This window comes from Triticum aestivum, chromosome 6B (assembly GCF_018294505.1).
Source record: "Triticum aestivum cultivar Chinese Spring chromosome 6B, IWGSC CS RefSeq v2.1, whole genome shotgun sequence".
Classification (NCBI taxonomy): domain Eukaryota; kingdom Viridiplantae; phylum Streptophyta; class Magnoliopsida; order Poales; family Poaceae; genus Triticum; species Triticum aestivum.
The window spans coordinates 662,429,370-662,501,458 of record NC_057810.1 but is presented as its reverse complement, the minus strand read 5'-3'; positions in this window follow the sequence as shown (position 1 = coordinate 662,501,458).

Here is a 72,089-nt window from a genome sequence, read left to right as displayed (position 1 = left end):
AGCTACACCGGGAAGCTATGACCGACATGCTAGGCCGGTCTCATAGCCTTGCTCAGCAGCTTGCGCAGCAGTTCCCCAGCAAGGCTAACCTTTCTTGAACTGTCTTGGAAGTGGTCTCGGTTCAGTATTATTTTGTTACGCTGCAATGGTGCCCAGTTTTTGTAATCTGCTTCTTCATTGCGCTTTATGATCACTGGTGGCGAACTTCGATGCCTAGTGGATGTGATATACCTTAAATCCTTTATTGTATCGTGTAGGTTTATTCTTAGTTACTATGCCATAATTTCTTTATTGTATAGAGTAGGTTTGTTCGTAATTCCTACTAGTTACTACCATCATTCGCTATCTGAAAAAAATTAGATGTAGTCGACCGGGCCGAAACATTCGACTCTAATGGGCCTGGTTTTTAGCGGGCCACAATTGGGACGGCCTGCGTCTTTCTTGGGCCCGAATGATTGGGGCCTTCACACATTGCGCCAAGCCCAAACTTACACCGGCCTATATTTTAGTTGGGCCTTTTGTTGACCCAGCGCTTAGTTTGGCCCAGGTAGCGTTGGGCCATTAACAGGCTGAATATTATACTGGCATGTTATGGCCGAGATGAAACCACAGGCCTTTAGCAGGCCAAAATGCATGTTGGGCCTCAATTTTCACTAGTCGTCGACGGGCCTTCAGCAGGCTGAAATGTAGACCGGGCCATTTTGGGCCCAGTTAGCTCACGGGCCGTTACCAGGCTGAAACATATCTCGGGCCTTATTGGCCCACTGATATCATGGGCCTTTAAGAGGCCGAAAGCTTAGTATAGGCATCAACGGGCCGAATTACGCGATAGGCCTTTAACAGGCCCAAAGTCACGTTGGGCTTAACTGTTGCCACCTTTAGCACGGGCCGTTAGTGGGCCCGATATCCCGTCGGATCATATATGGCACATGGGCAGCACGGGCCACACCCAGGCCGAAAGTCTCACCGGGCTGAAATGGGCCCATGTCTACATCAGGCCTCTAACATGCCGAAATTCAATAGGCCGTAGTTGGGCCCAAGTATTCGGCGAACAATTAACGGGCCACATCTGGCTTCGGGACGCAAATGGGCCCAATTATTGGGCGAACAATTAACGGGCCAGATCTGGCTTCGGGCCGTAAATGTGCCCAAATTTTGGCCGAACAATTAATGGACCAGATCTGGCTTCGGGCCATAAATGGGCCTTTATTAAGCAGGTCGTTATTGGGCTGGCCCACTAGTACCTGATTAAGTACTACTGGCCTTTGACTGGGCCGGCCTTTTTAACCTATATGGGCCTCTGTTGGACCCCGCCACGTGTCGACGTATCATAGGCATGTCTCCTCCAATGGACGGGCGACATCTGACCCATTGACAAGCTGACAGGTGTTCCCTTCGGCCAATCAGAATTTTACACGTGGAAAATCCCCATTGGTCGGGGTTGTTAACAGGTTATCGGATCCAAAACCTGACCCGATAGCTTAACGATGTTCCGTTACGGTGGATGCCACGTGTCGGTCACCCTTGACGAAAGAACTTCTGTGACGCGCGATTTATCGTCATGGAAGTGGACACTTCCGTGATGATAATTTTGGTAATGTCATGGAACACTTCTACGACAGCACATGTATGACTATCTTGATTATGTCATAAAATCGTCATGGATGCACATGCATGACAGAAAACATGACCTACTGTGACAAACACATATCATTACGGAAGTGTATTTTTTGTAGTGTATCTTGCAAGTCTATAGCCACCTATTATGTGTTATGATCCGACAACCCCGAAGTGACAATAATCGGGATACTTCTCGGTGATGACCATAGTTTGAGGAGTTCATGTATTCACCATGTGTTAATGCTTTGGTCCAATTCTCTATTAAAAGGAGGCCTTAATATCCCTTAGTTTCCATTAGGACCCCGCTGCCACGGGAGGGTAGGACAAAAGATGTCATGCAAGTTCTTTTCCATAAGCATGTATGACTATATTTGAAATACATGCCTACATTACATTGATGAATTGGAGCTAGTTCTGTGTCACCCTATGTTATAGCTATTACATGAGGAGTCGCATCCGACATAATTATCCATCATTGATTCATTACCTACGAGCTTTTCATATACTGTGCTTCGCTTATTTACTTTTCCATTGCTATTGTTACACTCACTACAAAACCCAATAATATTGCTTTTACTATCTTTACCTTTTGCCACTATTACCATTACTATCATATTACTTTGCTACTAAATACCTTGCTGCAGATACTAAGTTATCCAGGTGTGGTTGAATTGACAACTCAACTGCTAATACTTAAGAATATTCTGTGGCTCCCCTTGTGTCGAATCAATAAATTTGGGTTGAATACTCTACCCTCGAAAGCTGTTGCGATCCCCTACACTTGTGGGTCATCAAGACTAATTTCTGGCGCCGTTGCCGGGGAGCATAGCTCTATTCTCTGAGTCACTTGGGATTTATATCTGTTGATCACTATGAAGAAATTGAAAGACGCTAAAACCAAGATCTATCCCTCAACTATGAGGGGAGGTAAGGAACTTCCATCTAGCTCTGCACTAGATTCTCCTTCTGTTATGAATAAGCTTGCGACACCTAAACCTACTACTACTATGAATTCTGATATGTCGCATGTTATTGATGATGCCACTTCTGCTTTGCATGATACTTATGATGAAACTACTTCTGTGTGTGATACTACTTTTCCATTAGGTGAATTTCTTGATGAACAACTTGCTAGGGCTAGAGAGAACTAAATTATTGAAGATGCTATTATTGATGATAGTGATGATGAAAGATCTCCGAATGATTGTGAATTTCCTGTTGTTCCTGAGAGTTATGTTATGGATGAAGAAACTGCTACAGATTTTCTTGCTTGCAATGATAGATCAGATCTTAAGAAATTGTTAGCTAAGCTGAAACAAAAGACTTTAAATGCTAGAATGAAACATGACCCCGCTTTTGCCACTTCACCTATCTTTGTTACTGATAAGGATTATGAATTCTTTGTTGATCCTGAAATTATTACTTTGGTAGAATCTGATCCTTTTTAGGGCCTTGAATCTGAAACTCTTGTGGCACATCTTACCAAGTTGAATGATATAGCTACCCTGTTTACTCATGATGATAAATCTCGCTACTTCTATATCCTTAAGATATTTCCGTTCTCATTAAAGGGTGATGCTAAGACTTGGTATAATTCTCTTGCTCCTGGTTGTGTGCGTAGTCCCCAGGATATGATTTATTACTTCTCTGCCAAATATTTCCCTGCTCATAAGAAACAAGCTGCCTTGCGGGAAATATATAATTTTGTGCAAATCAAAGAAGAGAGTCTCCCCCAAGCTTGGGGAGGCTTCTCCGATTACTTAATGCTTTGCCTGATCATCCTCTTAAGAAAAATGAAATACTTGATATCTTTTATAATGGACTAACCGATGCTTCCAAGGACTACTTGGATAGTTGTGCTGGTTGTGTTTTCAGGGAAAGAACAGTCGACGAAGCTAAGTTACTATTGAATAATATGTTGACTAATGAAAATAATTGGACTCTCCCTGAGCCAATTCCTAAGGCAATTCCTGAACCAATTGAGCCAACTCCTGAGCCTATTCCTAAACCCACTCCAAAGAAGAGAGGTGTTCTATTTCTCAGTCCTGAAGATATGCAAGAGGCAAAGAAATCAATGAAAGAGAAAGGTATTAAAGCTGAAGACGTTAAGAATTTACCTCCTATTGAAGAAATACATGGTCTTGATATACTGCCTATTGAAGAACCACATTGTCTCGATAACCCGACACAGGTAGTAAAGGTAAATTCTCTCTATGGATATGATAAAGTTGAAATCCCCTCTACTAAATTTCATAGCCCTTGCTTAGATGAACTTGATGACTTTATGACTAGGCAAGAAAGTTTTAATGCTTACGTTGGTAGAGAGTTAAAGAATAATGCTTTCGAGATAGGACGTGTGAGTGACAATATGGCTAGAGTTAAAGGTGAACTTAAACTCATTAGCAAATATGCATCTATGGTTGCTACTCAAGCTGAGCAAGTACTTAAAGCTCAAAATGATTTGCTTGATGAATTAAATAATAAGAATGACTTTGCTGTTAGAGTGGCTACTAGAACTGGTAGAATGACTCAGGAACCTTTGTATCCTGAAGGCCACCCTAAGAGAATTGAACAAGATTCTCAGAATAATAATCTAGATGCTCCTAGTTCTTCTAAGAAGAAGAAAAAGGAAAATGATAGGACTTTGCAAACTTCTAGTGAACCTAATGTAGAAACACCTGAGAATCCTAATAATACTTCTATCTCTGATGCTGAAACACAATCCGAAGATGAACATGAACCGGATGATAATGTTAATAATGATGTTCATGTAGATGCTCAACCTAGTAATAACAATGATATAGAAATTGAACCTACGGTTGGTCTTGATAACCCACAATCAAGAAACCAACGTTATGATAAGAGAGATTTTGTTGCTAGGAAGCATGGTAGAGAAAGAGAACCATGGGTTCAAAAACCCATGCCCTTTCCTCCTAAACCATCCAAGACAAAGGATGATGAGGACTTTGAGCGTTTTTCTGAAATGATTAGACCTATTTTCTTACTCATGCGCTTAACTGATATGCTTAAAACAAATCCTTATGCCAAATATATGAAAGATATCATCACTAATAAGAGGAAAATACCTGAAGGTAAGATTTCCACCATGCTTGCCAACTATACCTTTAAAGGTGGAATACCTAAGAAACTTGGTGATCCCGGAGTACCCACTATACCTTGCTCTATTAAAAGAAATTATGTTAAAATTGCTTTATGTGATTTAGGAGCCGGTGTTAGTGTTATGCCTCTTTCCTATATCGTAGACTTGAATTGAGTAAGTTGACACCCACTAGAGAGCACGATGTCATTTGCATTCATTATTATTGGTTTATATTAGGTATGACTTGACTGGATCTCTTTTACCATGAATTACAATGTTTAGTCAGGTCTTGATCTTTAAAGGTGCTCTGCATTTATGTTTTGCGGTCTCAGAAAGGGCTAGCGAGATACCATTGTGTTATATCATGTTATGATTGTTTTGAGAAAGTGTTGTCATCTGAGTTTTATTATTATCGCTCGCTAGCTGATTATGCCATTTATATGAGTAATTGTGAGACCTAAGTGTTATTGTGAGTATGGTTAGTTTATAATATTGTTGAAACCGGAATGATGGCTTTGCATATTTACAACAACAAGAGCAAATAGAGTTTGTAGAAGTTTTTCTTTATCATTTTCAGTTTATCAACTGAATTGCTTGAGGACAAACAAAGGTTTAAGCTTGGGGGAGTTGATACGTCTCCAACGTATCTACTTTTCAAAACACTTTTGCCCTTGTTTTGGACTCTTGCATGATTTGAATGAAACTAACCCAGGTCGACGCTGTTTTCAGCATAATTACCATGCTGTTGTTTCATGTGTAGAAAACAAAAGTTCTCGGTATGTCCTGAAAATCCTTGGAGGCACTTTTTGGAAAATATAAAAAATACTAGAGAAAGAATCAAGACCAGGGGGCCCACACCCTGTCCACAAGGGTGGGGGCGCGCCCTCCACCCCTGGGCGCGCCCCCCTGTCTCGTGGGCCCCCTGAGGCTCCACCGACCTCAACTCCAACTCCATATATTCCGTCTTGTGGAGAAAAAAATCAGAGAGAAAGTTTCATCGTGTTTTACGATACGAAGCCACCGCCAAGCCCTAATCTCTCTCGGGAGGGCTGATCTGGAGTCCGTTCGGGGCTCCAGAGAGGGGGATTCATCGTCGTCGTCATCATCAACCATCCTCCATCACCAATTTCATGATGCTCACCGCCGTGCGTGAGTAATTCCATCGTAGGCTTGTTGGACGGTGATGGGTTGGATGAGATTTATCATGTAATCAAGTTAGTTTTGTTAGGGTTTGATCCCTAGTATCCACTATGTTCTGAGATTGATGTTGCTATGACTTTGCTATGCTTAATACTTGTCACTAGGGCCCGGGTGCCATGATATCAGATCTGAACCTATTATGTTTTCATGAATATATGTGTGTTCTTGATCCTATCTTGCAAGTCTATAGTCACCTATTATGTGTTATGATCCGACAACCCCGAAGTGACAATAATCGGGATACTTCTCGGTGATGACTGTAGTTTGAGGAGTTCATGTATTCACCATGTGTTAATGCTTTGGTCTGGTTCTCTATTAAAAGGAGGCCTTAATATCCCTTAGTTTCCATTAGGACCCCGCTGCCACGGGAGGGTAGGACAAAAGATGTTATGCAAGTTCTTTTCCATAAGCATGTATGACTATATTTGGAATACATGCCTACATTACATTGATGAATTGGAGATAGTTCTGTGTCACCCTATGGTATAGCTATTACATGAGGAATCGCATCTGACATAATTATCCATCACTGATCCATTGCCTATGAGCTTTTCATATACTATGCTTCGCTTATTTACTTTTCCGTTGCTATTGTTACAATCACTACAAAACCCAAAAATATTGCTTTTACTATCTTTACCTTTTGCCACTGTTACCATTACTATCATATTACTTTGCTACTAAATACCTTGCTGCAGATACTAAGTTATCCAGGTGTGGTTGAATTGACAACTCAACTGCTAATACTCAAGAATATTCTTTGGCTCCCCTTGTGTCGAATCAATAAATTTGGGTTGGATACTCTACCCTCGAAAGCTGTTGCCATCCCCTACACTTGTGGGTCATCAGGCGCCAGACCCTGCCCCCTGCCAAGAGGGGGCGTGCCGCCCCGGGGCCCTCCGCCTGCGCTGATGGCGGAGGATGACGTGGAAGACATGCGCAGGCATGCTCGAGAGCGCAGCGCCCTCTGCCGAGAGTTTCTTCAAAAGGCGGCAGATCCAGTGAGTCAGCTCGGCGTAGATCTCGCGGGCGAGGATGCGCGCCTTGAAGCTGAAGGTATGCGCCTTGTTGACGAGAGGCGCAGGCTGATGGTGGCCATCAGCCTTGCGCATCACCAGCGTGACCTCGACAATGCGAAGGCTGAAGCATCGCTGGCGGCCTCGTGGAAGGCCTGCTCCCAAGCCGTCGAGGAGGCCCAGGAGGCAGACCGACGACGCGAGGTTGCAGAGGAGCGCGTGTGGGAGCTCCAAGCCTGGAGCAACTCTCTGGAGCAGCAAGTGGAACTGCGTCAGGCTGCCCTTGCGTTGCTGAAGGGGGCACCCGCCGAAGAGGAGGAGCTCCTGAGGCGCGAGGAGGCGCTGGCGCTGGAGGCTGCCGAGCGCAACCTTGATCTCAAACGGTTGGAGACGAGGGAGCGCCTGGTGACCAAGGCGGAGGTCGATGTCGGTGCGTGGGAGGCCTGGGTCCAAGAGGAGATCGACCTCCGCATGGCGTAAGCCCACTTGGGTCTCGAGCGCAGGTATGAATAGAGGCTGGAACTGATCAAGGCCGAAGCTGCGGGCAGGACTGCTGCTCTTAGGACCAAGATGAATGAAGTGACGCATTGTGCAGATTCCTCCGCAGCCACTCTAGGCACTACACAAGCTGAGCTGGCCTCCTCCCGCGCCGAGCTGCTTCTTCTCCAACAGAGAGTCGATGATGCCGAGGCTGTTGCGCGGCGAAATGAGAATGAGATCCGTCAGCGGCAGACTCTGGAGCATGAGCATGGCCCCATGTTCCAACGCTCAGGGAAAGGGCCAATGCAGCCCTGGGCCACATCTGCGAGGCGGCTGCTGAGGAGCCTCGTGTGACCAACTACGCCGGCAATCTCCGGTTCTTTATAGATATGGTGACGCATCTGGAGAATCGCTCTGACAGGGCCCGCCGGCTTGTCGAGGAGAGGAGTCAAGTCCTGCTTGGGCATGCATTCTCCCGTGTCTTCAGCCATCTTCAGGGCAGGGATCCCCACTTTGATTTCGACGCCGCCATTGCGTCGGTGCCCCTAGCCATCTGGGGCAATCTGGAGCAGTGAGGAGAGGACAACGTGGATACCCTTGTTAGGCCCTTCGCTTCTGATAACGATGGCGTGATCGTGGCTGCTGATGAAGGCGACATCGTGAACGGCGGTGAGCATGGTGCTGATGACGGCGATGGTGACGATAGCAATGACGCCAGCGACGCCAGTGATGCCTCCAGAGGCTCCCTAGAGGACGCGGTGAGTGACATGTCCGATTGATTGTACACCACCTCCGCTGTTTACCCTGCGCGGAAAGAGTTCGGGCGCGGCCCTGAAGGTTGTAGGAGCATTTTGGGAGGGGAAGCCCCTCGTGTAAAGGGTTGTAACTGGTACGTTGTAGACATAACGTCGTGCGTGTGCTTACGCTGGGCCGCTGACCTCGCGATGGGTCAACCGACCTGATTTACCTTTGACCCTAGCTGGCCTCGAGCGGGCCTGTAGGGGCCGCAGTGTTCTGAGTGCCTTCTGGGTGAACCCATCGATCTCGCGATGAGAGCCTCCTGAGAGTGAGCGGCGACAGCGGTCCGGAGTGTTCGCGCGCTTGGCCCGGCCCGGCTCGCGAGGGGCTCGCGAGGGGGAGGCAGCTGGTGCTAACTTTGGACGCAAAGCCAAAATCAGAACACGAGAAATTGCTCGAACGAGACTAAACGCCCCTTCCCCCAACACACGCAAGTCTCAAGCTCAAATCCAACTTAAATTCAAAGCACAGAAGCTCGACAACAAAGAAATAGGCAAAAGGCAAAGGCCGCATCCGGCACCTAGTCTAGTCTTCGACGTCTTCTCACCAGCGCGGAGCTAAGTGCTGCCACTGGGCATGGGCAAGAGCCCCCGATGCTCGAGGGCGGCTCTCCGGAGACTCCTGGGCGTGTACAGCCCCAACTCATTATTACGTGAGAGTGTCACGGGCGGCGAGCTTCACAGGCACTGGGCCTTCTTCACAGGTACCGGCCTTGCTTCATATCGCCAGACGAGGGCCCCGCCTTGCGCCACAATCTACCGCCATCGACAGCGACCGGAAACCAAGGACAATGCCAATGGGGTAAAGCGGTCGCCAGCGGTTCCCCCGACGACCACGGGTCCTCTGCCGGGGGCAGGTCCTAAGGTGCCTCCCCGGCAGAGGGCCTACCTCCTAGGAACACCTTGCTCCGAGCGGCGTGGGGGCGAGCCCGGATCCCGGCTCCTCTCCTGCAGCCCCCGGCGCCCTCCTCCTGAGGGATAGGAGGCTGCAGCGTTGGGGCAGCCAACTGCTGCGACGACCTGTACCTCCTGCAACCCATGGTTAGCGTAAGCTTGCTCCTGAGGAATTAGCGGTACCCGATAGCCGCCACAGCCAACGCGGTTGTCAAGGCTCCCTTGGGGTTCCTGAAAGAGCTCAGCTTCTAGCGTCTCTTCCCCCCAGCCTGGCCCGAGGAACGAGCCATGGTCTTCTTCCAGTGTGCACTCTTGAGCCACCATGTGGGGCACATAGGCCTTCGGGGTCGCCGCCCCGAGGGCCTCGCCGTAGTGCCCCACGCGCCATGCGGTCCGGCTCGAAGCGCCGTCTTGGGGGTGGTAGCGTGACGGCTCGCCTAGGCTGTAGGCATTGGTGCGTGCTCCCTCACCTGTCAGAGGCGGAGCCGACACGGCCTGTCGCCCGGTGATGATGGCCAAGCTGGCATTGGCGAGGCCTTGGGATCCGCCCGGAGCCACGTGGGCACGTATGGGGCCACCATATGGCCCGCCTAGGGCCTAGGGTGGTAGCTAGACGCAGAACGGAGGTGCTCCCGAGGCGGCGGCATCCAGGAGCTCGGCAACGCGCTCCAACAGCACGTCGTGGCTGCTCTCCTGCAGCCTGCACCGCAGCAGCTCTCGGGCCATCGTGAGCGTGACCCTCGTGTTCGCCTGCTCCCATCGGGTGTGCGGCACCGTGGCCGTGGCGTGGTTTGAGGCCCTTGCTGCCGAGCGCACCTGCCGTGATGTGAGGGCAGGCGGCGCTTGACCGCGTCATCTGCGCCCCGCGGCGCTCTGCGGAGCGCGAGCTGCCTGGGGCACGAGGTTGGGGTCGCGTTGGACAGGCGGCACGGCGTGGGCGGGCCATGCCGCCCAGCGGTCGGCGTTGGTCGTCGGGTCGCTGGACATGGAGACGACGAAGCGATGGAGCGCGGGGCGGTGGAAGAAGGATTCCGGCACACCCCTACCTAGCGCGCCAAATGTCGGATGTTGGGTTCCGGCAGACCCTTAAGGTTCGAACTCTAGGGCGTGCGCGAAGATCTCTCTTCTACCAACCCACGTCCCAACACCTCGCTGAGAATCTAGACTAGCAAGATGAACAACACAAGGGACACGGGGTTTATACTGGTTCAGCCACCATTGTGGTGTAATACCCTACTCCAGTGTGTGGTGTGTGGATTGCCTCAGGGGCTGATGATGAACAACACAGTGGATGAACAACCTCGTGATGGGTGTTCTTGCGGTGGTGCTCTGCTTCCGAAGGATCTCCCCTTCTACTGTGGTGGCTAGCCCTATATATAGAGGCCCTGGCCCTCTTCCCAAATATTGAGCGGGAGGGTGCCAACAACGGCCATTTTGAAGGGGAACATCTAGTACAACTTATCCTGACTAAAGTTGGTCTTCGACTGCCAAAGGCCTTGACAATGACACCGTCTTGGGTTCAAGGTGACCTCCATTCTGCCGCTCTGCTGGTCTTGGTCTCGTTGCACTGAAATGGCAACCTTTACTTGACGCCTTGGTACTCCGCGCCTGCGCTTGCCCGCTTCGCACCAAAGAGGAAACAAGGACACTGCACAGGCCGGCGCCTGCCTGGCGCCCGCCTGGTCTCAATCGTCATGGCCTGTGTCATGAGCACCTCGCGAGGTACCCTTGCCTTGATCTCTCAACCTCCTCGCGAGCCTGCCTGGTGAGGCCTCTCCTGAGAAAGCTTCCTGTCGTTCGCCCCGCGAGGGTCTTGAGCTTGAGTCGATGAAGATGGGCCGTACTGGGCCACCACTCGAGCCACGTCGTAGGCCGCAGGCAGGCAAGTCTGGGGACCCCCGTTCCCAGAACGCCGACAGGGTCCTCGGACAGCCGGACTATATACATTGGCTGGACTGTTGAGCTATGAAGATACAAGATAGAAGACTTTGTCGCGTGTCCGTATGGGACTCTCCTTTGCATGGAAGGCAAGCTTGGCGATTTGGATATGAAGATTCCTTTCTATGTAACTGACTCTGTGTAACCCTAGCCCCTTTGGTGTCTACATAAACCGGAGGGTTTAGTCCGTAGGACAACAACAATCATACTCATAGGCTAGCTTCTAGGGTTTAGCCTCCACGATCTCGTGGTAGATCAACTCTTGTAATACTCATATCATCAAGATCAATCAAGCAAGAAGTAGGGTATTACCTCCATCGAGAGGGCCCGAACCTGGGTAAACATTGTGTCCCCCGCCTCCTGTTACCATTAGCCTTAGACGCACAGTTCGGGACCCCCTACCCGAGATCCGCCGGTTTTGACACCGACAGCTACTCCGGCTCTCGCTCCCGCTGCTACTGCTGATGCACCGGCTCTCGCTCGCGCTACGGCTCTATTCTTGTTGTCGGTCGCGATGTTGCATTGCTCTTGCTTTCGTTCGTGTTGATGCTCTACTCTGTTATTGCTATCGGTCGCGTTGCTGTTCCGCTCTTGCTCTTGTTCGTGCTGCTGCTCTTCTCTTGCTCTTACTCACGCTGCTACTGCTGCACGACCTCCGGCAGCTACAGGAGTTGCTGCCTTAGCACTCGCTCACAGTGCTACCGCATGACTGCGCTCTGCTAGTGCATTCCCTGCTCGAGCGTCTGCTGATTTAGATCACTGCTTCTCTGCTACTAGTGCTCGAACGCCCTAAACATCTATTGCAATGCTCTGCTACTAGTTCAATCAGCTTCGACAATAAAATTCAGTTTCGACTGTAAAGTTCAGTTTCCTCAGTTAAGTTCAGAGTGAATAGTACTTACAACATCTATCGGAGCGGCCGTGGCGCAGCTGATGCGTTTTACATCTAGCACTTTTTGGTGATGTATTTTACATCATCTATTGCAGATGATATTAGAGTCCCACTTCAGATTAACGTTGTCTGTCTTGTCATGCTTCAGCCTCGCCCTCGTACACCTCACCGGAGCTGCTCCAATGACGTGACCATCCATCACAGTGGAGCAGTACCCTCGACGTTGTTTCCAGAGGCCTCAGATCTTCTTCCCCGCCTCTAACAATCACACCAGCATCACCATCCTCCACGTCCAACCCACTGATGCTGAGGTCCACAAGGCTATGACAAAGAGGTTGTACACTCGTCGCATCACTTTGTTACTATGCATTCATGTCGATCCCTCAGGGATCCTTTGCTATGGAACTACTATGGTACTAGTATTCGTGCATTTGGTTAGAAGGAGTGGAGCAAAGCAAAACTAGAGGATTTTTTCCTTTGGTGTCTCTTTCAAAGAAAAAATGTAGGAATTTTAATATTCACTTGGATGTCCTTTTCAAATTAATATGCATGTAGAACAAAACTAATTGCATTACTAGCATAATAAGATTCTTATTTTTTTTTCATTTTCACATGGTTTGACTTTAACTTGACCATGTTTCTCCATTCCTGTGTTCTTCCAATTCATGTGAACCAAACACCCAGGTTGACAGAAATCCTATGTTTCCAAGTGCTCTGTTTTGCACGTGCATTCCTATCCTATTCCTGTGTTTTTCCTGTCCCTGCGTTTATAGAATCCTCCAATTCTAAGGGCCCTTACAGATTTACTTCATTTTCATATAGGCGTCAAAGAAAACTCTGTGTGTTATGTCCTGCTCCTGCCGTGTTGTCATCCACCCCACCTGAGGTGCACCATCGACAGAAGCGTTCACTGCAGCAGAGATCCCCCCTGCAGACTTTGTTTCGCCGCCTCAAATCATCTTCCCCATTGCTGGCAGCCACGCAAACTGCATTACCATCATCGACTGGGCAGATGAACCTGAGGACTACACAGTTCCGGTAGAGAGGTCGTAGTCTTTCGTGTTTTCTTATGTTATACATCAGCTATTATTACCTGCTACTTTATCGTTCAAACTTGAGTTTTAAAATGCCAGTGGGTCTCATATCAAGGCAGCAACGAATAGTATCTGTCTATTATCTAGTTCATCTGGGGTCTTCTATGTGGTTCATGTTGGATGGGCAACAAACAGTAGATGATCCATTGCGTATCTTTTTAAACTGAAGCTATAATCTACCTGCTATCATTAGTTTTGGATCTATCCACTTGTTTGCAACCATCAGTCTTGATTTTTGCATGTACCCCTTAGGCCTTACAAAATCTAGCTATTTTTTTATTATGCATGTTAGTTATTGTACACAATCGTACTGAACATGTAGAGAAAAGGAGAAGACCATTGCATGGGAATATAATGTCATGCAGACACCGCTCCATGGTGGGCGAAGTGCCCCCCCCCACCCTCCCGCCATTCCAGATTATATTCCAGAGGAAGATAACTATTCAGATGGGGATTCAAAGGGAGCCAACCACTCCTATTTACCACCTGAGGTGTTTGCTCTAACCTGGCATGCTGATGTTGGTCATATCATGCATATGGCGCCTCGCATTGCTCACATTATACATCTTATATGTCATTAGCTTAGTTTAGATTTTCTTTGTGTGAATGCCACCTGTTTGGTTTGTATATCATACTCCCATCGTTCTTAAATATTTGTCTTTTTAGAGATTTCAACAAATGACTACATACGGAGCAAAATGAGTGAATCTACACTCTAAAATATGTCTATATACATCCACATGTGGTAGTCCATTTGAAATCTCTAAAAAGACAAATATTTAGGAATGGTGGGAGTATATGGGAATTATGCAATGCCATCTTCTTTAGCCAGGCATCATATACGTGAATCATGGAATGCCATCCTGTTTAGACAGTCATCGTATATGTGAATTGTATCGTGCCATATTTTTTTCATAATGTATTCCATTTGTCAACACTGTTTATACATTCATCTACTCTTCCTGTGCATCAGCCATGTGAGTCGGTCATGGGAAAATCTGGAGTGAAAACAAGGTCTTCTAAGCAGTCAGTGCTACATGTCGATGTAGATTTCTTGCTGGTTACAGGTAGCTCCTCAGAGGAGGATTTAGAGACAGATGACCAGTCGTATCCCCCCCCCCCCGCCCGAGGTGCATGCTCTAACTTGACAGGGTTATATTTCTCATATCATGCATATGGTGTCTTGCATTGCCATGCCATCTGCTTAGATTAGACATTCTTTGTGTGAATGCCTCATGTTTGCTTTCTATATCAGATATGTGAATTATGCAATGCCATGTTTTCAGCCAGTTATCATATATGTAAATTATGCACCGCCATGTAGCCAGGCATCATATATGTGAATTATCTCATGCCATCTTTTTTTCATTACGTACTCCATTTGTCGACAATCTGTGTATATTGAACTACTCTTCATGTGTATCAGCCATTTGAGACGGTTATTGAAAAATCAGGAGTGAAAATAAGGTCTTCAAAGCAGGCAATGGTACCTATTGAAGCATATATCTCGATGGTTACAGGGAGCTCCTCAGAGGAGGATTCAGAGATAGATGACCAGTCCTATATCCCACCTGAGGTGTATGCGCTAAGTTGCAATGTTTATATATCTCATATCATGCATATGGTGTCTTGCATTGCTTAGTTTAGACATCATATGCACAATATTGAATTCCATATGCTTAGTTTAGAGATCATACATGCGAGTGCCAGCTGCTTAGTATATGAATCAATTATGTCAATTTTATCATGCCATCCTGTATACTTAGACAACATGTATGTGAATTATTTCATCCCAACCTATTTTAGACATCATATAGTTTTGTCATGTCATCCTGTTTAGATACTCATCATATGTTGAATTATGCCATTATATCATGTTAAGTTTTCCATCATATATCCGAAATTGTGTCATGCTATCCTATTTAGTTAGGCATCATATATGCGAAATTGTGTCATGTTGTCATGTTTGGTTAGACAACATATATGTGAATTACCACATTTGTCTATCATACAATGTCTGTACGTTCAAAAAAAATTCTTGTTTATCAGCCATTTGAATTGGAGGGGGTGATGGCAGTATCTAAGGGAGCAAAAACCCGTTCTTCACAAAGGACAGTGCTACCCGTCGATGCAGATAGAACCATGGTTGTACTGGCCCAAAAACTAGCCCCACCATACATAATCGAGGCTCTTCCAGATTGCACACTTACACCATTGGGCAGACAACCAGCTACAACCCATCTAACTGCAACCCCAGCGAATAGTAACCCACTTCTAGTTGACAAAGCACCATATCCACCACAGAGTACCTCCACACGAGAAGTTCGTAAAGCAACTGTAGTGCCCAAAGCACGAAGACCACCTTAGCTAACCCAAACTCTATGTTTAAAGCAGAAGAGCAATTGTTCTCAGGTCAGATTCCGTAGCTATGGTCCATACTCCTTTGTTGTTCTATCACTGTATTTACTCATACCAACTACTTTCGAATTTGAAGGATCCAATTGAAACTCCAATGGTGTAACAACAGGTATGTTTTAAACCTATTTCTTTAACTGGATTGCTGTTCTAACTTCTTGCTCTATGTTGATTTCAACTTCAGTTCTATAAACAGTTATGTTCTCATGTGATGCACATTACAAGTGTTGCCAATGTTGTGTAGTTTCTCACACTTATATTCTGTCTATGTTGCTGTGCCTTAAAAATATATGAGTTGAATTGTGTCTCTATCTTGATTAGGCAACATAAACTAGAATGATATGGACAATACAATGACCATAGTACATAGATATATGTTTGTTTCATGTTGTTATCCTGTCCACCTTACTACTGAACCGGTTTACCAAAATGAGTTTCGTATACTACATGCTAAACTTGTGATGTGTCTACTTGTTTCTCTTGTAGTATGCAAACAGAATATTGGAGAAGAGCATCCCACTATGCAATGGTAGAGAAAGTAATGCAGGTAAGGTTCAAGATAGTGAGACAGCCCTGTTGGTCTCCAAGAAAGGTGATAAAATGATCTTGTAGATAGTGAGAAAACCCCACAGTCATGCATTGATGTAGTGCTCGAGTTACTGGCCAGTACCGCTGGCACAAGCTCTTCAAACTCGCTGCCTAAATAACTTCGGCTTCTTCAGTCTCAGCTACATTCTAAAAGGCATCAGTCAGCTGTGTTGCGGCAAGAAGCCGAAGGACTGAGGAAGTCCTAGAAGAATTCACATGCATACTTTCTTGTGCAATAGCAAGCGCTGGAGGATTTAAGCACCAAACAAGAGAAAGTTAATAAGCTTGCTAAGCATCTTGCCAACATTATGGGTACCCAGGATATTGTTTCTTGAGCTCTTCTAAAGTGGTTTCAGTTCTGGACTTGTTTTGCTATGGCGTTTATATGCTGCTTTGTTCCCTATATTTGCACTGGTGGCGAACTTTGATGCTTAGTGGATGTAATATGTGTAATAGCCGTGATAGCCTAGCGCAAGTTGCTTGCTTATTTATTTCCTTGTTGTCTTGTTTATTTGTTTGCTTGTACTGAGTGTAGTTCTTTTTCTGCGGTTTGCTAGTGGCCGCAATAACCTATTTTTTAAAACTAGGCCACAATAACGATGGGTTGCATATTTATTGTAGTGACACTAGGCCTCCTACGGGCCGTAGAAACAATGGGCCTTCTATGGGCCATAGAAACAATGGGCCTTCTACGGGCCGTAGACACAATGGGCCTTCTATGGGCCGTATCATCAATGGGCCTTATATGGGCCATATGATCGATTGGCCAAACATGGGCCAATAACAGATCGCATTATGGTCATTAACGGGCTAGAGTTGGAATCGTCCGTTCATGGGCCAACCATAATGGGCTGTCGTTAATAGGACATATTTGATGACGCTATGAAAACGGCCCAATGTATTAACGGGCCACAAACGGGCCGACTATAACAACGGGCTGAATTTGGCCCACAAGCAGAAAATGACAGTAATGGGTCGTAAGTAACCGAATGCTGGAAATGAGCCCAAGAATAAATGGGCCCTGAGAAGGCCGAAAGATAACATGGGCTGGAAACGGCCCAATGGAATAATGGGCCGTTAATGGGTATAAAGTGATACACTGTTCATTACAGGTCAGTTTCACCACGGGCCGTTAATGGGCCAAGAGTTACAAAGGGCCGCATATGGGCTGAAAGACATCATGGGCCATACATGGACCAGAAGTTAAAACGGGCTGGAATCATATTGGACAGCCCAGATGCCGCTACTGGGCCTAATTCGGATAGGTCTTAACGGGCCCTGGGTTTGCGGTTTGTAAATGGATTGTATGCGAACAGGCATTTAACAGGCTTTCCGTGGGCCGACCCTCCACCTTTTGACCAAGTCAAACAGGCCGGCCTTTTCATAGGAATGGGCTTCTGTTGGGCCGTAGCACGTGTCGATGTATCATAGGCGCCTTCGGTCCAATGAGTGGATGACATCTATCCCAACGGTGAGCGGCACGTGTTTCCTCCAGCCAATGATGATTTTACACATGGAAAATCCCCATTGGTCCGGACTGTTAATGGGTTATCGGATCCAAAACCGGACCCGATAGCTTAACGGTGTTCTGTTACGGTGGATGCCACATGTCGGTCACCCTTGAAGAAAGCACTTCTGTGACGCGTGATTTATCGACATGGAAGTGGACACTTCTGTGATGATAATTTTGGTAATGGCATGGAACGCTTCTACGACAACACAGGTATGACTATCTTGATTCTGTCATAAAATCGTCATGGATGTACATGCATGACAGAAAATGTGACCTAGTGTGACAAACATGAATCATCATGAAAGTGTATTTTTTTGTAGTGATAGATTTGCAAAATAACTATCAATACTAAGTTCATGATAAATTAAAGTTTAATTAATCATATTACTTAAGAACTCCCACTTAGATAGACATCCCTCTAGTCATCTAAATTATCACGTGATCCAAATCAATTAAACCATGTCCGATCATCACATGAGATGGAGTAGTTTTCAATGGTGAACATCACTATGTTGATCATATCTACTATATGATTCGTGTTCGACCTTTCGGTCTCAGTGTTCCGAGGCCATATCTGCATATGCTAGGCTCGTCAAGTTTAACCCGAGTATTCTGCTTGTGCAAAATTGGCTTGCAACCGTTGTATGTGAACGTAGAGCTTATCACACCCGATCATCACGTGGTGTCTCGGCACGACGAAATCTAGCAACGGTGCATACTCAGGGTGAGCACTTATACCTTGAAATTTAGTAAGGGATCATCTTTTAATGCTACCGCCATACTAAGCAAAATAAGATGCATAAAAGATAAACATCACATGCAATCAAAATATGTGACATGATATGGCCATCATCATCTTGTGCTCATGATCTCCATCACCGAAGCATCGTCATTATCTCCATCGTCACCGGCGTAACACCTTGGTCTCCATCGTAGCATCATTGTCGTCTCGCCAACTATTGCTTCTATGACTATCGCTACCGCTTAGTGATAAAGTAAAACAATTACATGGCGATTGCATTGCATACAATAAAGAGACAACCATATGGCTCCTGCTAGTTGTCGATAACTTTGTTACGAAACATGATCATCTCATACAACAATTTATATCACATCATGTCTTGACCATATGACATCACAACAAGCCCTGCAAAAACAAGTTAGACGTCATCTACTTTGTTGTTGCAAATTTTACGTGGCTACTACGGGCTTCTAGCAAGAACCGTTCTTACCTACACATCAAAACCACAACAATTTTTCGTCAAGTGTGTTGTTTTAACCTTCAACAAGGACCGGCCATAGTCAAACTCGATTCAACTAAAGTTGGAGAAACATTCCCCCGCCAACCACCTATGTGCAAAAGCAAGTCGATAGAACCAGTCTCATGAACGCGGTCATGTAATGTCGGTTCGAGCCGCTTCATCCAACAATACCGCTGAATCAAAGTAAGACGTTGGTGGTAAGCAGTATGACTATTATCGCCCACAACTCTTTGTGTTCTACTCGTGCATAAAATATCTACGCATAGACCTGGCTCGGATGCCACTGTTGGGGAACGCTGTAATTTCAAAAAAAATCCTATGATCACGCAAGATCTATCTAGGAGACGCATAGCAACAAGAGGGGAGAGTGAGTCCACATAGCCTCGTAGACCGAAAGCGGAAGCGTTTAGTAACGCGGTTGATGTAGTCAAACTTCTTCGCAATCCAACCGATCCAAGTACCGAACGTACGACACCTCCGCGTTCAGCACATGTTCAGCTTGATGACGTTCCTCATGCTCTTGATCCAGTTGAGGACGAGGGTGAGTTCCATCAGCACGACGGCGTGGCGACGGTGATGATGATGTTACTGGCGCATGGCCTCGCCTAAGCACTACGATGGTATGATCGAGATGTGTAACTATGGAGGGGGGCACCGCACACGGTTAAGAGAAACTTGTGTGTTCTAGGGTCCCCCTGCCCCCGTATATAAAGGAGGGAGGGGGAGGTTGGCCGTCCCTAGGGGGCGCGCCCAAGGAGAGGGAGTCCTACTAGGGCTACTAATCCTAGTAGGATTCCTCCACAAGGAAGAGAGGGGGAAGGAAGGAGAGGGAGAGGGAGTAGGAAAGGGGGAGCCCCCCTTCCCTTGTCCAATTCGGACTGCTAAGGTGGGGGGAGCGGCCTGCCCTGGCGGCCCTCATCTCTATCCACTAAAGCCCATGGTGGTCCATTAGTTCCCCCGGGGTTCCGGTAACCCCTCCGGCACTCCATTTTTACCCGAAACCTCCCGGAACACTTCCGGTGTCCGAATAACATGGTCCAATATGTCAATCTTTATGTCTCGACCATTTCGAGACTCCTCGTCACGTCCATGATCTCATCCGGGACTCCGAACAAACTTAGGTCATCGAAACACATAACTCATAATACAAATCGTCATCGAACATTAAGCGCGCGGACCCTACGGGTTCGAGAACTATGTAGACATGATCGAGACACATCTCCGATAAATAATCAATAGCCGAACCTAGATGCTCATATTGTCTCCTACATATTCTATGAAGATCTTTATCGGTCAAACCGCATAACAACATACGTTGTTCCCTTTGTCATCGGTATGTTACTTGCCCAGATTCGATCGTCAGTATCATCATAACTAGTTCAATCTCATTACCGACAAGTCTCTTTACTCATTCATTAATACTTCATCCCGCAACTAACTCATTAGTCACATTGCTTTCAAGGCTTATAGTGATGAGCATTACCGAGAGGGCCCAGAGATACCTTTCCGAAACACGGAGTGACAAATCCTAATATCGATCTATGCCAACCCAACAAATACCTTCAGAGACACCTGTAGAGCATCTTTATAATCACCCATTTACGTTGTGATGTTTGATAGCACAGAAAGTGTTCCTCCGGTGTTTGGGAGTTGCATAATCTCGTAGTTTGAGGAACATCTATAAGTCATGAAGAAAGTAGTAAAACTGTAACGATCATAATGCTAAGCTAACGGATGGGTCATGTCCATCACATTATTCTCCTAATGATGTGATCTCGTTCATCAAATTAGAACACATGTCTATGGTTAGGAAACATAACCATCTTTTATTAACGAGCTAGTCAAGTAGAGGCATACTAGGGACACTATGTTTTGTCTATGTATTCACACATGTACTAAGTTTCCGGTTAATACAATTCTAGCATGAATAATAAACATTTATCATGAAATAAGGAAGTAAATAATAACTTTATTATTGCCTCTAGGGCATATTTCCTTCAAATAGATCTTGTCTACATCATGCCATCGTTCTTATTGCATTACTCTGTTTCTCCATGAACTAAATATACTAGATGCATGCTGGATAGCGGTCGATGTGTGGAGTAATAGTAGTAGATGCAGGCAGGAGTCGGTCTACTAATCTTGGACATGATGCCTATATAATGATCATTTCCTGGATATCGTCATGATTATTTGAAGTTCTATCAATTGCCCAACAGTAATTTGTTTACCCACCGTATGCTATTTTTCTTGAGAGAAGCCACTAGTGAAATCTACGGCCCCCGGGTCTCTTCTTAATCATATTTGCCTTTGCGATCTATTTTTGTTTGCTTTTATTTTCAGATCTATTAATCCAAAAATACCAAAATACCTTACTGAAATTTTATTCATTTATTTTATCTCGCGTTTCCGCGAGATCTATTTATCCAGTCTACTACAACTTTACCTATCTTTTTACCCATGAGGGATTGACAACTCCTCTCTTACGTCGGGTTGCAAGTATTTGTTCTTTATGTGCAGGTGCTATTTGCGTGGTGTTGTGCGATCCTCCTACTGGTTCGATAACCTTGGTCTCATCACTGAGAGAAATACCTATCATTGTTGTGTTGCATCATCCCTTCCTCTTTAGGGAAATATCGACGTATTTCAAGCAAACATCAAAAGGAATTTTTGGCACCGTTGCCAGGGAGACATCATCAACATCTACCAGGTTCCTAATCACAAATCTCATATCCTTGCAATTTACATTATTTGCCTCTCGTTTTCCTCTACCTCGCTTCACAAAAAATTGCCATTTTATTCGCCCTCTTTTTCGTTCACCGTTTTTCTTGTCAGATCTGTTTTTGAGTGCAATCTTGTTGCGTAGTCACCGTGACTCAAGAGAACTCCAAGTTGTGTGATTTCTCCAATACCAACAACAATGATTTTTTAGCACTCTGGTTGCTCCTCTCGCCACTAGTGCGGAGTCTTGTGATATTAATGCCGCTTTGCTGAATCTTGTTATGGAAGATCAATTTTCCGGTACTCCTAATGAAGATGTCGTGTCCCGTCTTAACACATTAGTGGAATTATGCGATATGCAAAAGACAAAAGATGTGGACAATGATATTGTGAATTTGAAATTAATCCCGTTTTCTTTGCGAGATCGTGCAAAAATTTGGTTTTATTCTTTACCTCGCAATAGTATCAATTCTTGGGATAAGTGCAAAGATGCCTTATTACTAAGTATTTCCCGCCCGCAAAAAGTATTTCCCTTAGAACCCAGATCATGAATTTCAAGCAACTTGAACATGAGCATGTTGCACAATTTTGGGAAAGTATGAAATTGATGCTAAGGAATTTGCCAACTCATGGGTTAAATCTTTGGATGATCATACAAAAACATTATGCGGGATTGAATTTTGTTTCTAGAAATCTTTTAGATTCCGCCGCGGGTTGTACTTTTTTGGAAATTACTTTGGGTGAAGCTACTAAATTGCTAGACAATATTATGTCAAATTATTCACAATGCCGTACCATAAGAGCTCCTACTAGTAAAAGAGTTAATTCGGTTGAAGAAATATCTTCTTTGAGTGAAAAAGTTGATGCTCTTATGAAATTGGCTGCTAATAAAAGTGCTCCTATTGACTTTAATGATGTGCCTTTGTCTAGTTTGATTAAGCAAAATAGTGATTCCATAGATGTGAATTTTATCTCGTGAAACAATTTTAATAACAATGCTTATAGAGGTAATTTTAATCCTAGGCCTTTTCGTAGTAATTCCTCTAATAATTCTGGTGGTTCCTATGTAATAACAGTAGAAAAATTAAAATTGATGATAAAGGGACTAGAGAAGAGTCAACTTTAGTTAGAAGGTGTCGCGATAATTCGGAGGGTGAAAATCTTGTTGAGAAAATTGACAAAAGTGAGTTTGAAGAGGTCAAGACTTTAACTAGTGATGTGCCCAGTCTTTTGAATTACAAAGACTTTAATTATGATAGTTTCTCTTTGATTGATTGTATTTCTTTGTTGCAATCCATGATTAATTCACCCCATGCTTATGAACAAAATAAAGAGTTTACTAAACATATTGTTGATGCTATGATGAAAGCTTTAAAAGAAAAGTTGGAATTAGAAGTTTCAATTCCTAGAAAATTGCATGATGAATGGGAACCTACTATCAAAGTCAAGATTAAAAATTATGAGTGTTTAGCTTTATGTGACTTGGGTGCTATTGTTTCTATAATTCCAAAATCTTCATGTGATGTGCTTGGTCTTACCGATATTGAAGAATGTTCTTTAAATTTGCACTTGGCGGATTCTACTATTAAAAAGCCTATGGGAAGAATTAATGATGTTATTATTCTTGCAAATAGGAATTTTGTGCCCACATATTTTATTGTTCCTGATATTGATTGCAATCCTTCTTGTCCAATTATTCTTGGTAGACCGTTTTTACGTACTATTGGTGCCGTGATTGATATGAAAGAAGGCAATACTAAATTTCAAGTCCCACTAAGGAAGGGTATGGAACACTTCCCTAGAACTAGAATTAAGCCACCATATGAATCAATCATGAGGTCATCATATGGGTCTAGAAGCAAAGATGATAATACTTAGATCCTTCGCATTATGCCTAGCTAGGGGCGTAAAACGATAGCGCTTGTTGGAGGCAACCCAACTTGTATCTTTTTGCTTTTTAGTTTTCTTGCTGTTTCAGTAAAATACCCAATTACGCCTCTGATTAGATATGTTTTGTGGTTTAAATTAGTTTGTGCCAAGCAAAGCCTTTGGGATGATTTGGATGATAGTTGATTCGATCTTGCTGAAAAACAGAAACTTTTGCGCTCAGAAAAAAATCCCATTTTAACAGAAGAGTGCTTTTGAGTTGATTATTTTTGCAAAAGATTAATATACAAATTACCCGCGTGCTCCTAATTTTTCAGAATTTTTGGATTTACAGAAGTATACAAAGTTCCCTGATTACTACAGACTGTTCTGTTTTTTGATAGATTCTGTTTTCGTTGTGTTATGTGCTTGTTTTGATGATTCTATGATTTTCTTTGAAGAGTTTTTGCCATGGAAAAGTTAAAATACAGTAGATATAATATAAAAAAATATGAATGGGTTTGCAACAGTACTTAGAGTAGTGATTTGCTTTCTTATACTAACGGATCTCACGAAGGTTTTGTTGAGTTTTGTGTGATTGAAGTTTTCAAGTTTTGGGTGAGATTGCGATGGATGAAGGAATAAGGATTAGCAAAAGCCTAAGCTTGGGGATGTCCGACCCACCCCAAGATAAAATTCAATAAGTATCAACCAACTAAGCTTGGGGATGCCCCGAGTGGCATCCACTCTTTCTTCTAACAACCATCGGTATTTTACTTGGAGCTATATTTTTATTCGTCACATATTATGAGTTTTACTTGGAGTGTCTTGTATGATATGAGTCTTTGCTTGTTTTTCTTTGTGTTTTAAGTCATCTATCCTTGCTGGACACACCTAGTTGAGGTAGCCAAAATTATGCTATGACTTGTTAGAATTGCTCTCTATGCTTCACTTAAATCTTTATGAGCTGTGGAATTGCTCTAGTCCTTCACTTATATCTTTTTGAGCACGGTGTGCTTTACTATTTTTGAAGAATTCTCTCATGCTTCACTTAGATTTATTTGAGAGTTGGTAATATTTTTATGAAATTCTCTCTTGCTTCACTTAAATTATTGAGAGAAGAAAAAATTTCATGCTCGTGTTCTTCACTTAAATTTGTTTGAGCTATCAAAAGCAACATATGAAATTAGTCCCAAAGTGATAGATATCCAAGAGGGATATAATAAAAACTTTCATGAAGATCATTGGACAAAATAAACTTGATTCTTTGTAATAGTTTCGTGATATGATAATAGTGATATGTGAGTCATGTTGATGAGTAATTATGCTTTAGTAAGAATATTGGTGTTAAGGTTTGTGATTCCCTATGCAAGCATGAAAGTCAATAGTATGCAATGAAATTACAACCTACTTGTGGTGCATTATTCGGTGTTAGTTATGCTTAGTGCTCGCTTATGAGATTTTTTGTTTCTTGGTTGGATGCTTCCCAATCTTTTGCTAGCCTTCATTTGCACTAAGTATGATCACTACTTGTGCATCCAAAGTCCTTTAAACCAGTTTTGCCACATGAGTCCACTATACCTACCTATATGCGGTATTTCCAGGCCGTTATAAGAAAATTTGTATGTGCCATCTCTAATTTTCAAAATAATTTTTTCTTTTGTGTGCTCGTACCGCTGATCAAACGGTAGGGGTGGCTGGTATATTTCCATGCTAGATATGTTATTCATGAGATGAGTGTTTATTCACTTGTCCTTGCACGACAGTATGGCAAAGGTATTAGGGATGCCTATTCCCGAAATGAAAAATGAATTTAATTTATGTTGTCAAATAATAAATTCCTTGGAAAGTGTTGGTATGGAGGGCACCCGTGGATATGGTTTTCCATGGAAAGTGAAAGTATGGTGGAAAATGGAATAAACTTTATTTATTTTTGTTTGGGAACCGCCTATGATATATCTAGCATGGAAATTATTGGGAACTACTCGATCATTTTCATTGACAGGAAAAGCATGCCACCCAAAATGTTTTATCTCTACATTTTTCCCTTTGAGCTCTGGAACATGTAAAAATCCCTACTTCCCTCTGCGAAGGGACTTTCTTTTACTTTATGCAATTTTTTTTACTTGAGTCTCCATCTTCTCTTATAAAGCACCAACTAAGAGGCACTATGATCGTATTGAGCATTGGGTGTAGCTAATATGCAAGTGTGTTTCATGAATGGATCAATGATTGAGCATAATAGGCTAGGGATAATTTGCTTTAGCGTTGATATTTTGAAAGACATGGTTGCTTGTTGATATGCTTGAGTATTAAAGTCTTCATGTCAAAACTAGACTATTGCTTTGAACCATATAAAAGTCCAAATGTCCATGCTACAAAGAAAGGAATATGTGATGAACATGTTAGGCAACATTCCACATCAAAAAATCTATTTTTATCATATACCTACTTGAGAACGAGCAGGAATTAAGCTTGGGGATCCTGATACGTCTCCAATGTATCTATAATTTTTTATTGTTCCATGTTGTTATATTATCATTCTTCGATGTTTACAATCATTTTTGTAGCAACTTTATATCATTTTTTGGGACTAACCTATTGATATAGTGCCAAGTGTCAGTTGTTGTTTTCTGCTTGTTTTTTACATCGCGGGAAATCAATATCAAACAGATTCCAAATGCAGCGAAACTTTTTGTGGATTTTTTTTTGGACCAGAAGACATCCAGTGGACCAAAGAAGTATAGAAGAGGGGGGCCGAGGTGAGCACAATACACCTGGGTGCGCCCTGGTGGGTTGTGCCCACCTCGGTGGCCTCCTGCACCGCCTCTTTGCTCTATAAATACCCCAATATTCCAGAAACCCTAGGGGAGTCTACGAAAATCAATTTGAGCCGCTGCAAGTTCTAGAACAACCAGATCCAATCTATACACCATCACAAAGGGGTTCATCATCCTCATTGGTACCTCTCCGATGATGCGTAAGTAGTTCATTGTAGACCTACGGGAACGTAGTTAGTAGCTAGATGGCTTCCTTTCTCTCTCTCTCTCTCTCTCTCTCTCTCTCTCTCTCTCTCTCTCTTGGTTCTCAATACAATGGTCTCTTGGAGATATATTTGTTGTAACTCTTTTTGTGGTGTTTTTGTTGGAATTCGATGAACTTTAAGTTTATGATCAGATCTATGTTTTTATCCATGAAAGTTATTTGAGTCTCTTTGATCTCTTATATGCATGATTACTTATAGCCTCGTATTTCTTCTTCGAATCTTTGGTTTAGTTAGGCCAACTAGATCGATTTTTCTTGCCATGGGAAGAGGTTCATTGTGATGGCTTTGATCTTACGGTGCTTGATCCCAGTGACAGAAGAGGAACCGACACGTATGTATAATTGCTATTTAGGATAACAAGATGGGGTCTATTTCTACATAAATAGATCTTGTCTACATCATGTCATCATTCTATTGCATTACTCTGTTTCTCCAAGAACTTAATACACTAGATGCATGCTGGATAGCGGTCGATGTGTGGAGTAATAGTAGTAGATGCAGACAGGAGTTGGTCTACTAATCTTGGACGTGATGCCTATATAATGATCATTGCTTGTATGTCGTCATGATTATTTGAAGTTCTATCAATTGCCCAACAGTAATTTGTTTACCCATTGTATGCTATTTTTCTCGAGAGAAGCCACTAGTGAAATCTACGGCCCCAAGGTCTCTTCTTAATCATATTTGCCTTCGCGATCTATTTTTATTTTCTTTTATTTTCAAATCTATTCGTCCAAAAATACAAAAATACATTGCTGCAATTTTTATCTCGCGTTTCCACGAGATCTATTTATCCAATCTACTACAGTTTTACCTATCTTTTTACCCGTGAGGGATTGACAACCCCTCTCTTACGTCGGTTGCAAGTATTTGTTCTTTGTGTGTAGAAGTTTTTTACGTTGTGTTGCGTGGTTCTCCTACTGGTTCGATAACCTTGGTCTCATCACTGAGGGAAATACCTACCATTGATGTGCTGCATCATCCCTTCCTCTTTGGGGAAATACCGACATGTTTTAAGCAAGCATCAGGGATGGGGAGTGGTTTTGTCTGCAGGCAGGGGAGTTGTTTTTTCTACGGGACCGGGGGAGTGTGAATTTGGCTAGGCTGTACCTTTGCTCTCTGCCTCTCCGGTGGGAATTTTGTTGGGCTAGGGCGTGAGCTACTTATTTCGGGCTACTCGGGTATCGTGGCCTTTTACCCGAATTACCCGAATTTAATTCGGGTTTTGCTATTTGTTACCTGATTTGGTGTTTGGGTTATGCAGGTTCAGGTTTTTCGGGTTCGGGTTCGGGTTCGAGTTTGGGTACCGGGTTTTATGCCCGGCGTGAGGTAAGCTTGTGCAGTTCCAAGCAACGCGTGGTATCTGATTCTACATGCGAAGCGGAGTACATAGCTGCATTGGAGGCAGCGAAGGAAGGTGTCTGGATGAAGCAGTTCATGATAGATCTTGGTGTTGTGCCCAGTGTACTGGACCCAATGACTCTGTTCTGTGACAACACTAGTGCCATTGCTCTGGCCAAGGAACCAAGGTTTCACAAGAGGACCAGACACATAAAGTGATGCTTGAATTCTATCTATGATGCGATCAAGGAGGAGGACATAAAGATTTGCAAAGTACATACGGATCTGAATGTTGCAGATCTGTTGACTAAACCTCTTCCACGAGAAAAACATGATAAACACCAAAACTTTATGGGTGTTAGATTCATTACATTGTAATACTAGATTATTGAGTCTAGGGCAAGTGGGAGACTGTTGGAAATATGCCCTAGAGGCAATAATAAAGTGGTTATTATTATATTTCCTTGTTCATGATAATCGTTTTATTATCCATGCTATAGTTGTATTGACTGGAAACTCAAATACATGTGTGGATACATAGACAACAACATGTCCCTAGTGAGCCTCTATCGGACTAGCTTGTTTATCAAAGATGCTATGCTTTCCTGGCCATAGACATGAGTTGATCATTTGATAACGAGATCACATCATTAGGAGAATGATGTGATGGACAAGACCCAAACTATAAAGGTGGTGACGGACAAGACCCAAACTATAAACATAGCATATGATCGTGTCAAGTTTATTGCTCTCGTTTTCTACATGTCAAGTATCTGTTCCTATGACCATGAGATCATGCAAGTCACTGACACCAGAGGAGTACCTTGTGTGTATCAAACATTGCAACGTAACTGGGTAATTATAAATATGCTCTATAGGTATCTCCGAGGGTGTCTGTTTAGTTGGCATGGATCAAGACTAGGATTTGTCACTCCGTATGACAGAGATGTATCTTGGGGCCAACTCGGTAATACAGCATCACAATGATCTTGCAAGCAATGTGACTAAAGAGTTAGCCATGGGATCTTGTATTAAGGAACGAGTAAATAGACTTGACGGTAACGAGATTGAACTAGGTATGGAGATACTGACGATCGAATCTCGGGCAAGTAACATACCGATGGATAAAGGGAACTGCATACGGGATTAGCCGAATCCTTGGCATCGAGGTTCGACCGATAAAGATCTTCGTAGAATATGTAGGAACCAATATGGACATTCAGGTTCCGATATTGGTTATTGACCATAGAGGTGTATCGGTCATGTCTGCATAGTTCTCGAAACCGCATGATCTACACACTTAACGTTTGGTGACGATCTAATTATAGTTGAGTTATTGTATTGGTGATTGAAGGTTGTTCAGAGTCCCGGATGAGATCCCAAACATGACGAGAAATTCTGGAATTGTCGGGAGGTGAAGATTGATATATAGGACGAAGGGAAACAGATTTTGTAAGTGTTCTGGAAGGTACCGGGTTATCGCCGGAAGACCGAAAAGGGTTTTGGGAGGCCCGACAAGTGTTGGGGGCCTCATTGGCCAAGGGAAAGTGGGCGCACCAGCCCACAAGGGGCTGGGCGCCACCCAATCCCCAACCCACTCGGCCAAGGGGTGGGGAGCCCACCTAGGGGGCAGCCACCCTAGGATTTCCCTAGGCGGCGACCCATCTGGTGGCCGCCGGCCCCCCTAGGGGAAACCCTACGGCCCCCTCCTCCCTTTCCCCAATATATAGCCGCAACCATCATTGCCACGGCGCTGCCCTTCCTCTCCCTCATTGTCCATCTTCTTCTCCGCTTGGCTTGGTTAAGCCTTGCTGAGATTTCTCCACCACCGCCGCCACCACGCATCATGATGTCGGAGAACTCGAGCTACTACTTCAACATCGCTCGCTGGATCAAGGAGGTGAAGGCGTCATCAAGCCGCACGTGTGCTAAACACGGAGGTGCCATCCGTTCAGGACTTGGATCGGGAGTTCATGGACAGATCGTGATGGGATCGCGAAGAGGTTCGACTACATCAACCACATTTCTTAACGCTTCCTCTTAGCGATCTACAAGGGTATGTGGATCCAATCTCTCCTCTAGTAGATGTTCATCTCCTAGATCGATCTTGGTGGGCGTAGGAAAAAAATGTTTCCCATGCAACATTCCCCGACACGCACTGCCTCCGGCGAGGCAGTGACGGCACACCTACCACCGGATCCATTTGCCATTTGGGCAGACGCAATGGATTCCCGACAGAAGCAGTCCGAGCGCTGCCGGGCACGGGTTTCCTCCCGAGAGCGGTGAAGCGCAAGTTGGACGACCATCTCCTCCTCGGGGCCGCGTGGGATGAGCTCGGGGTCGGTGGGTCTGGAGGTTAAGGACTCGGATCCAACATGCCGGAGACGGCCGAAAATCGCCGGAGGTGAGCTTGGGTGGCGGAGGGAGTGGAGGGGAGTGGAGTGTGAAGTGGCTAGGGTTTGTTCCGGTGAGCCGATAGGAATGAATATATATGGGGTTGGTTGGGCCAGTGTGGGTCGGGTACGACGTGGCGGGCGCGCTCCGGCGAATATGTGGGGTACCGATCAGGCCGAGCGTTTGAGGCCCGTTTGACGCGCTTGGTTGGGTGGAAATTTCGTGACCGTGCGGGCCGCTCGGGCGTTTGAGGCCGGTTTGGGGCACCCGGTTGTAGATGCTCTTAGTTTTGCTAAGTCTCGGTCCATCGAGATTTGATTATGACTCACTCAATGCTATATTCGTTTGATCTTGCATGAGTACTAGTATGTCACTTAACTGAGACCTAGTCACACTATATTAGTATTTGCTATTGTAACATCAACCGGAGGTCATTCTCGTCTAAGCCGATTAAAAATGATTCATTTCTTTTTTTTTCTTTGCGGAGGAAAAAAAGTTTTATTAGACCAGGGTCTTTTTCGGTGCAGCATCAGCCAACAAGATGTGCGACTTGATCGCTTTTATAATTTTTGGGTCGCGGCGGCTTACTTCGCCGGCCGGCCGGTGCAGTGCAAATCAATACAAGATGAGACGTCGATGGCAAAGGCGGGTGCATGCATGCCTGCAACAAATCGCCCAAAAAACCATGCAAGGATCATGATCGCGGCCGAAAGAGCGCTCAGAGTCCACACCACCGATCGGGATACATCTCGTGGCAGTGGGGGCGCCGGCGGATATCTGATCGTGACTTAATGTAACCTCACGCGGAGCAGTAACCATCAGGGTTGACAATACATGGAAACAAGATAGTATGCAACACTAGCTGTCTGTCCAGCTTCTCTCACGCCTCCTCAGCAAAAGGACGAACTCGATCCTCTCATGATTTCATCAATCATCGGAAAATGAGTTGTAATATATGCAGCCAGCATCGTGGAGCAGTGACAGCATGGCGAGCAAAACCCATATCCCAAACCTCAGTGACCAACCATATATGTATGTTGCAAATCAGTTCACGTGAAAAAAATAACTGAAGAAAATGCAAGCAGATCGAGGAAGATATCATCATTATATGCATGTGTGCTTCTGTGGGGCAAGGCACTGGGCACCTTGCTGTCTTGATGAGTATATTACAGTGACAGATGGAGATAACAATGCCTCCAGAAAACATTACTAGCTCATGATGCCGCCCGTGCAAATGGATATAATTGATAATAACCTTTTACCACATGCTTTAAAGAGTGCTGATAAGGCCCATCACCTCTGCTTGCCAGTGGCAGAGCAATTGGTTGTGGTAGCTTTCGGCATGTGTATGCAGATTATGATGCATATCCATTGTTTTGGGTACCGCTCGAAATTTCGCGATCCCGAGCGGTTACCGCGTTTACCGCTACCCCACGGAAAACACTCATACCAAGCAAAAAAAATCGAGTTTTTTTGAAATTTGAATTCAAACGATCACTCTGCTGTTAAATAAGCGGCATCTCTCATGTAGCAACAGCGCTCACACTGGCATAGTGGCAAAGGCTTGCTTTGTGGAGCTGCATGTTGCGGTTCGAGTCTTACCTTCCACACTTTTTCTTTCTTTTTTAGAATGCGAAAGTAAAAAACTAACAGAGTTGAAAATTTTTGGAGCCGCAGGAGTCAAACTCGAAATCTCTGACCAAGCGGCATCGGTGGGTGCGTGTGTTGAGCCACTACGCTAGGAGAAAGACTGTGATATTATAAAGTTAAAAGTTTATCTATATCAACTTTGAAATATTTGAATTCAAAATTTGATTTTGAATTTCGTCCGAATTTTTTCCGGTATTTCGTGGTTACCGTGGGAACCGTGAATTTCGGTGCCCCTCGAGAAAAAAGCCTCGCTTGGGATCCAAAACCTTGTGCATATCTAGCCATCCACGTCAATGAACTGGCAGCTCCCTCCCTGATTCGTCGTCATTACATAATCTTTTGGCACAAGATCATATTCGCGACAATTATTTAAAAATTCAAGGCCCTACAGCCACGAGTTGTTGTTGTAAAACAAAACAAAATCTTCTTTCATGCGTCCCGATCGAAAGGTCGTTTTCCATGCCCAGAAAGATAAATGGAATCTTGATTTGCTTTACTTTCGCTCGCGCGCTGTTCTTTTTCATTTTCGTTGCAGCTTCACGCATTTGACACAGGAGAAAGTAAATAAATGCAAAGCCTATTTTTTTTCCCGACGTGAGGCGAGCGATGGAGGGCGCGACGCTGTCATCAACCTGGCCGTCACTCGCCTCGGCACCATGCTACGGACGGAACGGCGGTGGCTCCAGGTGAAACAAATCGAACAGCCTGCGCGCCCTGTCCGTCGCTTTTGAGCGGCGCGTCCGGCCGGCCGGACGCCGGTGTGTGCTGTCTCCCGGCGTCGGCGAGTGGGCGCACGTCGCGAGCGAGCAGCCACATCTCACAGGAACGGGCACGGGGGACGACGGCGACGGCTGTGGCGTCGTGTCGTGATGGATGGGGCCCAATCGAGGGATGGTCACGTATGCGCGCCTACGCACGGCCGGCCGGGCGTCGCTCCCGTCCCTGTGCCGCCGTACGTGCGATCGACGCCGACATGCTTCTGAATAGCGAGATGCATCCACTCGCGCGCGAGATGCGCGCGTCTGCTGTCGTGCATGCACGGAGATTTTGTTGTGTTGCTGCACTTGCGGGGTGCGGAGAGGTAAGCGCGGGGCCGACGGGATGATCGGGCATCGACCGTCGACGAGGTTCAGCGTACCAAAGCTAGGCCGCTACGGTACCAGCCGCGCCGACGACATGGCGTGGGAACAAAACAAATGCGGAACGAGACACCGAGCGCGTAGTGTGCCTGCGCAGAGCTAAGAGTATCTCTGGCAGATCCCGCAAATTGTTTTCAGAGCGCGCCGCTCCAGCAACAATTTCCGCAAACGCATCCCGCAAATATTAAGTGTTTGCGAAAACCGCTGTTGAAGCACTCGCCGCACCGCAATTTTTTCATAAAACATTAAAGGACTGTGCTAACCACCAGTCGACTGATGGTTAGCAACAGATCTGCACGATCTTCGATCGATGCTTCCGCTCGTCCCGCGTCGTTCCTCCCGCGTTCACTGATTTTTTTTTCTTTTCTCAAAAACCGTAGTAAATTGCTAATGATTTTTTTCTGGTTTTTCGCTGCATAATATGAAAAGAAAATAAAAGTGCTTGGTTGAGGATTCAAACCCAGATCTATGTAATACCTATCGAGCCTAATAACCAACTAAGCCACCTTTTGTTGTTGTCTATTGTAGAATGACAATGTTATTTGAACCTTTCTTATTTCTGCCATATCAAAAGAAAAAATAAAGTTTATCTTGGTAACTTTGGCAATGACCAGCGTGATAACTATGGTCTGAATAACATGATAACTATACCATGATAAGGCTGGTAACTACAGTACAAAAAGGTTAAAAGCATGGGAAAGTCGGAGTCGACTAACTTCCAGTCGTTCTGTTTTTAGGATCAGATGAGGGTAACAAAAAATAATGCAAATTAGGAGAAATAAGTCTACATGGGATTCGAGCCTGGGTCAAGTGGAAAAGACAACGCCTTACCAAGGCCAGCTACCAATACACCATGCCTGCATTGTTGCTCAATAGATGAAAAATAAACCTTTTAAAACAGTTTGTTTACTATAGTCTTAGTACATAGAAAAGTATTTTTCAGTTTTTTGTTTCAACTGAAGATGTAGTGTGAGTACGAATCTATAGAGGGAATTCCGTATGACTTTTTCGTGTTAGGGTTCTTTAGGACATGTGGCTTTACGGAGTGTGTGCTTACGTGTATGTGTGTTGTACTTTGTCGCATCAAGTTTGAACGAGTTATCATGGTGTGTTTTTTTTTTGCCGCAAGTTTTGTACGTAAGTTAACATGTCGGTAGTGTGTAAAATACCATGCTATTAACGCAGAAGGTATCGGCGGTACGTTTTAACAACTTTTTTCTTCTGGGTCCAAGTTACTGTACATATGTTATCATGTCTTCAGCGCAAAAAATACCATGATATTGACACGGAATTTACTGACGTTTGTTACAATGACTTCTCCCATGGGTAAAAGTTACCAGGTGTTTATTCCGTAAGTTATCAGGTCTACTATGCATAAATTATCATGAAATTTAAACTGAACTTAGCACGGGATGTTTCAATGACTTTTTCCTCCCCATCAAATTTTCCATGATGTTTGGATGCAAGTTATCAGGGATGCAGTGCGTAAAATCATCATAAAATTTACACATAAGTTATCGGGGTACGTCTCAGCAACTTACCACCCCCTCCTCCACCATAAAAGTTTTCACAGAAGTTATCGGGGTATGTTTCAACAACTTCCCCCTCCCACCCTTGGGTAAGGGTTAGCACGGTGTTGATTATGTAAATTATCATGTCCGTGATGCGTAAATTATCATGCTATTTGCACAAAAGCTAATACAGGTATTTTGACAACTTTTTCCCTTAGGTCAAAAGTTTTCATGATATTTGTACTTGAGTTATCAGGTACGCGGTGCATAAATCACCATGAAGTTTACACGGAAGTTACCGGGGTATGTCCCAAAAACTTTTCCCCCGGGAGAAAATTACCATGTCAAGGGTACCTAAGTTATCAGGTCTGTGGTTTGTAAATTAGAGTGCTAATTACACATAATTTACCGTTGTATGTTTCAACAAACCCTGCTCCCCATCAAAGTTACCAGACCCGAGGATACATATGTTATCAGGTATGTGACGTGTAAATTACCATGTTATTCACACAGAAGTTATTGGGAGTATGTTTCATCAACTTTTTTTCTCGTCAAAAATGGTTACTGTGGTGTTGGCGCGTAAGTTATCAGGTCTACGATGCCTAAATTACCATGCTATTCATGAAGTAGTTATTGGGGGTAGGCTTTACTAAGAAAAATCTGGGTTGAAAGTTATCGAGGTGTTTGCACGTAAGCTATCAGGTCTGCGGTGCGTAAATTATCATGTTATTCACACATAAGTTACCTGGGCTATATTTTATCAAAAAGAAAGTTCTAGGATCAAAAGTTTCGGTGGTGTTTGCACGTAATTTATCAGGTCTATGGTACTTAAATTATCACGCTCTTCACATGTAAGTTATCGGGCGGTATGTTTCAAAAACTTTTTTCGTCTCGAGCCAAAGTTATCATGATGTTTGTACGTAAAGCAATCATGCTTGCGGTGTGTAAAATCCTATCCTTTCGAGATGACCTGCCACCTATCCTTCGCCAACATCTGCTATCTCTTGGACAACATATCATGTAGAAGCATCATTGATTGCATCACAAATATTGTCGTCATCATCATCTAAGCATTGGCAGATATGCCACTTCCATGATGAAGTGAAACCATAACGGTGCACTAGAGAAAAACTCATGATAAAAATCGACAAACGTAAACGGCGAAGCATGCTTGAGTAGTTAGTAATGTAGTAGTGAAAACCAGGGTCAAAAACTTAGCTTCGTACAACAGAACACAAAATGGAGTGTGCTTGAGTGGTTAGTGCATCACGCTGTTTGACATTATCCTGTGACGTACCAAGTTCAAGTTCCATTCTGCTTCAAAAAAAAAGTTCAAGTTCCATTCTTCCCCTTTTTTCTTGTGATTTTTAAGATGCTAAAAAAGGTAAGTGTTTAGCGTGATTTCCAGCGAGGACACAGGGAATAGAGGTGGTTTCCGCGTACAACATGGGAGCGCCAGTTGGTTTTTCCTAAAATCGCGACCGCGCGATCCGGAACGAACACGTGCAATGGGTTCGAACTTTTATCAGGTCCCTCCGCCAGATCCGTCGGATGAAGAACAAACGGTTGGCAGGTCGTCCGGATATGACGTTAACTTTCGACCGGCAGGATTTTAGCTTTGTCGAACATTAAATAAATTGCACGTTTCACAATAATGTCAACCGAATGGAATCTAAAATAAATTCAACCTATGAATATATAAATGGTCAAGCAATTCACAGTACAACAATAGTCATCATTACAACAAATGTTTGAATTCAAATAGTTATTACAACACCAAATTGTTCAAATCTCACACGAATAGAAATGGATACAAATGGGGATCTATCTCCCCATAGAGCTACCACTGATGCTTAATAGGATCATGCTGGAGTTGGTTGTGCGAATCACGGTTCTCGATTTTCTAGTAGGTCTCAAGAAATGCACTGATCTCATCTGCTTCTCTGGCTGGCTTCACACGACTACCAACATTGTCATAGTTGTACTCCAAGTTCAACTCCCTCTCATCCTCGACGATCATGTTGTCTGAATTACACAAACAGTCATGATGTTTTGAAGGGATTTTTTATCGCAGAAGCAAGCAAGACCTCGAGCAATGGCAAACCGAGCTTGCATCACACCAAGTGCCCTCTCAATATTCTTTCGGCAAGTTTCTCGTGCTTCGGCAAATAAAATTGTGCTTTGAGGGATCAGAACATCCACCACGATGCGCTTGCGGGGGACGACGGGGCCTTGAGTCCCATGATCCGGCTCGTGTTCCATGGCCTACTCTACCTCGACCGGACCAACACTCTTGGGAATGCAGTCGGCCGTCGGACATGGGCACGGTGGAACCGACCGAGCTCTGCTTAGACTAGGTTTCACGTTATATGTAATAATGTGGATTTGAGATTTCTAAGAGGTGTCCGATTATAAAATCAAATATTTAAGGTGTGACCGGTCACTGTCCAGCGACGCGCACGGACGCGCCCGCAGGCGTTTGAGGGGTTTAATTTGCCTAGTCCAGTTGTAGATGCTCCAGCGAACATTGTGGAACAGTGACAGCCCATTTTCCGGACCAGTGACTCCGGAACCATGTACTATATAGATTGATAATCTGTTGACGAGAAAAAATACTGAGGAAAACACAAGTAGATTGAGGAAGATATCATCATTATATGCATGTTAGCTTCTGTGGGCCAAGGCAGTGGGCATCTTGCTGTCTTTTTGAGTATACTACAGTGACCGATGGAGATAACAATTGCTCCAGAGAACATTAGCTCATGATGCCGCCCGTGCAAATCGATATAATTGGCAGGATAAGGGTAGAGTCTGAAATAAACCCTGACCTTGTAGAGGCTGGCGTAAATGAGCCCTCACCTCTGAATCCCTGAAATTGATACCCTAAACTCACAGATCCCGGTCTATTATAACCCTAGGCATGTTTGGCTCGCCGGGTTCATCTGCTACCCTCACTGACGGTATGGGTCCACAAGTCACTTTAATCTCTCTCGTCTTATCTTCTTCTTTCTCTATCCTCTCCTCTTCCGATCCCCATTCCCTCTTCACTGTCGATCCCTCTTTCCTCTTCTACTAGGTTGGCGGAGCGGCGCATCGGTTGGCGCCGACAGCCGAGCTGACCCCGTCCGGGCGGACGACTAGAGGTGGCGGCTGCTGGAGACCTCCGGACAGCGTGGCCATACATAGTGGTGGCGGCGAGCGGCTGGGTCTTGGCGGAGCGCGAGGGGCGAGCCATGGGCGGCGATAGCCGGCCTATCACACTGCACGCGCGTCTCATCACCGTTGGCTGCGAGGACTGACACAACTCGGACATGGAGCTGGCAATCTAGCACGGGGCCGTGGTGTTTGCGTCCAATCGATGACCGTTAAGAGCGGCGACGCGCAGGCAAGCGTGGAAACGACCGACGACGCGTAGCTGCGAGCAACTGCATGAAACAGGTGGCATCGGGCACGAAACCGAAGCATGGCTCCGTGGCTGCAAACGGTGGCGCGGGCAGCAAGCAGCGCGGCGGTCAACGGCGGGACGGTCTCCTGGATGCGTACGTGCATGCGTGTGCACAGAACACAGATGGACGTGAGTGCAGCCTACGGGGGCAGAATTTCGTGTTTTGATCCTTTTGTGAAACAAAATCGAGATCTGACCCCAGTCTGAAAATATTTCGGGATTTGACCCTTTTGCCTACCGCCAAGAGGCCCGGCGGTAGGATCGTATAGCCTACCGCCGAGCACTGTGGCGGTAGCAAACTTTTCCACGTCGGCGCCGATAACTGCCGCCGTTCCCCCTCCGTCACACCTACCGTCGCCCCGCCCGGCGGTAGGTTGTCTGAACCTACCGCCAGAGTCTCCGGCGGTAGGGTGTGGACATATATAAACCGCAGGCCGGCCGCCCCCACCCCTTTCTCCCCCAACCAGCCGCCCCCCACCACGAAGAACAGAGCAAAACTGCTCAAAGTCGCCCTCTCTCATCCCATCCACTCCCCCCCCCTCCGATCTTCCTCGTTTCTTGACGGATTTTGCGGATCGAGATGGCCCCGAAGAAAGAAAAGTAAGCTCTTTCAATCCCTCCAACAAGTTTTAATCAAACACCTTCCGATTCGTCGCATTATTCGTTTGAAATCACTCCTATTAGAATTTTTTTTAACCCTAGGATTGATTTAGGTTGATTCTAGATGTTATATTGTGTTAGATTTGAACTATATGATGGATGATGCATGTTCCTATGCTATGGTTGTGTTAACATGAACCCTAGTTCATAATTGATTTGAATGGGTTTTTTTATATGATGGATGATGCATGTTCCTATGCTAAGATGCAAGTATTGGATGATATGATGCAAGTATTGGATGGTGCAAATATTTGATATATTTGTCATATGTAGTATATGAATCCTCAAGATGAACCCTAGTTTATTTTTTTTAACATGGTGATTGCAAGTATTTGTTATATGTAGTATATGAATCCTCAAGATGAACCCTAGTTCATTTTTTTAACATGGTGATTGCAAGTATTTGGATGATGCAAGTATGAAACCTAGATGAACCCTAGAACCTAGATGAACCCTAGAGCGTAGATGAATCCTAGAACCTAGATGAACCCTAGAACCTAGATGAACCCTAGGTTTAGTCTTTCTTATAGCCACCACCACCACCATATGTGATGACTTATTGTGTGAATATTGTAGATATTTGTTTTGCTTGCATTAGAACAAATATTCATGTTTAATTAACTTTATCCAATCAATGCTTATATAAGGAACATGGCGCCACCACCACCACTTGATGAGGACTATGAAGATGAAGACCCACTTGAGGAAGCCATCTGTGCTCAGAGAGTGAGGCTGAGCGAACAGGAGGTGTGCAACCTATGGGACAACTTTCTGCCACGTGCTGAATTGATCGGGGCGCCATTCGTGACCCGTCTGACAACTACCATGGTCGATCGACATGAGATGGTATGTTTCTAGTGTAGAATCCAAGTAATTGTTAATAGTTTAGATAATCCATACTTATTAATTGATATGTTTTTCGTATTCAGAAATTGCCAAAGAGCCTATCTGAGAGTTGTGGCATCGAGGCTGATGAAGAAGGCTATGATGGAATACACCTTACCGCAACGGGCCTCGTCACTACTTGTGCGTACGGCGTGGACACGGACGGCCGCACAAATTCAAGCACACATGGGTGGAAGAGCTTCCTCGTTGACAAGAATCTTCATGTTGGACAGGCCATCCTTATTACTATCAGGAAGACCACCCGTCAAGGCTTGAAGATGATGATCGTCATCGATATCATCTAAACTATATATGTGTGTGGCTGCTGATGATCGTCATGTTTGATTTCTACCTATGGATGAAGCCTTTTATGTGGTCGATGACCGTTGAACTCGTTAAACTTCTTATGTTGCCTTCATACTATGTTATGTGATCAAACTATGTTATTTGGTACTTGTTTCTTAGTCCGTAATGGCAAAATTTTGTGGATGTGATCAAACTATGTTATGTCTATAAAATTGTGCTTATGTTATGTTTCTTACGTCTATGTTATGTTTCTTCTGTTATGTCTTATGGCGAAAAAAAATTGAAGACAAAAACAAAGTAGTTAAGTTTAGTGCCAACCTACCGCCAGGGAACTCGGCGGTAGGTTTGTGCGGGCTACCGCCGTGGTCTTTGGCGGTAGGTACGTCAGCAGCCGTTAACCGATTGACGGCCGTCAGGCACACTTACCGCCGGAACCTACGGCGGTAGGCTGTGCAACCCTACCGCCTGAGGTTCTGGCGGTAGCAAAAGGGTCAGATCTTGAAATGTTTTCAGATCGATTTTGTTTCACAAAAGAGTCAAAACACGAAATTTTGCCGCCTACGGGACGTCGGGTTGGAATTGTCCAGGTGCTGTTGAGCAGCTCGTCCAGGGCCGCCGTCGGTCGCCGCTGCACATGGTTGAGCAGAAAACTTGTGAAGAGATGCATATGACATGTGGGCTACGTAGAAGTCAACGTAGAAACCAATCCCGGCTGGGATCGTGCCTTCCTATTACACCAAACAAAATTTTAGTCATGCAGGGTCGGGATTAACAGGGATCTATAAATACGGGGTATTAAATTCAGGGATTTAGAGGTGAGGGCTATTTACGTCGGCTTCTACAATCTCAAGGTTTATTTCAGATTTCACTCGCAGGGATAATAACCTTTTACCACATGCATTAAGAGTGTTGATAAGATCTGGCTAGTGGCAGATCAATTGGTTCTGGTAGCTTTCGGCATATGTATGTATGCGGATTATCTTGCATATCTAGCTATCCACGTCAACGAACTAGCAACTCCCTCCTTGATTCGTCGTCACTACATAATCTTTTCGCACAAGATCATATTCGCAACATTTAAAAAAAATCAATGCCCCACAGCCACGAGTCGTTGCAAAACAAAACAAAATCTTCTTTCATGCGTCCCGATCGAAAGGTCCCTTTCCATGCCCCGAAAGAAAAAGGGAATGTATATTGATTTGCTTTACTGTCACTCGCTCGCATGTCCATCGCTTTTGGGCGGCGCGTCCGGGCGCCGGTGCGTGCCGCGCATCGGCAGGCGTCTCCCGTCTTCGGCGAGTGGCCGCACGTCGCGAGCGAGCGAGCGGCCACATCGCAGGCGCACGGGCGCGGGTGACGGCGGCGGCGCCGTCGTGTCGTGGTGGATCCCGTCCCTGTACCGCCGTACGTGCGATGGACGCCGACACGGAACCAGACGCCTTTTCCGATTCAATGCTGCCTAGTCGAGATCGATCAGTCGATGGCGCCCTACGATCCACGGCTTCGTCGGCTGCTTGGACGTGCCGATGGCGAGGCTTGGAGCCACTCGCGCGCGAGATGCCGTCGTGCATGCACGGAGATTTTGTTGTTTTGCTGCACTTGCGGGGTGCGGACAGGTACGCGCGGGGCCGACGGGACGATCGGGCATCCACCGTCGGCGAGGTTCAGCGTACCAAAGCTAGGCCGCTACGCTACCTACCAGCCGCGCCGACGACATGACACCGAGCCGTGGTGTGCCTGCACTGCACAGACCTAGAACCCGTCACGCACCCAGTTGCACAACTAGCCGCGCCAAGGAGCCCAGCATTAGGACAGGTCAGGTCAGTTAACCACATGCTGACATGAAAAAAAAAAAGACGAGCTTGCAATTAGCACGAGGGGCCAGGGTATCTTCACCTGGTGTGACGGCCTACATGGCCGACAGATGAGGCTTTGCGCCGTCAGTCTCACAAGATATTTCGAATGGAGTTGCATGCATTAGCAAGAAAACAAGCTCCACTAAAACGCACTCGTCTCCGACACGTAAAGTGCCTTCATATGGGGACGAGGATTTGTGACACGCAATTACGACGGCACTCTTGTCCCTGATGCTCAAAACCAGCGAGCGACGGGACTTGGCAGGTCAGTGCTCTCGTGCCCCTGCGAATTTTCGTTCATCCGAAAACGAAGCATTCATGACAACTTCATGTACGTCCAGAAGCTTGTGCGGCATCTACACCGTACAAAAAACACCAGCTCTTCTATTCAAGCTTGATATCAGAAAAGCGTTCGACTTTGTGCATTGGTACTACTTGATGGATCTTCTCAAGACACTATGCTTTTTCATAGATTCTGTGATTGGGTCTCGACACTTCCTTCCACGGGCTCCTCTTGTGTGCTCCTCGGTGTCATTGATGTGAACCCAATACTGCATAGAAGTGGCCCGCGGCAAGGAGACCCCGCTCTCCCCGCTTTTGTTTGTTATGGTTGTTGATCCTTTAAAACACATGGGACACACTCCCACTCCAACCATCGTTATGGCGATTGATCCTTTTGCCACCTCGGAGGGTTTGTTTTCTAACCTCATGGGACACACTCCCACCATCAGAATCTCCTTGTATGCCGACGACGCAGTCATTTCCATGGCTTTGGTGAAGGAGGAACTTTGCAATCTTGCATCAAATTTTTAGGAACTTTGCAATCTTGCATCTATTCTCCAACATTTGGGGCCGTGACGGGGCTCGTTACTAGCTGTTGGAAGTGTATGGTGGTGCCCATTACGCCATAAGGTGTTGGGTTGCTGTATTTGAGCACCTTCTTTTCTAGAGTCACTAGCCAGGGCAGGCAGGGGCAAATTCGGGTTCTAGCAAATAGCCTTGAGTAACAAGCCAATTTAGTTGCGCTCGGGAAACCGAGCAACTCTTCCAGTACCCTTCAAGGGAGCCGTTCGGGCGCGTCGACGAGCCGGGAGCGTTCGCCATCGTTGGAGTTCTAGAAAAAGGTAATGGAAGGGAGAGTTGTGTAAAGGCAATGAAGAAGCGGGCGAGGTGAAAGGAAAAAATTACTTCCCCTGTTGCCTTTTATTTACCACGATGAGACGGGTCGTGATGGGACGCTCCCCGATAGTTATTCCACATATTCCCTAGGTATTATGCCTTGTTGGGAACACAGATCGAGGGGAGAATAGTTAAAAACACCGTTGAAAGTGGATCTTCGGGCCTACCGCGACTCCTTTTAGCGGGTATGTCGAGATGTGGGACTACATAACTACCAAGGGTCGTCAAGGATCCTCGGAGGGTAAAACTATGCTTATAAGGAATCGACCTCGGTTAGTTGTCCTCGGGTCCAATAAAAATATATTACTTTCATTAAGGGTCTTGTTAAAAAAACACCCCCATATACGAAGTACATTGTTGCTCAGATCCACGCGTGAATCATCAAATGTTGATAGACAAACATCAAAATGAAGACCTCGGATTCGGGAGCCGGCGTGGAAGATGGAACTCACCTACGAAGCTAAAGACCAGGATAATGAAGTTGTTCCAAGGAAAGACTCTATGCCCTCGGCTTGAAGACTAGTTCATGGGCTACTAATGGTGTCCTAGATTAAGGGGTATAGACCACGTCATCCTGCCATTAATGGGCTGAGACGATGACCCACCAACAACTGAAGAATGGGCCACGCGTGCCGGCCCTCGGTGTAATCAAGATGGAAATCTCTGAAGACTTAGTGTATAATTCAACGCTTATTTGAATGATCGGCATGTTTATCCCTAGATTGTAACCGACCATGCGTAAACCCTAGATACCCCCGGTGCCTATATAAGCCCAGGGGTTTAGTCTATAGAGGCACACTTTTAAAGGTTTAGAGGTTAGAACCCATACATATGATCTCAAGGTAGATCATCATGTACTTTGTACCCCATCACTAGAATATAAACAAGAGCAGGAGTAGGGTTTTAGCTCTTCGAGAGGGCCCGAACCTGGGTAAATATTGTGTCCTTTTTTCCTTCTTTAACCATCGTGCCGACATCACCAGCTTGGGACCCCCTACCGAGATCCGCTTGTTTTAGCATCGACACTCCCCGCTGGTTGAAACCAAGCTTGGTGGTTTGAACATGGTTGGCCGATTAGCCGCTTGGCGACGACGTGGAGCCAGACAACTTCACTTTCCGAGGCTTCGGAGGCCGAACTCGAGTGCGCCGAGGCAGGACTGGAGAAGGCGAAGCTTCAGTTCTTGGGGCTCATGGTCGGACATGGAAACGGGCACCAATGATCATTTAGTTTAGGTTTAGATTAGGGTTTAGACCGGTTTATATGAAAAATGTAATGAATTTCGACCAGTTTATATGAAATATTCAAAATGTAATGAATTTTGTCTTGTTTATATGCGCTGTGTTTGCATGAATTTCGTCCTCTTAGATCAAATAGTGGTGGAAATGTAGGCGGGCACCGTTGGATGGTCGCCTTCGGCATCATTGTCCGAGGATTGGTCTCCCTATTTGTGGATGGATGCCGAAGCAAATTTGCGGGTCAGGTTGGACATGCCCAAATGGTTATCTTTACGATGTCTTATCTGGTTTCCCGGCCCTTCTGTCCTCATTACTTTTGCAATGTCCTCGCCTTGTACTAGCCATGGGACGCCTTCGATGTTGGGATTTTGAACACCTTAAAGACAAGCGGCCAAGTTGACACCATGGTGTGGGAAGCACGTCACCACGCCCTGGTAGTGAGGTGCTCATCAAGACGGTGCTCACCTTGCTCACAATCTACCACATCACGCCTCTCGATGTCCCTATTGTAATCCTGAACTACATTGGCAAGCTTCGTAGAGACTACCTTTGGGCCACCAATTATAAAGTGAGGAGAGGTAAGTGCGAGGTCAATTGGGAAAAGTTGTGTTGTCCAAGGAGTTCGATGGTTTGGATTCTCAACCTATAAAAATGTTTGCAACGGTTCTCAGGCTTAGGTGGCTTTGACTTGAGTGGACTGATGCCCCCAAGACTTGGATTGGGTTGGACGCTATCACTCTTGGCAACGGGAGGAGGCTTTGTTCTGGTTATCCCCATTGCTTGAGGGTTTTAGACCTATGGACATCGACCCACTTTTTAGTTATCCTTATAAAGGAACAAAGTTATCCAACATGCTTTGAGAACAATAGGTGGTGGACCAGATCAACACTTTGAGTGGCCTCATGGTGGACCATCTCCAGGAATTCACCTATCTTTGGAAAAGAATAAACACGATGCAACTCAAGCATGCTTATGCAGATTCAGTATGATGGAAGCTCACTATTGATGCTCGACCTCAACCGCCTCTACCTACAACATCCAATTCGTGGGCTGAGGGAGTCCTGGACTAGGGGGTGTTCGGATAGCCGAACTATCATCATCGGTCGGACTCCAAGACTATGAAGATACAAGATTGAAGACTTCGTCCCGTGTCCGGATGGGACTTTCCATGGCGTGGAAGGCAAGCTTGGCGATACGGATATGTAGATCCCCTACCATTGTAACCGACTCTGTGTAACCCTAGCCCTATCCGGTGTCTATATAAACCGGATGGTTTAGTCCGTAGAATAACAACAATCATACCATAGGCTAGCTTCTAGGGTTTAGCCTCCTTGATCTCGTGGTAGATCTACTCTTGTAACATCCACATCATCAATATCAATCAAGCAGGACGTAGGGTTTTACCTCCATCAAGAGGGCCCAAACCTGGGTAAAACATCGTGTCCCTTGTCTCATGTTACCATCTGCCTAGACGCACAGTTCGGGACCCCCTATCCGAGATCCGCCGGTTTTGACACCGACATTGGTGCTTTCATTGAGAGTTCCTCTGTGCCGTCGCAATCAGGAAGGATGCCTCCTCCTGTCTTTAAAGACGGTACCGTTGCCAAAGGAGCTTTGGCCGCCGGTCAAGCTATCCGGCTAGTTGGTTTCCTTATGACCGCCTGTTCGGCCACCGCTTCGACGATGACCTCTCGGGTCATCAAAAGTGATCTTCGCATTAACTCGGAATTCGCCGACCAGCTGGATCCGATGGAGCTCTCTTCCGTAAACGAGCTCTTGGATCGCATCGCTGCCTTGGGAGTCGCTACATACTACGATCAGATTGGGCTTAAAACCGATCTGAGAGAAATTAACTCTCCCCAGGCTACCCACCATGTTGCTATGGTAGAAGAACAACGCGGCGACTTTTCCCCTATGTTAAGAACCAGTTATGTCCGGATTCCCGATCCCTCATGCCGGATTCCCGCGAAGGGACGGACGTCAATCGAGTACTGAACCTAAAGTCAGGCAGCGGACTAGATTCGTTGGACGACCTCCAGCAATCCAAGCTTCCAAATCCGGAAATTCCTCGGCCTTTGAGCCTCAGATTGGGTGGGGTTCCGAATTTAGTTCCACCCGCCCACCCAAACACAAACGATCTATCCCAAATACGGCAAGAGCCCGATGAAACAGTACATCATTGCTGGGCCAGATTCCTCCTAGTTATGGACAGGATAAAGGACTGCCATGAGGAAAGCGCAATCGCTATTTTCTGGAATAATTGCATGGACAAGGGAATTATGAACGCCATAAGTCATCGCAAGGTCACGAGCTTCGCCGACCTGGCGACCATAGTACGAAAATACTGTGCGATAGAGAGTGCCTGGAAAACAGAAACTAGATTTTGGGACAATCCGGCCATAAACACAACCTTAGTCCGGAATAAAAGGGTGCACCATGCCCAAGCACCTGGGTCAAAAATCAAAAAGCAAAAACCCCCCCAAGGGTACGGAACCGTACTGGAGGGATGGCTCAGTGGACCCTGCAAAATCCATAATGCAGAAGGCGCCACTCCAACACATAGCCTCCGGGCATGTTGGATACTACGGCAGGTGGCCAAAAGTGGCGAAGGGCTTCTAGCCCCGGACAACCAGCCCAACAGTACCAGTACGGTATCAACAGTCTTCGAGACTTTCGCATCAAATAATATGCGGAAACGAACAATCCGCAGCCTCACCGAAGTCTACCAATTAGCAACAACAAATCCATGGAGCGACACGGCTATCACCTTCAATGCCAGCGACGAACCTAAATTCCGAACAGCCCGAGCACCAGCCGCATTGGTCCTCAGTCCCATAGTGGACGACTTTCGTCTTACCAAGGTACTCATGGATGGCGGCAGCGGATTAAACCTCATCTACGAGGAAACTCTCCAAAAAATGGAAATACACTGGAGCCGCATTGAGCGAAGCAGCACAACCTTTAGAGGAATAATCCCTAGTCGGGAAGTACGCTGCACAGGAAAAATCACACTAGATGTGGTGTTCAGCTCGCCGGACAACTACAGGTCCGAGGAAGTCACGTTCCAAGTGGCCCCGTTCAGCAGCGGATATCACACTCTATTAGGGCGAGAGGCATTCACAATTTTCCAAGCCGTACCCCATTACGGGTACATGAAGCTCAAAATGCCCGGGCCCAATGGAATCATCACTCTGATCAGTGATCTGGACATAGCACTCCGCGCCGAAAACAAGACAGCGGCACTAGCCCTAGGGGCACTATCCGAAGCACTAGCGGCAGAAGAACTCACGGCACTACGCTCCACGGTGAATAGGGATGATGTGATACTCGACAAGAGATCTAAGCCCATGTCTTTCAAACCAGTAGACGAAATAGTCAAATTCCAGGTCCATCCTACGGACCCCACAAAGACGGCCTCCATTGGGGCACAATTAAACCCTGATGTAGAAGCCGCACTACGAGAATTCCTTCGGGAAAATTGGGACATTTTTGCCTGGCACCCTTCAGATATGCCAGGAATCCCACGTAGGCTGGCAGAGCACAGCCTAAATATCCTAAAAGGATTCAAGCCAGTCAAACAGGCTCTTCGACGAATTTCTGAACCCAAAAGACAGGCAATGGGAGAGGAGCTAGCGAAACTATTGGAAGCCGGATTCATCAGAGATATAACACATCCGGACTGGCTAGCAAACCTGGTAATGGTACCAAAAAAGGACAAATCCTAGCGCCTTTGTGTGGATTTTAAAGACCTTAATAAGGCCTGTGCAAAGGATCCTTTCCCCCTCCCCCACATCGACCAAATCATCGATGCTATCGCGGGGCATGATTCATTGTGTTTCCTCGACGCATACTCCGGATACCATCAAATCAAGATGGCGGAAATAGACCAGGCCGTAACGGCATTCATTACTCCATACGGACCATTCTGCTTCAACACAATGCCCTTCGGACTTAAAAACGCCGGCGCAACATATCAGCGCATGATCCAGACATGTCTGGCTACCCAGATCGGCAAAACAATGGAGGCAGACGTAGACGATGTGGTCGTCAAGACCAAACACGTCGAAACTCTAATAGACGATTTGAGGCTCACATTCGACAACCTCCGAGCATATGACATTAAGCTTAACCCGGAAAAATGCGTTTTCGGCGTACCAGCCGGAAAGCTCTTGGGCTTCATTGTATCCAGTAGAGAAATCGAAGCAAACCCAGCCAAGATCCGAGCTCTGTCACTATTGGACATCGCAAAAGACCTCAAACAAATACAAAAATTGACTGGATGCGTGGCGGCCCTAAGCCGCTTCATCTCCCGTTTGGGAGAAAAAGCATTGCCCCTCTATCGCCTCCTCAGGCGCACCGAACACTTCGAATGGACGGATGCTGCCACAGCCGGACTCCAAGAAATAAAGGCCATACTGGCAACAAATCCGGTCTTGGCCGCGCCCAACTTGGGCGAACCAATGTTGTTATATATCGCGGCAACACATCAAGTTGTAAGCGCGGTGCTCGTCGTCGAACGAGAAACAGAAGGGCACAAATTCCCTCTTCAAAAACCAGTATACTACGTATCCAATGTCCTAACTCCATGCAAGTCCCGGTACCCACATTATCAAAAGATAGCATACGCGGTGTTCATGGCATCCCGGAAGATGGGACACTACTTTCAAGAGTGTTTGATAACAGTGGGCTCCAAAGTACCTCTCAACGACATCATAAAAAATCACGACGCGATGGGCAGGATTGCAAAATGGGCCATTGAGATTTTACCATTCGATATAACCTACAAACCACGGCGAGGTATAAAGTCGCAAGTTTTGGCTGACTTCGTCGCTGAATGGACTGAAGCCGAACTCCCTAAAGAGTACGGCGCATACTCCAATTGGATTATGCACTTCGACGGCTCTAAAATGTTGGCCGGCTTGGTGGATGGCGTCGTCTTGACGTCCCCAACCGGAGATACAGTCCAATACGTACTTCAAATAATGTACACGGACTCCAACAATGCAGCCGAATACAAGGCCCTTCTACATGGTCTCCGGATGGCCATCTCCATGGGCATTCAACGCCTAGAGGTCCGCGGGGATTCAAACCTTGCAATATCCCAAGTAAATGGAGACTTTGACGCCAAGGATCCGAAAATGGCAGCCTACCGTAACGCCGTCTTAAAAATTTCAGCTCGGTTCGAAAGACTCGAATTCCACCACGTAGCGCAGGACAACAACCAGGCAGCCGACGTGTTGGCACGCATCGGCGCAAAACGCGACGCCGTCCCTCCAAACATCTTCCTGGAGCGGCTCTTTAAGCCATCTGTACTATGGGAAGAGGAGTCCGGAAATAGCAACCCGGAACCAACCGCGCCACCCAACACGGAACATTCTGACACAGTCGGTGGCTCAGCCAATGAAATAACACCCTCAGCCCACGAAATAATGGCAGTAATCGCCCCGTGGATGGAACCATTCCTAGCCTACTTAACTAGGCAGGAACTCCCCGAAGACCAAAATGAGGCCCACTGCATAGTTCGGCGATCTAAAGCCTACAAGGTCCAGGAGGGAGAACTTTATAAGAAAAGCACAACCGGAGTCCTTCAAAGGTGTATCTCCGAAGAGGAAGGGCGAAATCTCCTGGCTGAAATTCACGCTGGACTCGGTGGGCACCACGCCGCAGCCCAGGCCCTTGTAGGAAAGGCCTTCCGTATAGGATTTTATTGGCCGACTGCCCGGGCAGATGCTCAGGACTTAGTCCAACGATGTGTCGGTTGTTAGCTCTTTGCTAATCAAAGCCACATGCCACCCACCGCCCTCAAAACTATACCCATCACCTGGCCGTTCGCGGTCTAGGGGCTTGATATGGTTGGACCCCTTAAAGGGGGAACCCACAAGCAAAAATACCTATTGGTCATGGTGGACAAATTCACCAAATGGATAGAGGCCAAGCCAGTTAAAACGGCCGAATCCGGACCCGTGATAGACTTCATATCCGGGGTAGTACACCGTTATGGTGTCCCCCACGACATCATCACTGATAACGGCACGAATTTCATGATCGACGAGGTTAAAATCTGGTGCAAAAACATGGGCATCAAGCTCGACTACGCTTCAGTCTATCACCCCCAAACTAATGGTCAAGTCGAACGAGCAAATGGTCTAATCATGAGCGGCATCAAACCCAGACTAGTGCAGTCCCTCAAGGAATCTAACACGCACAGGGTAGAGGAGCTCGACTCCGTACTCTGGGGGCTGTGGACCACGCCAAACCGCAATACCGGATTCACACCATTTTCTATGGTGTACGGCGCAGAGGCAGTTCTGCCCTGCAATATAATTCATGACTCACCTCGCGTGCGCATGTACGAAGAAAGAGAAGCCGAGTTGGATCGGCAGGACAGTTTGGACACCTTAGAGGAGGAGCGGGACGTGGCAAAAGCTTGTTCCGCATTCTATCAGCAGAAGGCTCGAAGATATCAAAGCAGAGAAATACGGGCCAAAACATACAATGTTGGCGAACTTGTTCTTGTTGGGGAACATTGCAGAAAATTAAAATTTTTCCTACGGTTTCATCAAGATCCATCTATGAGTTCATCTAAGCAACGAGTCATGGGAGAGAGATTGCATCTACATACCACTTTGTAGATCGCGTACGGAAGCGTTCGAGGGAACGGTGATAATGGAGTCGTACTCGCCGTGATTCAGATCACCGATGACCAAGTGCTGAACGGACAACACCTCCGCGTTCAACACACGTACGGTACGGATGACGTCTCCTCCTTCTTGATCCAGCAAGGGGGAAGGAGAGGTTGAGGAAGAAGGCTCCAGCAGCAGCACGACAGCGTGATGATGGTGGAGAGGCAGTACTCCGACAGGGCTTCGCCAAGCGCTCAACGGAGGAGGAGAGGTGTTGGAGAGGGGAGGGGCTGCGCCTTGGATCAGGTCTTCAGCCCTCCCCTATCCCCTCTATTTATAGGGGAAGGGGGAAGGGGGCCGGCCCCCTCTAGATGAGATCTAGAGGGGGGGCGGCGGCCAGGGAGGGGGGCTTGCCCCCCAAGCAAGGGGGGTGCGCCCCCACTAGGGTTCCCCCCCCCCAACCCTAGGTGCATGGGCCCAAGGGGGGGGGCCCAGCCCTCCAGGGGCTGGTGCCCTACCCCATGCGGCCCATGAGGCCCACCAAGAGGGGTGGCCCCTCCCGGTGGACCCCCGGAACCCTTCCGGTGGCCCCGGTACAATACCGTTATGTCCCCGAAACTTTCCGGTGTCCGTATGACAACTTCCCATATATAAATCTTCACCTCCGGACCCTTTCGGAACTCCTCGTGACGTTTGGGATCTCATCTGGGACTCCGAACAACCTTCGGTAATCACATACAAGTCTTCCTAATAACCCTAGCGTCACCGAACCTTAAGTGTGTAGACCCTACGGGTTCGGGAGACATGCAGACATGACCGAGACGGTTCTCCGGTCAATAACCAACAGCGGGATCTGGATACCCATGTTGGCTCCCACATGCTCCTCGATGATCTCATCGGATGAACCACGATGTCGAGGATTCAAACAACCTTGTATACTATTCCCTTTGTCAGACGGTATGTTACTTGCCCGAGACTCGATCGTCGGTATCCCAATACCTCGTTCAGTCTCGTTACCGGCAAGTCACTTTACTCATACCGTAATGCATGATCCCGTGACTAGACACTTGGTCACTTTGAGCTCATTATGATGATGCACTATCGAGTGGGCCCAGTGATACCTCTCCGTAATCCGGAGTGATAAATCCCAGTCTCGATCCGTGTCAACCCGACAGACACTTTCGGAGATACCTGTAGTGCACCTTTATAGTCACCCAGTTATTGTGACGTTTGGTACACCCAAAGCACTTCTACGGTATCCGGGAGTTACGTGATCTCATGGTCTAAGGAAGAGATACTTGACATTGGAAAAGCTCTAGCAAAACGAACTACACGATCTTGTGCTATGCTTAGGATTGTGTCTTGTCCATCACGTCATTCTCTTAATGACGTGATCCCGTTGTCAATGACATCTAATGTCCATTGTCAGGAAACCATGACTATCTGTTGACCAACGAGCTAGTCAACTAGAGGCTTACTAGGGACGTATTGTGGTCTATGTATTCACACGTGTATTACGATTTTCGGATAATACAATTATAGCATGAATAAAAGACAATTATCATGACCAAGGAAATATAATAATAATCCATTTATTATTGCCTTTGGGCATATTTCCAACAGTCTCCCACTTGCACTAGAGTCAATAATCTAGTTACATTGTGATGAATCGAACACCCATAGAGTTCTGGTGTTGATCATGTTTTGCTCGCGAGAGAGGTTTAGTCAACGGATCCGCGACATTCAGATCCGTATGTACTTTGCAAATATCTATGTCTCCATCTTGAACATTTTCACGGATGGAGTTGAAGCGACGCTTGATGTGCCTGGTCTTCTTGTGAAACCTGGGCTCCTTGGCAAGGGCAATAGCTCCAGTGTTGTCACAGAAGAGTTTGATCGGCTCCGGCGCATTGGGTATGACTCCTAGGTCGGTGATGAACTCCTTCACCCAAATTGCTTCATGCGCTGCCTCCGAGGCTGCCATGTACTCCGCTTCACATGTAGATCCCGCCATGACGCTCTGATTGCAGCTGCACCAGCTTACTGCTCCACCATTCAACATATACACATATCCGGTTTGTGACTTAGAGTCATCCAGATCTGTGTCGAAGCTAGTGTCGACGTAACCCTTTACGACGAGCTCTTCATCACCTCCATAAATGAGAAACATGTCCTTTGTCCTTTTCAGGTACTTCAGGATATTCTTGACTGCTATCCAGTGTTCCTTGCCGGGATTACTTTGGTACCTTCCTACCAAACTTACGGCAAGGTTTACATCAGGTCTGGTACACAGCATGGCATACATAATAGATCCTATGGCTGAGGCATAGGGGATGACGCCCATCTCTTCTTTATCTTTTGCCGTGGTCGGGCATTGAGCCGAGCTCAATCTCACACCTTGCAGTACAGGCAAGAACCCTTTCTTGGACTGATCCATTTTGAACTTCTTCAAAATCTTTTCAAGGTATGTGCTTTGTGAAAGACCTATGAGGCGTCTCGATCTATCCCAATAGATCTTGATGCCTACTATGTAAGCAGCTTCTCCAAGGTCCTTCATTGAAAAACACTTATTCAAGTAGGCCTTAATGCTATCCAAGAATTCTGTATCATTTCCCATCAAAAGTATGTCATCTACATATAATATGAGAAATGCTACAGAGCTCCCACTAACTTTCTTGTAAACGCAGGCTTCTCCATAAGTTTGCATAAACCCAAACGCTTTGATCATCTCATCAAAACGAATGTTCCAACTCCGAGATGCTTGCACCAGCCCATAAATGGATCGCTGGAGCTTGCACACTTTGTTAGCATTCTTAGGATCGACAAAACCCTCCGGCTGCATCATATACAGTTCTTCCTTAAGATGCCCGTTAAGGAATGCCGTTTTGACGTCCATCTGCCATATCTCATAATCATAGTATGCGGCAATTGCTAACATGATTCGGACGGACTTAAGCTTCGCTACGGGAGAGAAAGTCTCATCGTAGTCAATTCCTTGAACTTGCCGATAACCCTTAGCGACAAGTCGAGCTTTATAGATGGTGACATTACCATCCGCGTCCGTCTTCTTCTTAAAGATCCATTTGTTTTCTATCACTCGTCGATCATCGGGCAAGTCAGTCAAAGTCCATACTTTGTTTTCATACATGGATTCTATCTCGGATTTCATGGCTTCTAGCCATTTGTTGGAATCTGGGCCCGCCATCGCTTCTTCATAGTTCGAAGGTTCACCGTTGTCTAACAACATGATTTCCAGGACAGGGTTGCCATACCACTCTGGTGTGGAACGTGTCCTTGTGGACCTACGAAGTTCAGTAGCAACTTGATCAGAAGTACCTTGATCATCATCATTAATTTCCTCTCCAGTCGGTGTAGGCACCACAGGAACGTTTTCCTGAGCTGCAATACTTTCCGGTTCAAGAGGTAGTACTTCATCGAGTTCTACTTTCCTCCCACTTACTCCTTTCGAGAGAAACTCTTTTTCCAGAAAGGATCCGTTCTTGGCAACAAAGATCTTGCCCTCGGATCTTAAGTAGAAGATATACCCAATGGTTTCCTTAGGGTATCCTATGAAGATGCATTTTTCCGACTTGGGTTCGAGCTTTTCAGGTTGAAGTTTCTTGACATAAGCATCGCATCCCCAAACTTTTAGAAACGACAGCTTAGGTTTCTTCCCAAACCATAATTCATACGGTGTCGTCTCAACGGATTTAGACGGTGCCCTATTTAAAGTGAATGTAGTTGTCTCTAGAGCGTATCCCCAAAATGATAGCGGTAAATCAGTAAGAGACATCATAGATTGCACCATATCCAATAGAGTGCGATTATGACGTTCGGACACACCGTTACGCTGAGGTGTTCCAGGCGGCGTGAGTTGTGAAACGATTCCACATTTTCTTAAGTGTGTACCAAATTCGTGACTTAAATATTCTCCTCCACGATCCGATCGTAAGAATTTTATCTTTCGGTCACGTTGATTCTCTACTTCATTCTGAAATTCCTTGAACTTTTCAAAGGTCTCAGACTTGTGTTTCATCAAGTAGACATACCCATATCTACTCAAGTCATCAGTGAGAGTGAGAACATAATGATATCCTCCGTGAGCCTCAACGCTCATTGGACCGCACACATCGGTATGTATGATTTCCAACAAGTTGGTTGCTCGCTCCATTGTTCCGGAGAACAGGGTCTTGGTCATTTTTCCCATGAGGCATGGTTCGCATGTGTCAAATGATTTATAATCTAGAGACTCTAAAAGTCCATCAGCATGGAGTTTCTTCATGCGCTTGACACCAATGTGACCAAGGCGGCAGTGCCACAAGTATGTGGGACTATCGTTATCAACTTTACATCTTTTGGTATTCACACTATGAATATGTGTAACATTACGTTCGAGATTCATTAAGAATAAACCATTGACCATCGGGGCATGACCATAAAACATATCTCTCATATAAATAGAACAACCATTATTCTCGGATTTAAATGAGTAGCCATCTCATATTAAACGAGATCCAGATACAATGTTCATGCTCAAACTTGGCACTAAATAACAATTATTGAGGTTTAAAACTAATCCCGTAGGTAAATATAGAGGTAGCATGCCGACGGCGATCACATCGACCTTGGAACCATTCCCGACGCGCATCGTCACCTCGTCCTTCGCCAGTCTCCGCTTATTCCGTAGCTCCTGCTGTGAGTTACAAATGTGAGCAACGGCACCGGTATCAAATACCCAGGACTTACTATGAGTACTGGTAAGGTACACATCAATTACATGTATATCAAATATACCTTTAGTGTTGCCGGCCTTCTTCCGCTAAGTATTTGGGGCAGTTCCGCTTCTAGTGACCCTTCCCCTTGCAATAAAAGCACTCAGTTTCAGGCTTGGGTCCATTCTTTGACTTCTTCCCGGCAACTGGCTTACCGGGCACGGCAACATCTTTGCCATCCTTCTTGAAGTTATTCTTACCCTTGCCCTTTTTGAACTTAGTGGTCTTATTGACCATCAACACTTGATGTTCTTTCTTGATTTCAACCTCTGCTGACTTCAGCATTGAGAATACTTCAGGAATGGTCTTCACCATCCCCTGCATATTGTAGTTCAACACAAAGCTCTTGTAGCTCGGTGGGAGCGACTGAAGGATTCTGTCAATGACCGCCTCTTCCGGGAGGTTGATCTCCAACTGGGATAGGCAATTGTGCAACCCAGACATTTTGAATATGTGCTCACTGACAGAACTGTTTTCCTCCATCTTACAACTATAGAACTTGTCGAAGACGTCATATCTCTCCACCCGGGCATGAGCTTGGAAAACCATTTTCAGCTCCTCGAACATCTCATATGCTCCGTGCTTCTCAAAACGCTTTTGGAGCCCCGGTTCTAAGCTGTAAAGCATGCCGCACTGAACGAGGGAGTAATCATCAGCACGTGATTGCCAAGTGTTCATAACGTCTTGGTTCTCTGGGATGGGTGCTTCACCTAGCGGTGCATCTAGGACATAGTCTTTCTTGGCTGCTATGAGGATGATCCTCAGGTTCCGGACCCAGTCCGAATAGTTGCTGCCATCATCTTTCAGCCTGGTTTTCTCTAGGAACGCGTTGAAGTTCATGTTGACATGAGCGTTGGCCATTTGATCTACAAGACATGTTTTGCAAAAGTTTTAGACTAAGTTCATGATAATTAAGTTCATCTAATCAAACTATTTAATGAACTCCCACTCAGATTAGACATCCCTCTAGTCATCTAAGTGTTACACGATCCGAGTCGACTAGGTCGTGTCCGATCATCACGTGAGACGGACTAGTCATCATCGGTGAACATCTCCATGTTGATCGTATCTTCCATACGACTCATGTTCGACCTTTCGGTCTCTGTGTTCCGAGGCCATGTCTGTACATGCTAGGCTCGTCAAGTTAACCCTAAGTGTTCTGCATGTGTAAATCTGTCTTACACCTGTTATATGTGAATGTAAGGATCTATCACACCCGATCATCACGTGGTGCTTCGAAACGACGAACTTTAGCAACGGTGCACAGTTAGGGGGAACACTTTCTTGAAATTATTATAAGGGATCATCTTATTTACTACCGCCGTTCTAAGTAAACAAGATGCATAAAACATAATAAACATCACATGCAATTATATAGTAGTGACATGATATGGCCAATATCATATAGCTCCTTTGATCTCCATTTTCGTGGCTCCATGATCATCTTCGTCACCGGCATGACACCATGATCTCCATCATCATGATCTCCATCATTGTGTCTTCATGAAGTTGTCACGCCAACGACCACTTCTACTTCTATGGCTAATGCGTTTAGCAATAAAGTAAAGTAATTTACATGGTGTTCTTCAATGACACGCAGGTCATACAAAATTAAAGACAACTCCTATGGCTCCTGCCGGTTGTCATACTCATCGACATGCAAGTCGTGATTCCTATTACAAGAACATGATCTCATACATCACAATATATCATTCATCATTCATCACAACTTCTGGCCATATCACATCACATGACAATTGCTGCAAAAACAAGTTAGACGTCCTCTAATTGTTGTTGCATCTTTTACGTGGCTGCAATTGGGTTCTAGCAAGAACGTTTTCTTACCTACGAATAACCACAACGTGATTTTGTCAACTTCTATTTACCCTTCATAAGGACCCTTTTCATCTAATCCGCTCCAACTAAAGTAGGAGAGATAGACACCCGCTAGCCACCTTATGCAACTAGTGCATGTCAGTCGGTGGAACCTGTCTCACGTAAGCGTACGTGTAAGGTCGGTCCGGGCCGCTTCATCCCACAATACCGCTGAAGCAAGAAAAGACTAGTAGCAAGCAAGTTGACAAGATCTACGCCCACAACAAAATTGTGTTCTACTCGTGTAATAGAGAACTACGCATAGACCTAGCTCATGATGCCACTGTTGGGGAACGTTGCAGAAAATTAAAATTTTTCCTACGGTTTCACCAAGATCCATCTATGAGTTCATCTAAGCAACGAGTCATGGGAGAGAGATTGCATCTACATACCACTTTGTAGATCGCGTACGGAAGCGTTCGAGGGAACGGTGATGATGGAGTCGTACTCGCCGTGATTTAGATCACCGATGACCAAGTGCTGAACGGACAGCACCTCCGCGTTCAACACACGTACGGTACGCATGACGTCTCCTCCTTCTTGATCCAGCAAGGGGGAAGGAGAGGTTTAGGAAGAAGGCTCCAGCAGCAGCACGACGGCGTGATGATGGTGGAGAGGCAGTACTCCGACAGGGCTTCGCCAAGCGCTCAACGGAGGAGGAGAGGTGTTGGGGAGGGGAGGGGCTGCGCCTTGGATCAGGTCTTCAGCCCTCCCCTCGCCCCTCTATTTATAGGGGAAGGGGAAGGGGACCGGCCCCCTCTAGATGAGATCTAGAGGGGGGGCAGCGGCCAGGGAGGGGGGCTTGCCCCCCAAGCAAGGGGGGTGCGCCCCCACTAGGGTTCCCCCCTCAACCCTAGGCGCATGGGCCCAAGGGGGGGTGCCCAGCCCTCCAGGGGCTGGTGCCCTGCCCCACGCGGCCCATGTGGCCCACCAAGAGGGGTGGCCCCTCCCGGTGGACCCCCGGAACCATTCCGGTGGCCCCGGTACAATACCGATATGTCCCCGAAACTTTCCGGTGTCCGTATGACAACTTCCCATATATAAATCTTCACCTCCGGACCCTTCCAGAACTCCTCGTGACGTCTGGGATCTCATCCGGGACTCCAAACAACATTCGGTAATCACATACAAGTCTTCCTAATAACCCTAGCGTCACCGAACCTTAAGTGTGTAGACCCTACGGGTTCGGGAGACATGCAGACATGACCGAGACGGTTCTCCGGTCAATAACCAACAGCGGGATCTGGATACCCATGTTGGCTCCCACATGCTCCTCGATTATCTCATCGGATGAACCACGATGTCGAGGATTCAAACAACCTTGTATACAATTCCCTTTCTCAGACGGTATGTTACTTGCCCGAGACTCGGTCGTCGGTATCCCAATACCTCGTTCAGTCTCGTTACCGGAAAGTCACTTTACTCGTACCGTAATGCATGATCCCGTGACCAGACACTTGGTCACTCTGAGCTCATTATGATGATGCACTACCGAGTGGGCCCAGTGATACCTCTCCGTAATCCGGAGTGACAAATCCCAGTCTCGATCCGTGTCAACCCGACAGACACTTTCGGAGATACCTGTAGTGCACCTTTATAGTCACCCAGTTACGTTGTGACATTTGGTACACCCAAAGCACTTCTACGGTATCCGGGAGTTACGCGATCTCATGGTCTAAGGAAGAGATACTTGACATTGGAAAAGCTCTAGCAAAACGAACTGCACGATATTGTGCTATGCTTAGGATTGGGTCTTGTCCATCATGTCATTCTCCTAATGACGTGATCCCGTTGTCAATGACATCCAATGTCCATAGTCAGGAAACCATGACTATATGTTGACCAACGAGCTAGTCAACTAGAGGCTTACTAGGGACGTATTGTGGTCTATGTATTCACACGTGTATTACGATTTCCGGATAATACAATTATAGCATGAATAAAAGACAATTATCATGAACATGGAAATATAATAATAATCCATTAATTATTGCCTCTAAGGCATATTTCCAACAGTTCTACGCCTGCCGGACAATAAAAAGGACAAACTTAAGCCCAAATGGGAAGGTCCCTTCATCATCGACCAAGTCCTGACCGGTGGAGCATACTGATGAAGTCATGTACCTAGGGTAGGGTCATGGACCTATCTAGGATACCCTACCCAAGGACATCCTTAGAAGAAGCTACCTTCCAGTCGACCAAGAGGGACTTCACTCGACGAACTCAAGGACACTCGACGATGAAGATAGCCACTCGACCATGAAGCCAACCACTCGACGGCCAGGAGACCTAAAGTCACTCAGCACGCAACGGTCTGTCATTAAGTAGCTTTAATAGTCTTCATGGCACTTTATGAGGGTGTTACCAGTAACCCCCTATCTTAATGTACTTTAAACCCTGCATAACTGAGGGCCGGAGGGGTCTGGCGAACTTTATATAAGCAACCCCCCTCCTCAGTGTAAAGGGTTCGCACCCCTGTAACTCATATACACATAAACCAGTCGACCGCCTCCGAGCTCCGAGACGTAGGGCTATTACTTCCTCCGAGAAGGGCCTGAACTCGTAAAGACTCGTGTGTACAACTACTCCATAGCTAGGATCTTGCCTCTCCATACCTACCCCCCATTCTACTGTCAGACTTAGAACCACGACAGTTGGCGCCCACCGTGGGGCCGGTGTCTTAGCGACTTTTTGGAGAAGTTGCAATTTGTCCGATTGCCTTCATCATGGTTTCTGGCGGAGCTCTGGTCAAGGGCCGCGAGATCCTCTCGATGCGCTCGATTTCATCGCCGACGACTCCTCTTGGCTCCAGGAGGCACCACTCGACATCGACGCGCTCCCCGTCCGCGGGGCGACGCACTTTCGGGTGTGTGTCCGCGGCGTCCTGCTGCGGCAGCCGTCGACCCCATACCGGTCGACTCCTGTGCTGTCTTCCCTCCCTGTCTCCCGCCAGCGCAAGCGCTCCGGTCGGTCGAGCCTTCAGCGATGGGTGAGACATGCAGTGGCTCGCCAATCGGCCACCACCCAAGTCGCGGCAATTGAGCCCGACGAATCTCTCTACAGCCTGTTCGATCTGTCGACTGGCTCCATAGAGACTGCATCCGAGTGCGACAGCAGTGATCCAGCGGCGGAGGTCCTGATGGTCAATGGGCCTCGTAGCCCTCCCGGTTTCCCCCGCATCGACGGGATGGACGATGGAGGCGACCCCGCTCAGGCCCACGAAGAATATCAGCCCGAGCCACTCACTTCTCAGCAAAGAGAAGATCTTCGCCGCCGGAACATGGATGCCCTGCATACTCCCATCGCAGGAGAAACTCCTGAGGCTCGTGCCTTGGAAGAGGCGCGTTTGGCCAACTTGGCTGAACGCACTCGACTGGAGAACCTCTAGCGAGAACTCGACGAGCGTGCGCGTCAACGAGTACCTGACTCCAGCCGACGTCAGCTCTTTCCGCAACCGACTCAGGTATATCGAACCCCGATTCAGAATTTGGCAGCTACAGCCCGTATAGCAAAGTCGATTCAGCCCTCTCAGTCGGAGGCTGGAAGAGGCTTGATGCAGATCAGGGATTTGCTCCGGGCGGCAGGAGATCAGAATTCAGTTGTGTCACAGTCGCGCAACAGGATTCACAGTCGATCCGTCGCTGCGAATACTATTCAGTCGGCTCACAGCCCAAGGTCACCTCCGAGGTGCGTGGGACGTGAAGGCCGGCGGGACCACTATGATGACCGATTTGATCGTGATGATAGGCGTCGAGTGCCCACTCCTCCCCCGAGAAGTGGGTCTAACGCCCATCGGCAGCAAGATGACAGACGCGAGCTCAGTGTTGGGCGGAGAGCTCTAGTTGACCCTAGAGAACCATGCTTTGACGCGAGATCCATCATCGTGCAAGGATTGGTCGATCGGAACAGAGCTCATAGAGGTGGCCATGACAGAGATGTGCCCACAAGCAGCCGAGTCCACGTTTCAGGCCCAGAATGCTTTAGCAAAGCCATCAGAGCCGCAGTGATACCCCCCAACTTCAGGTTGGCGACTGGGGTAAGTAAATTCACCGGAGAGTCCAAGCCTGAAACTTGGCTTGAAGACTACCGAGTGGCGGTTTAGATTGGTGGTGGTAATGATGAGGTGGCCATGAAGCATTTGCCACTCATGCTAGAGGGTTCGGCCAGGGCATGGTTGAATCATTTAGCTCCTAGCAGCATTTACACCTGGGAAGACCTTTCCCGAGTGTTCGTCACGACGTTCGAGGGAACTTGCAAGCTACCGGCCGGATTGACGGAGCTGCAAGTCTGCGTACAAAAGTCGAGTGAAACATTAAGAGATTACATCCAGAGATGGATCACTTTGCATCATACCGTGGAGAATGTGTCGGACCATCAAGCGGTCTGCGCCTTCAAGGATGGTGTCAAGAACAGAGAGTTGAGTTTGAAATTTGGTCGGACCGGAGATATGACCCTGAGTCGGATGATGGAAATAGCCACTAAGTACACCAATGGTGAAGAAGAGGACCGACTCCGGAGTGGCAAGTGCAAGCCGAGTCAGTCGGAAAAAGGAAACTCCAGTCGGAAGCAAAAGCGGAAGGCCGAGCTAGCTGCTCCTGGAGAGGCTCTGGCCGTGACTCAGGGAAAATTCAAAGGGAAGCCCAAAGGATCCTGGAACCCCAAGAAGATAAAGGATAAAGAAGGTAATGACGTGATGGATCTATCGTGTCATATCCACACGAAGAAAGACGAAGAGGGTAACTTCATCTACCCGAAACATACCACTCGCCAGTGCCGGCTCTTAATCCAGCAGTTTCAAGGAAAACAGCCCAAGTACAAAGAGAAGGAGTCGGACAAGGCCGAGGACAAGGAGGACAGTGATGGAGGTTACCCTCATGTCAATTCCACTCTGATGATTTTTGCTGATGTAGAGAGCAAAAGTCGACTGAAAGTGATCAACCGTGAGGTAAATATGGTCGCTCCGGTGACACCAAGCTATCTGAGATGGTCGCAAACTCCCATTACGTTCGACCAGTCTGATCACCCTACCCACATTGCCACCCCTGGGAGGCAAGCACTGGTGGTCGACCCAGTCGTCGAAGGCACTCGATTGACGAAAGTATTGATGGATGGCGGCAGTGGGTTGAATATACTGTATGCAGAGACGCTCAAGGGAATGGGCATTCCGATGTCCAGTCTCAGCTCTAGCAACATGAGTTTTCACGGAGTCATTCCTGGAAAGAAGGCTGAGTCACTCAGCCAAATAGCTCTGGATGTAGTGTTCGGCGACTCGAAGCATTTTCGCAAAGAGAAGCTGACATATGAAGTCGTGGATTTCCGAAGCGCTTACCACGCTATTTTGGGAAGACCAGCCTATGCCCGCTCCATGGCTCGACCATGTTATGTGTACCTCAAATTAAAGATGCCTGGCCCCAAAGGCGTGATCACTATCACTGGCAGCCGGAAGAAGGCAGAAGAGTGTTTCCAGAAAGGCTCGAAGATTGCGGACGACCAGATAACAGTGGTAGAGCTGGAAGGATACAAGAAAAATGCAGATCCGAGTGATTTGTTGCGGGCCAAGAAGCCCGCCACAGAGTCAGCGTTCCAGTCGTCTGGGGAGACGAAGCCAGTTCATATCCACCCGCCTGACCCCAATGCAGCTCCGACCCATATTTCCACAACACTCGACTCTAAATAGGAAGAAGCGCTCATCCAGTTCCTCCGTGAGAACTGGGACATCTTTGCATGGAAGCCAGCTGACATGCCGAGTGTTCCCAGGGGGCTGGCTGAGCATCTCCTTAGAGTCGACTCAAAAGCAAAACCTGTTAAAGAACATCTTCGACGGTCCGCCATTCAGAGGAAAAAAGCCATTAGCAAGGAGGTGGCTCGACTACTTGCAGTAGAGTTTATCCGAGAGATATACCACTCCGAGTGGCTCGCCAATGTCGTTATGGTTCCCAAGAAGGACAACTCACTTTGCATGTGCATTGATTTCAAACATATCAATTGGGCCTGCCCAAAAGATCATTTTCCTCTCCCTCGCATCGACCAAATTGTCGACTCGACTGCGGGGTGTGAGAGATTGTCTTTTTAGACGCTTATTCCGGGTATCATCAGATCCGTCTGTATGGACCTGACAAAATCAAAACAGCTTTCATCACTCCATTCGGGTGCTTCTGCTATATCACCATGCCATTCGGTCTCAAGAATGCCGGAGCCACGTTCATGAGAATGATTCAAAAGTGTTTACTCACTCAAATCAGTCGGAATGTGGAAGCGTACATGGATGATATCGTGGTCAAGTCACGAAAGGGTTCCGACCTGTTGACTGACCTAGCTAAAACATTTGCCAATCTCAGGAGGTATGATATCAAGCTTAATCCATCAAAGTGCACATTTGGAGTACCTGGCGGAAAGTTACTCGGTTTTCTCATTTCAGAACGAGGAATCGATGATAACCCAGAAAAAGTTGGCACCATACTCCGAATGAAACGCCCTGTGCGTGTGCACGATGTCCAGAAGCTTACTGGATGCTTGGCCGCATTAAGTCGATTCATCTCTCGCCTCGGTGAAAAGGTGTTGCCTCTTTACCGACTGATGAAGAAGGCAGACAAGTTCGAGTGGACTCTAGAAGCTGATGTAGCGTTTGCCGAGCTAAAAGATCTGCTCTCCACCCAGCCGGTGTTTGCTGCTCCAATCAGCAAAGAGCCTCTGTTGCTTTATATTGCAGCCACAAGACAGGTTGTCAGTACAGTACTTACGGTCGAGCGGGAAGAGGAAGGTAAAACCTTCAAAGTTCAGCGCCCAGTGTATTATCTCTCTGAAGTTTTGACCCCATCGAAGCAAAGATATCCTCATTATCAGAAGCTCGTATATGGGATCTACATGACCATGAAGAAGGTTTCTCATTATTTCTCTGATCATGACATTACAGTCGTCAGCGACGCACCATTGTCAGAGATTCTGCACAACAGAGATGCAACTGGTCGAGTGGCTAAATGGGCGATTGAACTCCTTCCCCTTGATAACAAATTTGAGGCAAAGAAAGCCATTAAGTCCCAGGCTATCACAGATTTCCTTGCCGAGTGGATTGAGCAACAGCAGCCGACTCAAGTTCACTCGGAGCATTGGACCATGTTCTTTGATGGCTCTAAGATGTTAAATGGTTCTGGTGCTGGGGTTGTTTTGGTTTCCCCCCGAGGAGATAAGCTCATATATGTGCTCCAAATCCACTTTGATTCCTCCAACAATGAAGCAGAATATGAAGCACTCTTGTATGGGTTGCGCATGGCCATTTCACTCGGCGTCCGTCGCCTTATGGTCTATGGCGACTCACATTTGGTGGTCAATCAGGTGATGAAGGAGTGGGACGTTAGAAGCCCAGCTATGACTGGATACTGCAATGCAGTGAGGAAGCTCGAAAAGAAATTCGAAGGGTTAGAGCTCCACCATATACACCGACTGAAAAATCAAGCAGCTGATGATTTGGCAAAGATAGGATCCAAGAGAGAAGCCATCCCCAGTGATGTGTTCTTGGAGCATATCCATACTCCATCAGTCATAGAAGATCCTTTTACCGGTGAAACTCTGCAACCTAAGAGTGTTATGGATCCGACTGAGGTTGATGTCCCAGCAGTGGTCGACCTGATCATGGAAGCTTTAGTGATCACTCCCGATTGGACAGTACCGTATATCGTGTATATCTTGAGGAAAGAGCTCCCGAAGGACGAAGAAGAGGCTCGACAAATCGTCCGCCGATCTAAGGCCTTTACCGTGATAAGGGGACAGCTGTACAGAGAAAGCGCGACTGGAGTTGGTCAGAAATGCATAACGCTGGAGGAAGGTCGAATAATCCTTGATGACATCCACTCGGGGACCTGTGGCCATCATGCGTCCTCTCGGACCATCGTGGCCAAAGCATACCGAGCCGGATTTTATTGGCCAAGAGCGAATGAAATGGCAAAGGAGATAGTCGACAAGTGGGAGGGATGTCAATTTTACTCCAATATGTCACACAAGCCCGCGTCAGCTTTGAAGACCATACCACTCGTTTGGCCCTTTGCAGTATGGGGGTTGGATATGGTCAGCCCTTTGAGAACAGGCAGAAGTGGTTTCACCCATGTGCTGGTAGCAGTCGACAAGTTCACCAAGTGGATTGAGGCCAAACCCATCAAGAACCTCGATGCCGGTACTACTGTCAGCTTCATCAGAGAATTGATATTCAGATATGGAGTCCCGCACAGCATCATCACCGACAACGGGTCAAACTTCGATTCCGAAGAACTCAGAGCTTTCTGCACGTCTCAAGACACATGAGTCGACTATGCTTCAGTCGCCCATCCACAGTCGAATGGACAGGCAGAAGGAGCCAACGGCTTGATTCTCAAAGGGTTGAAACCCCGTTTGATGCATGATCTCAAGCATGAGGCTGGTGCATGGGTCAACGAACTTCCCTCGATGCTTTGGGGGTTAAGGACCACGCCCAACCGGTCGACTGGAAGAACTCCGTTCTTCTTGGTCTACGGAGCTGAAGCAGTTTTGCCGAGTGACCTTCTCCACAATGCTCCCCGGGTCGAGCTCTACACCGAAGCTGAAGCAGAACAAGCCCGGCAGGATGCAGTCAACCTTTTAGAGGAATAAAGGGAGATGGCTCTAATTCGATCGACCATTTATCAACAAGACTTGCATCGCTTCCACGCCAAAAATGTGAAGAGTCGAGCCTTCCAGGAAGGAGATTTGGTTCTCCGAGTGGATCAGCAGAAACCACACAAGCTTGCTCCTTCTTGGGAAGGTCCCTTCATCGTCACCAAGGTTCTCCACAATGGAGCATACCGTCTTTACAATGTCGAGCATCAGATCGACGAGCCCCGAGCTTAGAACGCGGAGCTTCTCCGCCCCTTTTACACTTAAGTATTCACTCGGATGAATTGTAATAAAAGTACTTCTGTAGTTTATTTATCGAAGACAAGAGCTTTATAATTTTACCAGTAATTGTTATTACTTTTGTCCACATAAAACAATCCCCCAGTGGGTGGCTTGGATGCGAATCCGATTCGCCTAAGTCTGTAAAAAAAATCCTAACCGAGTGGTGAGCCAGCCTCCCACACGAAGGCTTAGCTGCGAAATCCGTTTCGCCTAAGATAAACTAAATCCTACCGAGTGGTAAGCCAGCCTTCCACTCAGAGGCTTAGCTGCAGTCCAAGTACTCGCCTAAGTTAAACAAAATCCTACCGAGTGGTAAGCCAGCCTTCCACTCGGAGGCTTAGCTGCAGTCCAAGTACTCGCCTAAGTTAAACAAAATCCTACCGAGTGGTAAGCCAGCCTTCCACTCGGAGGCTTAGTTGCAGTCCAAGTACTCGCCTAAGTTAAACAAAATCCTACCGAGTGGTAAGCCAGCCTTCCACTCGGAGGCTTAGCTGCAGTCCAAGTACTCACCTAAGTTAAACAAAATCCTACCGAGTGGTAAGCCAGCCTTCCACTCGGAGGCTTAGCTGCAGCCCAAGTACTCGCCTAAGTTAAACAAAATCCTACCGAGTGGTAAGCCAGCCTTCCACTCGGAGGCTTAGCTGCAGTCCAAGTACTCGCCTAAGTTAAACAAAATCCTACCGATTGGTAAGCCAGCCTTCCACTCGGAGGCTTAGCTGTAGTCCAAGTACTCGCCTAAGTTAAACAAAATCCTACCGAGTGGTAAGCCAGCCTTCCACTCGGAGGCTTAGCTGCAGTCCAAGTACTCGCCTAAGTTAAACAAAATCCTACCGAGTGGTAAGCCAGCCTTCCACTCGGAGGCTTAGCTACAGCATTGCGCTCGCCTAAGTTCAAATACAACACGCGCTCTGCAAGGAGGACGAGGTGCAGGTCGACTGCTACCCTCTCCTTCCGAGCTACGCCACAAATACAACATGCGCTCTGCAAGGAGGACGAGGTGCATGTCGATTGCTACCCTCTCCTTCCGAGCTACGCCACAAATACAACATGCACTCTGCAAGGAGGATGAGGTGCAGGTCGACTGCTACCCTCTCCTTCCGAGCTACGCCACGAATACAACATGCGCTCTGCAAGGAGGACGAGGTGCAGGTCGACTGCTACCTCTTTCTCCAAAGGTACGCCTTGAAAATCCTACCGAGTGGAGAGCAAACCTCCCACTCGGGGGCTTAGCTGCAGCCCAGTGCTTTCCTAAGTATCTGAAATCCTACCGAGTGGAGAGCAAACCTCCCACTCGGGGGCTTAGCTGCAGCCCAGTGCTCGCCTAAGTTTTTGAAAATCCTACCGAGTGGAGAGCAAACCTCCCACTCAGGGGCTTAGCTGCAGCCCAGTGCTCGCCTAAGTATCTGAAATCCTACCGAATGGAGAGCAAACCTCCCACTCGGGGGCTTAGCTGCAGCCCAGTGCTCGCCTATGTTTTTGAAAATCCTACCGAGTGGAGAGCAAACCTCCCACTCGGGGGCTTAGCTGCAGCCCAGTGCTCGCCTAAGTTTTTGAAAATCCTACCGAGTGGAGAGCAAACCTCCCACTTGGGGGCTTAGTTGCAGCCCAGTGCTCGCCTAAGTGTATTGGGGAACAAGTCGATTGCAACGAGCGCCTCGCTTTAACCTGCTAAAGACACCTCAAACCAAATGCAAACATATTCAACGTTGAATCCAAGTTCGGATAACACCTAACGAAACCTAAAGTGCTCAGGCGCTAAGCCTGTTAAGGTTTGTTGGTTACAAAAATCACTCGGCATACCGAGGAAAATTTAAAGTATCGAGCTCAGAAGTTTTTTACCCCTCCTGTGGAGGGCTGGAAGGTGTAACAAACTCATCTAGGTCGATTCCATCTGCAATCCGAGTGGCAGCAGCGATGAAGGTCTCCATGAAAGATCGAAATCGTGCTTCTTGGTGTTAACCACCCTAAGGGCCACCAGCTTGTCCTCTCGCGCATCCTTGCAGTGAACGCGGACCAGAGACAGAGCAACATCCGCACTGCACCTGGCCGAAGACTTTTTCCACTCCTGCACTTGACTTGGGACCTCGTTCAGTCGAGTCATCAGAGACTCGAGGTCGTTCTGGAGCGTCTCTCTTGGCTAGAGTGTTGTGTCGATGCGAGAAGTTGCAACCTTCAGCCTTGCGAGATAGTCGATGACAGCAGCAACGCGAGATTCAAGCCGGAGCACGTTCATGGCGACTTCATCTTTCACGGGAGAGTTGATGGGATCTAGGTTTATTTCCAGTCGACCAGTCTCGTCTTCAAAGTTCTGGCAAAATTCTGCAAGCACAACCACCGAGTCAAGACAACAGTCGGAGATCACAGTTAAAATGTTTGTTTAATACAAAAGATTACCTTCAAGCATGAGGAATAGCTTCTTGGCGAGTCCACCCAGATAAGCCTCCAGATCGTTCTTCTTTCTCACCAACTCACTGGCCTTGCCATTCAGGGTGGTCTTGTCACTTTTCAGTCGACTGACCTCCTTGTTGGCAGCATCAAGAGCAGCTTTCAGATTGGTGTTTTCTTGTTCAAGCTTGGTGGCTGAAGCAAGCTTCTCATCTGCGAGCTCGGTCTTCTCTAAATCCGCTTTCTGCATCTCAGCCAAGTCAAGGTCTTTCTTCTTCAGGGCATCCCTCACTTTGTCTACAAACTTACAGTGAGATCAGACTCTGAAACAAACGAGAGGCAAAGGCAATCATCGAAGGCCTCACCAAACATACCTTTAGCTTCCTCCTTCGCCTTCGTTAGGTTCTCTTGGGTCAGTTTCAGATCAAGCTCGAGCTGGATGTGTTTGTTCTCCAACTCAGTATAACGAGCCGCAAGGTCGCAGGATTTCTACGAAGAACCAATCGACAGATGTCAAAGGAAATTCACTTCCGAGTGACTAAGGAAAAATCATAGTGTTTCTAAGACTACGGCCGAATACAAACATTCGACCATAGTCTCGGGGACTACACCCAGTGGGTGCACTCAGCGTGCCCCCACTAGTTTCATCAGTTAGAGTCGACTAGTCGACCAACAACAACAAAAAAAACCCGGAAGGTGTTCTTCAAACTATAGTCGACTGCCAGCAGTCGACCACAGTCTCGGGGACTACACCCAGTGGGTGCACTCAGCGTGCCCCCACCGGTCTATGAATCCATTCGACCTAGTCGAGTAAAGAAAAAACTTAAGACATAAAGACTATGGTCGACTGCCAGCAGTCCACCATAGCCTTGGGGACTACACCCACTGGGTGCACTCAGCGTGCCCCCACTAACCCGGAATTTCAATCGACACACCCAGTGGGTGTAGGACAAACTCTAAGAATTTCAGAAAGAAGAGTTTTCAGATATCATATCCTAACAGAACGGGCAGTGACCGACTGACCTGAACATTACTCTGAAGAGCTGAACTGGCGTCATAGGCTGCCTGGCTGGCTTCTCGGATTGCCTTCACTTGCTCCATCATGACCCCCGCTTGGCGTATTGCTTCTTTAGCAGCACTAACTTGGTCTTTCGGGACGTGGTGGGTTGAGAAAAGCGAGGGTTGAGCAGCACTCGACGATGAAGGGCGAGCACTAGTCAACGGCACCGCAAAGGATATGGTAGGCCAAGTGACATTGTCTCCGTCCACGACCAACGTCTCGAGTGCTGGCACATCCTGAGTCGCCTTGCCAGCAGACGCTTTCTTGTTCCTCCTTCGCCTCAGTGGTTCCTCGTCGTCGTCGTCGGGAAGGTCAATAACGACGTTAGATGAAGCTGCAGAAAAGAATCAAAATTAGAGACAAGAAGCCAATCGACTGAACACGGAACTACAAGAGTCATACCAGGTTTCGAAGTAACAGCATCCTCCATCTCGTGATCTTCAGCCCTGGCCGAGGTATCAGAAGTAGCAGCACTGCAGTTCCACAAGTCAGTCGATTGGTTCATGAGTCAACCAAGAACAAGTTCATGAAACGGGAAAACTCAAGATTACCATTAGCCTGAGATTGTGGGGATCACCATCTTCATCTTCGGCAAGACCTTCGCCGGCTTCGACGGTGCCACTCGAGATTGCTTCGGAGCTTTCTCAGTCGGCGCCGGAGAAGTCGTCCGAGGGCGCTTGGTCGACGGCGCGACGGTCGCGGCCCCCTTACCATGCTCGGCCGCGGGATCATGGACAAGCTTCGAGCGTCTTTTCGAGCGAGGAGGTATAACTTCCTCCTCCTCCTCCTCCTCTTCCTCCTCACTAGAGTCATCACCCTCATCATCGTCGTGAGCATCCGAATCCCACTCCTCTGGGCTTTCGCCCCCACTTCCTTCCTCCTCCTCAGTCGGTGCTTGTGCTCCATTGGGCATCGAGTACAACTCAGTGGTGGCCTGACAGACAACAGAACAAGACAAAGGTCAATCGACCAATTTGCAGTGAAGCAGTATGAATAAAGCGAGATTACAATTAGAGACGAGTGGCCATACCATGTCCGGTGTGTAGGTGCAGTCGAGTGGTGGGATCCTCCTAGCCCCTCGAGGGTTGTCCTTATTCCCTGTGATTGCGGCAATCCACCTCTCTAGTGTGGCGTCGTCGACCGCTTCTGGATGGACCCGACTGGTGTCTTTGGTGCCACAGTACAACCACATCGAGTGGCCGCGGTACTGAAGCGGCTGGATGCGCCATCTAAGGAAGACCTCTAGAAGATCCATGCCCGTCACTCCATCCCGAACGAGCTGAACTACGCGCTCCATCAACATTTTTACCTGAGCTTTCTCCTCAGGGAGCACCTTCAGAGAAGAGGGTTTGTCCGCTTGGTCCATGGAGAACGGAGGGAGACCAGTCGACTGCCCCGGCGTCGACTCGTCTTGGCAGTAGAACCAGGTCGACTGCCACCCTCTGACCGACTCAGGAAGGGTCATGGCCGGGAAAGTACTCTTACTCCTCATCTGAATCCCAAGACCCCCGCACATCTGGATAACCTTAGTCCTCTCATCATCCGGACTCGCCTTTTTAACCGTCTGTGAGTGGCAGGTGAATATGTGCTTAAGGAGACCCCAGTGCGGTCGACAACCGAGGAAGTTCTCGCACATGGACACGAAAGCAGCAAGATAGGCAATGGAATTGGGAGTGAAATGGTGGAGTTGCGCCCCAAAGAAGTTCAGAAACCCTCGGAAGAAAACACTCGGCGGCAAAGAGAATCCGCGGTCTACATGAGTGGCTAGGAGAACGCACTCACCCTCCTGCGGCTGCGGTTGCCACTCGGTCCCCGAAAGCCTTGCTGACCCGTGGGGGATCAGACCCTCGTTGGCCAGGTCATTGAGATCCGCCTCGGTGATGGTCGAGCGGATCCAACCCCTTGGACCCAACCTTACGGCAGGCGGGACCTTGACGAAGATCCACCCCGACTGGACGCTCTCCCCTTCGCTTTCCCCGTCACCATCGCCTTCTTCGCGCGCTCCAAGGCCGCCGTCTTCTCCTTCACCATTGTCGCCGGCGAAGCACGCGAGGAGTGGATAGGCGGAGGTGAGAGCAAGCGCAGCGGGCGGAGGCAAAGAGGGCAGAGAGGGGAATGAGAAGGCACTATTCAAAAACCCTCGCCCGGCGCTTTATATAAGGACGCTTCCGAGTGGCTGGCAAGTAGGCCCGGGCGGTCCTGTCACATCCCGAAACAGTCACGCATGCACGATACGTGGCGAAAAAGGCGGCGCAGAAATCGAGGCTTCCACACCTTATCCCATCCGAGTACCGCGGTCCGCCCCGCTTCGCGCGCTTCCCAAAATTCGGATCCCACAAAATCCGCTGACGGCGGATCAATCTATCAGGCGATGGATTTCCTGCGATCCATCGCTCGGAAGTTCACTAAGTTCAAAAGTTCACTCA